This window comes from Ipomoea nil, unplaced genomic scaffold (assembly GCF_001879475.1).
Source record: "Ipomoea nil cultivar Tokyo-kokei standard unplaced genomic scaffold, Asagao_1.1 scaffold0706, whole genome shotgun sequence".
In the NCBI taxonomy this organism is placed as follows: domain Eukaryota; kingdom Viridiplantae; phylum Streptophyta; class Magnoliopsida; order Solanales; family Convolvulaceae; genus Ipomoea; species Ipomoea nil.
The window spans coordinates 2743912-2816000 of NW_017617134.1; the positions used below are offsets into that span (position 1 = coordinate 2743912).

The 72089-nt window shown below is 31.4% G+C and overlaps 2 protein-coding genes across 3 annotated transcripts; both read left to right on the forward strand.

Annotated features, from left to right (window-relative positions):
• Positions 1–19449: 19449 nt before the first annotated feature.
• Positions 19450–20772, forward strand: LOC109176326 (transcription factor bHLH36-like). Of its 2 annotated transcripts, none has more exons than XM_019325764.1 (3): positions 19450–19626; positions 19830–20126; positions 20659–20772. In XM_019325764.1, exons 1-3 carry the CDS (start codon positions 19495–19497, stop codon positions 20731–20733), a joined length of 504 nt encoding a protein of 167 aa, XP_019181309.1. In that variant the 5' UTR covers positions 19450–19494; the 3' UTR covers positions 20734–20772. The 2 variants fall into 2 exon arrangements, with proteins under 2 accessions (XP_019181309.1, XP_019181310.1); XM_019325765.1 differs by having other exon boundaries at positions 19450–19616; positions 19829–20126.
• A 34961-nt stretch (positions 20773–55733) lies between these two features.
• LOC109176426 (protein FAR1-RELATED SEQUENCE 7-like) lies at positions 55734–58870 on the forward strand. Its single transcript, XM_019325856.1, has 5 exons — positions 55734–55827; positions 56166–56222; positions 56314–57261; positions 57345–57378; positions 57763–58870. The coding sequence occupies exons 1-5, from the start codon at positions 55734–55736 to the stop codon at positions 58868–58870; spliced, it is 2241 nt and encodes a 746-aa protein (XP_019181401.1).
• Positions 58871–72089: the final 13219 nt, after the last annotated feature.

The window sequence follows — 72089 nt, forward strand, 5'->3', positions numbered from 1 at the left end:
TTTCTCCAAAAATTTAAAATAATATTATTTTTACTCCATTGTTGCTTGTTTATTTTTTATTTTTATTCCTTTTTATGTTTATATTCGTAAATATATATATTTTTAACAACAGGTTACTGTGAATAGCGAACTACTGTTCACAACAACAATTTGGAACTACAAACAATAACACCTTATTGTTCGCAGCTTCAAATTACTATTATTTCAAATAATAGTTCTTTGCCTGATGCCTAGCAATATATATATATATATATATATATATATATATATATATATATATATATATATATATATATATATATATATATATATATATATATATATATATTAATTTTTTTATGCAACTTTTAATTATATTTTTAAATATTTTATTTGATCAATTCTTTTACTATAAATTTTAGTGTTCAATATTATTATGAGTTTCTAATAAGATAATTTTTTTATTGATTTTTATTAATAATATATAAGTAATTAGCATATAAGTCTCAGAATACTATGGATAAAAATAATAATGTTGAGAATGTTGATGTGGGTGAAGAACTATATATTAAAAAGAATTTTATTATATATTATAACACGTTTTGTAAAAAAAATATAAATTATAATAATCAAAATCATTTAAAGTTTGTAAGGATGTATTCAATTTAAAGTTTCAATGACTTTTGTAGATTTTTTAAAATAAAAAAGTTGATAAAAGTTTTTTATATAGACTTTTATAGTCTTATAAAGTTTTAAAAAGTTTTAAACTCTATGAAAGTGAATCAAAGTTTATTGAAATAAATCATTTTTAAAGTGTTTAAAACTCTATGAAAGTCATGATTGAATACACGCCCTTAGTATGGTTTAGAATAGAATTATAAAGAATTGATGAAAAGAAAGAAATGCATAAAGACTAAAATGTCATTGTATAACAACAACAACAACAACAACAACAACAACAACAACAACAACAACAACAACAACAACAACAACAACAATAATAATAATAATAATAATAATAATAATAATAATAATAATAATAAGAGGGTAAATAGTAATTGACTATAGAATTACAATTCCACAAAGTATGGAATTCCAATTCCTACAGGGGGACTAGGAATTCCAATATCACTCTAACGAAACCATGAAATTCTAATTTCATGAAATTTGGTAGGAATGAAATTACAAGTTCATCATACCAAACACCCCATTAGGGTTTAAACCTAAGAAAATATTACATTTACTCACAACTTTACTCTAAACTTTTACTTTCTACTCTAAAAATTTTTATATAGACATTTGGAGCCCAACTGCGCTAGAGGCCTGTGATAATCTCAGGGGGTAAATTATCAGTCCACACAGCTGTGTGGACCAAGTCCAAAATAACGTCGTTGAATTTTATGAGTTAGAATAATGTATTTTTGTGTTAGAATAATGTACATTATGTGAGAATAATGAAACTTCTGTAATAAGATAATGTACTTTATGAGTTAGAATAATGTACATTATACTTTAGAATAAGGTACATTATAGATTATGAAAATTGTATGTTGTAGTGGATCACGTGAATTATTTTACATGAAATGATGTCATTTTTATATCGTGAACCACATAATTGTGTAGACCACAATCAACACAATAATTATTGAATTTCGTGCTCTGATGTCAGCTCCTCTCTCCACTCAAAAAACGCGAGAGAGAGAGAGAGAGAGACATGAAACTTCCTTTCTAGTACGTTACACCAGTATAAAGGGAAACATTTTCTTGACACAAAAGTTCTTTTATAGCACACCACTATAAATCAGAACATTTTCATTCATATTGGAGTACCATTATTGATTATTGTGTAACCCAACAGGTTAGCTCAAGTGGCAAATGAGCTCTCTTTGTGGGGGAGAATTCCGAGATAACCCGGGTTTGATTCTCACAAGTGACGATTCCCTTTGGGCCAGCTTCTGTGCCTCTCGGAGCGAACCGGGTGGACCTGGACCATTAAACGGATAGAGAAAGACCCGGACCACAATGTGTGGTTGACACCAAAAAAAAAATTATTGATTATTGTGTGAACTGTTCCAACCATTCTTAGAAAATTGAAGCACATTGTTTACGAGTTGTTATACCATGGACTAGTGTCCTCCTTGCAATGTGAACTCTGGTCCCAAACAATATATAAATTGTGTATTTTTAGTATTGAAATTATTAGCTTTTATAATATAAATTGTGTTTTTATGTTAAAACACATAATAGCGTGAATACAATACAGGGTCATCAAATCCTAATATGTTAATATTGTGTGACTGCAGTACTTGAAAGGAGTTTGTAAATACAAAACAAGGTAATTAATTACATATATGTTAACATTGTGTTAGTACTATACAAATTGTAAATTTTTAAAAGGTAAATTCCGAACATTTAGTTCCAAGTCCACAGAGTAATTTGCGATTGTTAAGATGGTCAACCAGAATTTGTTTTCGGCCGAACATTATTTACATGGAGCTATTATTACACCACTTACCACTACTATAGGCAAATTATTGTGTGGACCATAACAAAAAAGTATATTTTTAATATACTAAATCTACATTATTTTTATACTGTATGTACATTATACAATATAATGTACACTCAGTATAAAAATAATGTACATCCCCTGAATACAATGTACATTATTTTTGTACTAAATGTACATTATTTTACACTATACAAAATATGATCCATACAACTTGTGTGGATCATGGTCCACACAATAATGATTAACTACTATAGAACACAACTACTACTACGACAGTTTTTTGCACATACACAATAATTTTTGAAGTGTCATGTAAGTGACCAACGGAGTAAATAAATACTTTTTAAGATGATTTTGGGAACAAGCGTCTATGTTCTTACATTGTTTCCTTTCTGCTAGTAAGTTCTACTGCTATCTTTGCTTACTGCTGTCTCTTTAATTTATTCCTTCTCTACCTTAGTTGTCTTTGCTATTATCATGATTACATCATCAAAAGTCTCATTGATTGATGTTAGCTCTTGCAAATTTTCCTGCTTCCTTTTGGGAGGAAACACTTCTAGTTGCTCTTCACATTCTGAATAGGGTACCTTCAAAAGTCATTGAAAAGACTCCATATGAACTTTGATTTGGGAAGTCGCTAAAGTTGAATTATATGAGAGTTAAGGGTTGTGTAGCACATGTTCTTATCCCCGGATCCTAGCAAAGACAAGTTAAAAGCTAGAGCAAAAAGATGTTTGTTTATTGAGTATCCTGAACATTCTAACAACACTTTTGATTCACGGAATATATTTTGAGGTAATAGTAAATGCTATTCCATAAGGAATGGAATAGAATATGAATTGTATTCTATTGTTTGGTTCGCGGAAGGGATAGACTTTAGAAATTATATTACAGTGTTTGGTTGGGTTAAGAAATAGAAATGAAATATGTTTTAAAAGACATAAATATTCTTATAAAAATATGTGGTGGCGGTGGTGACGGCGGCGGTGGTGGTGGTGGTGGCGGTGGCAGTGGCGGCGACGGCGGTTGTGGTGATGGTAGCCTAATACCAGGCCCCCCAGGAATCTCTATTCCCCTTGCAAGGGGAATAGGTCATTCCTAGGAACATAATGTTCCTAGGAATAGATGTTTTCATGTTTTTACCCAACAAAGGAATATGCCTATTACTGGAAAAGCTATTTCATTTTAGGCCTATTCTGCGAACTAAACGTGCCATAAAGGTTATAGGTTATTTGAACCAATTGAGAAGATTATTATTAAAATTAGAGAGAGGAAACCTAACGCAATACTCACTTCTTCAGATATTTACACTTATGCTGGTGAAGCCTATCCTATGTCTTATGAAAAAGTTATAAGTGATGATGATGCTAATAGTGTTTTATTATTGAATTGCGTTTTATTAGGAGATTATGACTCTTGATACCATGTGAAAGAATGAATTATGTTATATTAATGAATAACATCCGAGTATAAATAGTGTTTACAAGAGAAAAATTAACAGGAAATTACAATTAAATACTAACATACAGGAACATATTTAGAACAGATTAATAAACAAAAGAGAATGTCATCCACACATATTATTAACATACTGTGGGGAATGAAGACGGCGAGAAAATTTTGGGAGTGTTTCGTTCACTCCTTTAAGTGTGTTAGTTGAACTTGTTGCGCCCAACAAGAGCATGTACTATACGTTACTGCACGCATTAACTGAACGCGTAACAAGAATTTATTTGTTTTTATTAACTTTTCATTTTCTTCATTTTTTTTTATCCCTCCCTTATCTTACATAGCTTCTAAAAACTTGTGAAAAACAAATCAAGTTTGCTCTAAATAAACATAAAGGATTGGGGCGGTGTGAATCCCAAAAAAAAAAAAAAAAAAAAAAACACGTGCATACAAGACAGCAGTCATTTCCCTGGCCGACATTTGACAAAGGAACATATATCGGCGGCGGCAAATTAAATGAAACGCCTTTATCGTCGGCTCGCCTTTCTCGTCTCTAATGAAAACTTTAATTTCTGCTATTATTACGTACTCTCATCCTTTCATTCATTATTGTTGGGTGAAGCCACTAACTACATCAAACAACGTAATTAGGGAGAAATTAAACTAACGTTAATATGAAAGCAAGACCGGATAGTCTACAACAACCAATTGTTTTCCGTGAATGAAGGTCTTTAGGATTCCTGTAAAAGATGGGGCAGAATTTGTGGGTGCAAGCAACTCCTATTCAAACATGAGGCCACACACCTTCCAGGATATATTATAAATAGTCTCACCATTATTCTTCTTAGAAGCTAATGGTTGAACCAAAAGTGTCTGGAGTAAAAAATCTAATAAAGGACTGATATGCTTTTATGCATAAAATAATATGTAAATAATAATTAGATTATTGACTTAGGTTATTTAAAACTCATTATTAAAAATGTTAATATAGGGCACTAAAACATCGTGACATATTTGACGCATTGAAAAGATGTTGAGACTGCAACAATATAATGCTGCAATAAATATTGCAAATTCAGAAAATGAATAAATTTAAAAAATAGCCACCGTTGTAACATTCATTGATCTTGTATGCAAGGACGGAGCCAAAGGGGGCAGGGGCAGCTGCCCCCCTCACCTCACCCCCACCCGATATATAACCTTTGTATGTATACTAGTTTTTCACGCGCATTGCGCGATTGGGATAATGCCCAATGTTTATATATATATATATATATATATATATATATATATATATATATATATATATATATATATATATATATATATATATATATATATATATATATATATATATATATAGGGAAAATTGTAAAAAATGCCCCTCTATAATATGTCAATTATCAATGTCACCCCTGAATTATGAGTGGTGTAAATGTTGCCCTTCAATTATCAAAGCGGTGCACATATAGCCCCTCCCGTAATGGATATGTGGTTCCCCGTTAGAGTACGACACTGTTAAGTCAGAGTAAATATGTAATTTAATTGTTTTTTCCTTCCCTCGATTCAAAGTACCAGTGATGGATAGCGGTGGGGAACCACAGGTCCGTTACGGGAGGGGCTATATGTGCACCATTTTGATAATTGAGGGGCAACATTTACACCACTCATAATTCAGGGGTGACATTGATAATTGACATATTATAGAGGGGCATTTTTTACAATTTTCCCATATATATATATATATATATATATATATATATATATATATATATATATATATAAGTACTTTAAAGTATATCGATGCAAGATTATATTGGAGTTGTTCATGCATAGATAATCGAATGTTGAATTTGCTTATTTAAATACATAATTTTAAGTGTACGAATGCAAGATAATGCAATCATGATTGATTATAATTGTCACTAAAATAATTGATGGTAATTTTCTAAATACTTAGTCTAAAAATAATAGTCTAAATAATGCTAGTCTAAAAATAATAGTGCAAATAAATACTACATTTGGTTTAAATTTGTCTAAGCCTTCTTAATTTTTTTGAGGGTACCATTGTCATTCTCTTCATCTTCAATACATATCCTCTTCTTTTGTATTGGTAGTGCGCCATGTTCAATTGTGTTAGTTGTTATAGCATAAAGGGCAGCATCATGCAATGAGATTATAGTGTAGGAAGATGTTGATCTTCCTTGTTGTGTATATGCTTGGGAACTTAGTTGTACAACGAACTCTTAATCTTGTAGGCGCTTGTTGATATTTGGCAGTGGTAGTTTTTTCCCCTACATGTTTCATTTGGTGTGAGATGTGTGCCATATGTTCTCATGTGACAAAATTAAACAAAATATTAATATATTTGTAGAAGGTTCATGAATAGTACCTCTTGTTTTAGTTCCATAACTTGTTTACTTGAATGTAACAACAATGACTTTGCAGGTAGTCCGAATACTGATGCCGCAATGTGCCCAATTTCATCAACAATTCTCACATCCATTTTGCACCTGTGCATTTTGTAGTTCATATTTTTTGGAATTGGTATGAATGAGTGTAGTACTTAAACTTTTGTGTGTGTGTGTGTGTGTGTGTCTGTGTATTTTGTTAAATTGGTTTGTTGAATTGATACTAACCTTGGAGTACCCACCGCTCTCTTTTCACCACAATGCATACAGTTAGTCACTTTGTGCATAAACCTTTTTTAAACAATGGCTACATCCTATATACCAAGTGTTGTTGTTGTCAAGGTTAATTCTGATTTTGCCCTTAATCTAAGCAGGTTGACTCTATAAAATGAAAGTGATTGTTAATTTATATTAGTTTAAATATATTTAAAGAATGCTCAATAAGTATTTTACTTACAGGATTAATGAATGGTGGAACAGTCGCTATTTTTTTAATTTCTTCTTTTTAATTTCTAGATTTGCAAGTTTGATTGCAGCATTGTTGTAGTCTCGGCATCTTTTCAATGCGTCAAGTGTGTCACCATGTTCTTTCGCCCTATATTGACATTTTTAATAATGTGTTTTTCAATATAACTATGCAAGATAATGATATATTTCGCATGTACGTAAATTATTACAAGTATAGAAGTATATCATTCTTTTAGGTGTTCTGCTCCATACTGTTTAGGATCATAAAGTGTCATCTTTCTTCTTCTTTGTTTTTGTTATTTGGTGGCAGAGATGGAACATTCATAATATTTTTGCAACATTGTATCATCTTCTATTTATTTATTTATTTAGTTATTTTATATATTTGTTGGTATAGAATTGCTTTGGCTTTAAACACTTGCAATGCCACCACTGGTGATATTATTAGTACTACAGAGAGGCTGAAACAGGAACTTGAAATTACTACGATGCAAGAGACAGTGTCTTGCTTTCTACGTGATGAAAACGATGAACAAAAGGAGGACTCTGGGTAAAAAAAAAACAAGCGATATCCTTGCGATTTGGCGCGAAACTCGACGACTAAATTCGGATGATTGGCGAGGATCTCGACAGCTAAATTCCTTCTGAAGGATGACTGGCGAGGTTTGGCTTAAAGGTGTACTTAACGGTGAACTAACGGAGACTCTTAAATTATTAACGGATGAAGTAACGGTGTGTGGGTATTTAAGGAAATTCAAAGGTAAAATTAAAATCTGATCAATCTCCTGATCAATCTGAGCCATTCATTTGATTAAAATCTGTGACCGCCATTTTTTCTATCCATTATAGGCCTAACTCTCTTGGGCTCTTATATATATATATATATATATATATATATATATATATATATATATATATATATATATATATATATATATATATATATAGATATTGAATCTGGTGAGGTTACCTTTGTCAGGCAAGGTGGTGAGGCTTGATCTGGTGCGTTGTTTTGTTTTTTTGGACGGATGAGATTAATCTCATTGTGTAGCCACGTGCGTGTGTATTTAGTGCAAATGGGGGTGTTGTTGTCTTTTTTATATTGTCTTAATTAGGTTGTAATAATAGATTAGCAGATTTTATGGGCTTGTGCAACACTAATTATGGTAGTTATGTGTTTTAATTATATTATTATTGTCGATATGCGTTACTGACGTGGTGTTTGCATCCGACTCTTAGTCTACCAGTTGTAGACTGTCTTCTCCGCAAACGCTACTGCTCTCTCCCTTCTCCAACGGTCACTCCTCGATCAGATATCCAGCGCATTCTCCGACATTCTGCATGGCAGGGTCTTCTTCACGCCAATCCAAGAGACAAAGGCGGGGATCTGCTGCTCGCATTCCAGGTATCCCGTATGATTTTGATTGTGTATTCGATGTGGGGTGTGTATATAGAGTGGTTGGTGGGGGGGCATGTCGGCGGTGGGAGGATGGAGGAGCGCCGGCGACGGGGGGAGGGCTGGGGAGTGCCGGCGACGGCGGTGGGAGGGTTGGGGAACGCCGGCGACGGTGGGAGGGCTGGGGAGTCGACGGTGGTGGGAGGGGTGGAGAGTGCCGGCGATGGCGGTGGGAGAGTTGGGGAGTGCCGGCGACGGCGGTGGGAGGGTTGGGGAGGGCCGGCGACGGCGGGGGGAGGGTTGGGTAGTTGGGTAGTGCCGGCGACGGCATGGGGGGCGGTGGTTTAGTTTTGCGATGCGTATGTTCATGGGGTGTTTTTTGTTCCGTGTTTTAGGGTTTACGCTCCGTTTTTTTTTTTTTTTTTTTTTTTTTTTTTTTTGTTAACTAGCCAGTGGTTATGCAAACTTTTTTTTTTTAAGTCTTTTAAACTGTTTTTTGAATACTTCTAAAAAATAATTTGTCATATTCATGGTGGTTATCAATAATTTATCATTATTTGTTATATAATGACAGTTATAATGTTTGTGCATATCACATATGAGGTATATGCAAAAAAAAAAAAAATGAAAATGTCTGTTAAACTGTGTTTTGAATATTTTTTTTACAAAATTGTCATATTTATGGTTTTTAACATTATTTGTTATATAATGACGGTTATAATGTTTGTAGTAACACATGTTTGAGGTTTATGTGTTTAAATACTATGTGTCGTCATGTGTCTATGCAGTAGGTTTTTTATTTTAATTTTTTAATTGCATGTGCTAGTTGCTTTCATGGTCTTTGCATTTCAGTATATGTCTTATTCCAATTCGATTGCCAACTTTAAGATTGTTAACATTACTATTACATAATGGTAGTTATGATTTGTATATGAACACTGTTTTTAGTTCATGTGATTAAAATTATCTAACTGTGTTGGTTATTAAGAAAGTCTTTTAAAACGTTTTTTTTTTTTAATATTTTCAAAAAATAATTTGTCATATGCATGAGTTTTATCATTATTTGTTGTATAGTGGTGGTTATAATGTCTGTGCATATCATATATGAGATGGGTCTATGCAGTAGTTTTGGTATGTTAATTTTTTATTACGTGTGCTAATTGCTTTCATGGTCTTTGCATTTGATTATATGTGTTTTGAATGTCTTATTCCAATTTGATTGTCAACTTTTAATATTGTTAACATTACTGTTACATAATGTTAGTTATGATTTGTCTATCAACTCTGTTTTTATTTGTTGTGATTAAAATTATCTAAATGTGTTGGTTATTAAAAAAGTCTTTTAAACTGTTTTTTGTATATTTTTTTAAAAAAATTTGTCATATTCATGAGTTTTATCATTATTTGTTATATAATGGTGGTTATAATGTCTGTGCATATCATATATATATATATATATATATATATATATATATATATATATATATATATATATATATATATATATATATATGAGATAGGTCTATGCAATAGTTTTGGTATTTTAATTTTTTATTGAGTGTGCTAGTTGCTTTCACGGTCTTTGCATTTGATTATATGTTTCTTGAATGTCTTATTCCAATTCGATTGTAAATTTTTAAGATTGTTAAAACATTACTGTTACATAATGTTAATTATGATTTGTTTATCAACACTGATTTTATTTCTTGTGATGAAAATTATCTGAATTGGTTGGTTATTAAAAAAGTCATTTACACTGTTTTATTGTATATTTTTAAAAAATAATTTGTCATATGCATGACTTTTATCATTATTTGTCATATAATGGTGGTTATAAGGTCTGTGCATATCATATACATATATGAGATAGGTCTATGCAGTAGTTTTGGTGTTTTAATTTTTTATTGAGTGTGCTAGTTGTTTTCATGGTCTTTGCATTTGATTATATGTTTCTTGTATGTCTTATTCCAATTCGATTGTAAACTTTTAAGATTGTTAAAACATTACTGTTACATAATGTAAATTATGATTTGTTTATCATCACTGTTTTTATTTCTTGTGATTAAAATTATCTGAATTGGTTGGTTATTAAAAATGTCATTTAATCTGCTTTATTGTATATTTTTTTAAAAAAAATTGTCATATGCACGAGTTTTATCATTATTTGTTATATAATGGTGGTTATAATGTCTGTGCATATCATATATGAGATGGGTCTATGCAGTAGTTTTGTTATTTTAATTTTTTATTACGTGTGCTAATTGCTTTCATGGTCTTTGCATTTGACAATATGTGTTTTGAATGTATTATTCCAATTTGATTGTCAACTTTTAATATTGTTAACATCACTGTTACATAATGTTAGTTATGATTTTGTCTATCAACACTGTTTTTATTTGTTGAGATTATAATTATCTAAATGGGTTGGTTATTAAAAAAGGCATTTATACTGTTTCTTGCATCTTTTTTTAAAAAAATTGTAATATTCATGAGTTTTATCATTATTTGTTATATAATGGTGGTTATAATGGCAGTGTGCTATTTGCTTGCATGGTCTTTGCATTTCGTTAATTGTATGATTATTCCTTTTTGTGTGTTGAGTGATTGCATTGTGTATGCTTTTGACATTGCGTTTTTTGAAATACTTTTTTCCTTGTTATTATAACTCATGGGTATATGCTAGTGTTTTATTTTTATTTTTCTTTTTTAAAATTTTTATGTGGTTGTATGCGTTTATTGAGTGTATGGTCATTGCGTTTGACAATGTGTTCTGTATTTATTTTTCTTTTATTTAATTCAGTTGTCAAATTTTAAGATTTTTTCCTTTTTATTATTATTTTTATATAATGTCGGTTATAAATTATGTATCAACACATGTTTTTTGTTGTGTGTTTTTATTGTAGCAGACGATGGAGAGGCGTTTGAATCCCCGCCTGTTGCGCGTTCGTCTGTGGTGCATCATGGTCAACTAGTCCACCACGTTGGGGTGCCGACCACTGTTCAAGTCGAGGCACCGCTTTCCGGAGTGCAAAGTGGGTCCCCCCCAGTCCTTCCGGCCCCGGAAGTGGTTATTCCGTCTCTTAATACTCGCGGATCTCCTAGACATTTGGTGTCTCAATTTAAACATTTTACTGCTTGTCAACGCAAAGCGGTGAAGCAAATTGGATTGGGGGAGTTGTTGGATTTTGGGGTGGTGGATTTTCCGAAGCGGTTAAGTTGGTGGCTGCTAGATCAGTTTGATCCGGCATACATTGTATAAAATTTGATTCCATCTTCTAGTGCGTTAAACAGTTGACCTTCATATGGTTTCAGACTACGGTCGCATTCTGTATACCAATATTTCGTACCTCCCGGGCTCATATCCATTCTGCAATCGTTGTCTGATTCATTTGCACTGACATCGCCTTCACTGCCAACACCTGTAATATACATTTCGTAACAATGTTCATAATAATCGACGCGGAATGTTTGCTCATCGAACAAAAATATTACTCTAAGCGTATGTGGTTAAAAACTATTTTTCATATGCTAATTTATTAGTTTGCAATAACCCATAACCCACATTGCACCAGTCTCATCCACTTACGGCACAGACTGTTGTTAAATTATACATGTACGCATATAAAGTTCACTACCCGTAATATATTTTTATAAACCAACACAAACACAGTAATAATCAACGCTTCCGTATTAATGTTTGATATACAGGTGAATGATACAAGCATTGCATTAACAAATCAACTATCGCACGCTTAACTAATACGCATAAGAAATCAAACAATATACGTACGTAATACACACAGCCACCGCTAATAAACCAAAACACAGACGACAATCGCATCACTGTAATTAAACAATGCAGTTCGTCACTTGCACAGACCTGGAGATGAGTTCGCACACAACACATTCACCCTTTATACTACGTTTCAACACTGTAATTAAACACTGCAGTTCGTCACTTGCACAGACCTGGAGATGAGTTCGCACACAACACATTCACCCTATATACTACGTGGTTACTGAACAAAACGCCGGAACACCAGAAAAAAAAAACAAAAAACAAGCCTGAAAAACAATGGAGGTCTCGCACACATAAGCAACTTGAAACAAGTACAAACTAGAAAACAAACAGCAATTCAATACAGGATGCACAGACATGTTTTCACAAAACAAAATTTAAAAAAAAAAAAATTAGAAATTTTGCACATACCTATGGCCGGAGCCTCCATTTTTTAGTTCGATGTAGTGAAACAGGCGCTGCTCCGACAAACTGTATGGGGATCGCTTGCGTTAAGGAATCATCACAATAGCAATACTACTACATTACCGCTAACATATATTAGAATCACCAAAAATCGGATGATAATCATGGAATATATACCATATAATTTCTCACCATAAATACTTATTAGATTACAATTACTTATTCACCCTTATGACTATTCTATCTTATAGAATCAATACAAATTCTAACTCAATCTCACCATTAAATATTTATTGATCTAATGGATCTGATTAGATCTCATACACCCATCTAACTATGTGACCTCATGGGATCCGGAGCCTATATATATATATATATATATATATATATATATATATATAGTAGATATGTATATCTAGTACAAGTTTTAGTATTAGTATAAAAAACAGATGAATATTAATGAGAAGTGAGTTAAATTAGTTGGCAAAGCATGTGTTTGGTTATAATGAAGGTAATGGGTTCAAATTTTGACATCAACACAATTTCATTATTTTTAATATTTAATACACACACCCTCACACATATAACATTCTTTTATATTAATAATGAGATGTGTAATTTATAATGTGTTTTTTATTCAAATTATTTTATCAAATTAATTATGTTTCATATTTTGTTATGAATATTTTTATAAAGTTTCGATGAGCTTTATTTTTTGCTCATATCCAACAATATTTATACCTATATTTCTTAGATTTTTTTTTTCAAATTATCTCTTTTGTTTTAATGTTTTGCCTTCACTGGAAATTTTTTTTGGATCCGTCCCTACTTCTTCGCCCCCTCAACGGAATTTCTGGCTCCGTCCCTGCTTGTATGTAAAATACTTATTGTGCATCTTTTAACTATATTAGAACTAATATAAATTTACAATTCATTTCATTTTCTAGGCTCAACCTAATTGGATTAAAGGCAAATCAACATCAACCTTTACAACAAAAACACTTGATATATAGGATGTAGCCACTGTACTGTTTTAAAAAAGGTTTAAAGTGGCAAACTATTTAATTGCATGCATTATGGTGAAAAGGCATCAGTGCGTACTCCAAGGTTTTTATCAATTCACCAATTTTTTTTTTTTTTTTTTACAAAAAACACACGCAGACACACAAAATCAAGTACTAAACTCATTCATACTAATTCTAAAAATATGAACTTCAAAATGAATAGGTGCAAAATGGACGTAAAAATTGATGATGAAACTAGACACATTGCGGCATTAGTATTTGTACTACTTGCAGAGTCATTATATTGTTGTTATTACTCTTAATACAACTTATTATCATCATTATTAACTTTAGATTTTTAATTTAGGAAAACAACATATTTCGCGTGTAATTTGTCCTGTACGGCTGCAATTGTTATGCCATAGACACGGTCCTCTTTGCAAAGTAGACATAGGTTCAAAACGATGTAACTTTGCGCGTCTGGAATAATGGTGGTGTCAGTGATACCGTTGTCTCAGCCAATGATTTTTTTTTTTTTTTTTTTTTTTTTTTTTTTTTTTTTTTTGTGAATATAAAGTTCAAAAATTATGAATATAAAGTTCAAATATTGTGAATATAGATTCAAAATTTGTGTTATACTGTTGATAAAATTGTGAATATAGAATTTAAAAATTGTGAATATTGAGTTATGTAATTTTGTATATTAAGATCTAAAATTGTGAATATTCAGTTCTAAAATTGTGAATATAGAGTTCTAAGATTATGAATATAGAGTTCAAAAATTGTGAATATAGAGTTCTGCAATTGTGAATATTGAGTTCGATCTGTACGTAATTTTGAATATTAAGATCTAAAATTATGAATATTCAGTTCTAAAATTGTTAATATATAATTCTAAAATTGTGAATATAGAATTCAAAAATTGTAAATATATAGGAACCAATTCTGAAGACAAACGACAATTTAACAACTTGGAAGGAAGCAATTTATTATTTTCTAAAATTCAGACAACATAGTTTTTAAGCAAAACGATATCGTTTTGGACCCGAGTTCAGAACACATCAATACAGATTTTATACCTATATATAGGCATGCCCACAATACAGCCCATTGCCCATGCATTCAATATTATCTTAGCTTATAATTATAATAATTCCCTCATCAAAATAAGCGTTGTTAATTAGCCCAATTATATTAAAACATGAAGCCCACCAGCAGCTCACCGCCGAGACCTGGCCGGCATTTGACGGGCAAATTATATTATGCACCGCGGTGCATTTGTCTTTTTTTTTTTTTTTTTAAATGAAAATAAATAGTGTTTGTTTCCGCCGTTTTGCACCCTTTTGCAAAAAGTAACTCTGTTATTCAGTTTCATTTTGTATACACTGCAGTTTCAGTTCAACGCAACTACAGTTTCATTTCGATATAACTATAGTTTCATTCGATATTTATAGACTCAAATATGTGAAAATGTTATTTAATTTTATTTTATATACACTATAGTTTCATTAAAACACAACTACATGATCATTTTGATATAATTACAGCTTCATTGTACAATATACACTCAAATATGTGAAATGTTATTCAGTTTCATTTTATATACACTGCAGTTTCATTTCACTATAACTACAGTATCATTTTGATATAACTGCAGTGTCGGTTTAGATATACTATAGTGTCAGTTGGTGTTTAATACACCAAACAAGCAGACTCCATTAACTCTAACGGCGGATCGTTTCTTTACTTAAAGAAACGGCGCCGTTTTTGACCGCGGTGCACATGCACCGCGGTCTATAATATAACGACGGAGAAAAATCGTCGGCAGCAAATGAAAGATCTTTACCGTCGCCTCGCCTCTCTCGTCTATCGTAAAAACACTCTTCTGCTTCTGGTATACTATTTATTACGTACTCGATCAGATCCTTCCTTTATATTCATTCCTACCTGTCTCTCATATGAGCTATTTTTATATTAGGAGCACACACCTCATGTGAAGAGGGAATTGAAGATGGTTTTTCACATGAATTAGTTATTTGTGACATTTAAAGTGATCATAAATTTTCTGTTTGGGTCGAATTAAAGTAGATTCAGGTACTCCTAAGTGAAATGTTTAGTTTGATATATTATATGTGTACAAAATAAATATAGGTGAATGAGAATATACCCATTAGAGTTGAGAAAGTGGAGTTGGGGGAAGGTTTTAAATGAGTCTTAGCTTTGTCTCTCATTGAAAAAGGGATGTAGGCTTGCACTAGTATATGTACAATTCGCATATTGAAAGAGTTTGAATTGTATAACTTAGAAATATAGCACAGACTGATGCTACATGACTTAGATTTTTCTTTGTAACTCTTGGATTATGACTTTATTGGGCGGAGGCCGGTGAAAGGACAAGCCCAACATTCGATGCATAGCTAGGAGATTGTTGAGCGGTGACCGATCAAGCGCCAAGTCAACACCCTGTCTCTCGAAAATGTGATGGTATGAGACGTGGTGGCAGTTTCGTAATTATCATCAACTCCACTGTGCAAACTTTAAAACTTAAATATACAACCTTTAACCACTAAATATGCAAACCTGGTAAATTCTATAAAATCAACAAAAGGCTAAATTTTAAATCTAAAGTGTAAATGTGAGACCTTAAGCAGTAAAAAGTGAACCACTAAACCAAATAAAATTAAAAATTCAATCATAATAAACTCTAAAATCGAAACCCTAATTGCAATGTACTTTCGCATTTTTGCAAATGCAAACTTTTGATTAATACTAAATATGCAAAATGTTAACACTAAATGTGCAAAACGTTAATACTAAATGCTCAAACCTGAAAAATTGTAAAAATTGCAGATTTTAAAGTTCATATATGCATAGTAAAGTTGGTGATAATTATGAAACTGTCATCGCATTTTAAAAAAAAATCTTATTTGGTGCGTTCAATTTTTCCAGATGTAAGATTGTGATTTGCTCTTAGTTTTCTTTTACAGACTTGTTCTCATGTTGTCCAATATATATATATATATATATATATATATATATATATATATATATATATATATATATATATATATGGTACTGTTCAGGTAAGTCCACCCCTTTCCATGAGTCTATGTGGACACTGGGCTATAAAAAGCTAGAGATCACTGATTTAATTTTTTTTTTTTTTTTGGTAGACAACAATACTAATTATATATTCACACAAATAGGTAATATAACCCCTCAATCAAATCAAGTATACAACATAGCGGACAGATAAGATCTAAAGGCGTCAATGTCTCAACGTGCACCACAATGTACATGCACCCTATGAATATATAAAAGTACAACTCATAGTGATTATTTTAGTTTGTAATTTTACATGGATGGTGTACTTTTAGAATTCTAAAATTCTTTTGTTACATTTTTACATATAAATTGTATGATAAACTTTTGAGTCCACTTGTTGGTATTGGACACCAATTTGCAATTAGTGCATACGCTACAATCATATATATCATAAAACAATTAATTGTTTAAATTAATTGTGGTCATAGATAATTCAATTGATTTCTGACTAATAATTGTGAGTAAAAATACAAAATCTTGATTTGACACCAACAAAAGAACAATTAATTGCTAAGAGCAAGCCGATTAGTGATTTTTTGTTATGGCTAAGGTGGACGAGAGATGTCGGACGAAAATATGTCGCACTCGTCGCAACATGAGTTTATTCGCAACTGTATAGGAGAGAGAAGGACTCCACCAAGGCTCGAACCCATCACTACCTCCCACATAGGAGATCAACTTAGTACCATTGGATCTCCATTTCGATTTCCAGCATTCCTTTCCCATTCCTCTAATTTTCAATTTCTCCAATTTTTTAACACTACTGGAAATTCTGAAATTTCCGACCACCTGAAAATGATCTTAAATTAAGTTGATACCAAAAAGTTCAAAAAGTGGTCGGAAATAGCAACAAAGGTTTTTCCGGATACCAAAAGTGGTCGGAACAAGACTTTCAACTTGATTTAAGATCACTTTCAGGTGGTCGGAAATTTCAGAATTTCCAGTAGTGTAATTTTTATTCCTCATTCCTCCAGTTTTTCACTCCACTAATTTTCTGATTTTATTAAATATAATCATCGCATATAGCATATTTACATTTCAACAACAACAACAACTTGTGTACATAATGGGAAGAAAAAGGAAAAAAGAAAAAAAAAAGATAATAATAATAATAATAATAACAACAACAACAACAACAACAACAACAACAACAACAACAACAACAACAATAATAATAATAATAATAATAATAATAATAATAATAATAATATGATAAGGAGGAGGAGGAGGAAGAAGAATAAAGAAAGAATAGGATCGGAGGAAGAAGTCCAAATAACTATTCAAACCCCCGGACTCTGGTTATATCGTGCACTGCGGTGCATAATCGATTAGGCACCGCACGTCAGACACTACAGTGTGTCTAAATCGACACTGACTCACATATTATTTTTATGTTATCAAATGAAATTACAGTTATATCAAAATGATACTGTAGTGGTGGTGAAATGAAACTACAGTATATATAAAATGAAACTGAATAACATTTCACATATTTGAGTGTATATTGTACAATGAAGCTGTAATTATATTCAAATTATCATGTAGTTGTGTTTTAATGAAATTATAGTGTATATAAAATAAAATTAAATAACATTTTCACATATTTGAGTGTATAAATATTGAATGAAACTGTAGTTATATCGAAATGAAACTATAGTTGTGTTGAACTGAAATTGTAGTGTATACAAAATGAAACTGAAGAACAGAGTTATTTTTTTGCGAAGATTATGTTTCTTTTCATTAAATAAAACAACGTCGTTTTGACAGTGTCGGTTTAGACACACTGTATTATCTAACGCGCGGTGCATAATCGATTATGCACCGCGGTGCACGATATAAGTTGCCGCCTAGCAACTATTCACGCATGTATCTTCCATTCCTTTATTTGGAAAAGTCCAAATAAGAGTTCTCCAAAAACATACATGGGGAGAAAGGGGGAGAAGATAGGAAATTAGAGAATAGATTTTAGGAAACAAGTTTTTATTTTTCATTCTTTCATTTCTCCAATTATATTCTTTGTTGTTTTCAAAAAAATTCTCTATTTTTTCATTTTGGTAAACGACTCCTAACTTTTACAAATATAAGTTTTTAGTGGGACTTACTGCAGGTAAAAAACAAAAGGCAACTCACTCAGTAGGTGTGTAGGTCTCGCTCGCCCCGTCCAATAAGCGCAAATACTACACGCGCTAGCTGAGCGCATAACAAGAACTTATTTTTTTTTATTAACTTTTCATTTTAATTTGTTTCCCCCTCCCTCTATGTTATATGGCTTCTAAAACGTTGTGGAAAAAAAAAAAAAAAAAAAAAAACAATATTGATGAGTTTGCTCTAAAGAAAAATAAACAACTGGGGCGGTGTGTGCAAGTCAGCAGTCAGCAGACGTGATGTGCAAGTCAATAACTCTTAATACAACTTATTAATTTATGAAAACGACATATTTCGCGTGCAATGTGTCTTGTACGCAATTGTTATGTCATGGACCCTAGTCCAAAACGACGTTGGGCCTTTAAAATAACAGTGCTGTTAGTGATACCAATTTGTTAGTCAAAGATTTTTTTTTTTTTGAATATAAAATTCAAAAATTATGAATATAGAGTTCAAAAATTGAGAATATAGATCCAAAAATTGTGTTATACTATTGACATAATTGTGAATATAGAGTTTTGTAATTGTGAATATTCTGCAATTGTGAATATTGAGATAAAAAATTGTGAATATAGAGTTTTAAAATTGTGAATAGAGGAACGAATTCGGAAGACAAATGACAAGGAAGGAAGTATTTTTTTTTATGTATTTCAGACGACGTCGTTTTGAACCCTTACACGACTGACGTGGATACAGATTTTATACCTATATATATATATATATATATATATATATATATATAGGCATGCCCACAGTACAGTCCATTGCCCATGCATTCCATTACAAATAAGGGTTGTTAATTAGCCCAATTATATTAAAACATGAAGCCCACCAGCAGCTCACCGCCGAGACCTGGCCGGAATTTGACGGAGAAAAATCGCCGGCAGCAAATGAAAGATCTTTACCGTCGCCTCGCCTCTCTCGTCTCTCGTAAAAACACTCTTCCGCTTCTGGTATACTATAATTTATTACGTTCTCGATTAGATCCTTCCATTATATTCATTCCTTCCTGTCTGTCATATCAGCAATTTTTATATTAGGAGCACACAACGTCCATTGAAGATGGTTTTTCACATGAATTAGTTATTTTTGACATTTAAAGTGACCATAATTTTTTCAGTTTGGGTCGGATTAATGGTTTCTTGCCGACGTACAGGAAAAATCGCCGGCGTTCGATTTGTTGGGTGAAGCCACTGACTACATTAAACAACTAGAGGGAAACGTTAATGAGCTGAAAGCAAGAAAGGATAGTCTACAATTACCAGTGGTAATAATAAGCGTGAATGAAAGTGAGACGGGTGAAATTTTGGAGATAAATATAGTGTGTGGGTCGGAGAACAAAAACCTTAAGTTGCACAAAGTCTTTTGTATTCTCAAAGAAGAAGGCGTTGAAGTTGTGAGTGCTTACAGCTCCACTATGGGTCTCAAGATTTACCACACAATTCTTAGCAAGGTATAACAAACAAATTAAACAAACAGGAATTTTTATCTGCTTTAATTGCTCATAAGCATGCATGGTTGAAAACATCACTAGGCGCTCATCGAACGCTCAAGAGGCGCCTAGCACCTAAGGTTCCTAGGCAGCCTAGTCGGCTACCTAGACCACCGATTATAGTGATACGCTAGGCACACTACTGGAAATTATGAAATTTCCGACTATCTGAAAGTGATCTTAAATCAAGTCGAAAGCCTTGTTCCGATCACTTTTGGTATCCGGAAAAACCTTTCTTGCTATTTCCGATCACTTTTTGGTATCAACTTGATTTAAGATCACTTTCAGGTGGTCGGAAATTGCATAATTTTCACTAGTGGCAGTTCGTCAGCGCCTAGACACTGATTTGGCGCGATTTTTGCAACACTACTCATAATTCCATCATGCATATTTTGGTTGCATATATGTTCATCTGTCTTTAGTTGCTCTTGATATGTGTTTCATGATGAGTGATGACAACTTTAATTGTTTTTCTTGATTTTTTGTTGGATAGGCATTTTCACCTAGACTTGGAATGGATACCAATAGAGTTCAAGAACGCTTGAAGAACTTTATTTCTAGCATATAATGATATCAATTATAAGGTTGTCATATGCCGCATTTTGGAACAATATATTGTAGTGAATCTATTTACTTAGAACACTATATTTATGTATATGCTATATATACCTTAAACAATGAATTTATGTACCTACGATTGTAAACTTATGTACTTAACTTTTATGAACCAAATTTATTTACCGAAAGTAATGATTTTATATACAGATATGTTTATTTAATAGTGTAAAAAAATCACTATATATAAGTATCATTTAAAGAATTTCAATTAGAGTTTTTTAATGATATATGTCTTATATATTAATTTTATTTGTAAAAGAAAAATTATGTCTTATTTATTAATTTTATTTGTAAAAGAAAAATTAAGGTGAAATTTTTAAATCAAGATTCACTCTGCATATATAATTTATTAATTAGATACATATAACACGTTAACTATATGTACATAATACGTTAATTGTAATTGGTACATAATTTCATTAATTGCAAATACATAATATGTTAGTGGTAATAGGCATATAATTTATTAATTAAAATTACATAATATGTTAACCACATGTACATAATCTGAATGTGTTTTGGATCAAAGTAAATAATGGTTTTTTTTTTTTTTTTAAAAAGTCGACAATGTAAAGTAGATTTTAGTGTACGATATAAGAGTACTGAGTTCTTCACAACTAGGGCCGAAGGAGATTAAAAAGAAGGGTTGTTGAGGTGGCTAAGTTGCTAACTAATGTTTTTTTTTTTTTTTTTTTTTTTTTTTGAGTACATGCTAAATAATGTTTAATTTTCGGCTTTTTAAATTCTTGTTTTGCGGCTTGCGGCTTGCGGCGGTTGGTCGTTTTCTCATTTACAAGTGAAAGAGAAAGAATATTTAAAATTATACACTTCAGGTTTGTCACATCAAATATCTTTTTTACTTTTTTGTTTGAAGCATCAAATCAAAGAATTAAATAGTCCTACTTAAAAGTGAAAGAGAAGAAAATATAAAATTATATTATATTCTTAAATATAAATCCATCGTCAGCGGCAATTTATATCACGGAACATGATTTACATAACATTGTACACTTTAGATAAAAAAAAAAAAAAAAGACGTTATTTTGATCTTTAGATTTTAATTTTTTCAAACTTTTATGTTGTGTGTCTACTAATTTATTCCAACTACAGAATTTATACTCTTTAAAGTATAAAATTTCATAAAATAAGGCACAAAAAATCACAAAACAAGACACAAACATATGTTATATATTGACTTATTTTCAAATTTGATTAGGTACATAACTTATATATGTTCATAGGCACAAAATTTCATAACACAAGACACACAAAGTCATAATATAAGACACGCAATATGTTATGTGTTACACAACTTATTTATTTGTGGTCAGGTACATAGCTAATACTCTTAAAGTACAAAATTTTATAACGCAAGATACAAAAAGTCACAAGACAAGCACATACATATAAATTAAGATTCACAGTATAAATTAAGATTCACAGTGCAGTGTGAACTCTGGTCCACGGTATAAGGATGGATCCACTCGTACATTATTTACATTAATTAGCCACGCAAAATAACTGGGAATGATGAATCATGATCTGATCTTGCACGTGCACTTATGTGCCATTAAGCTAGATGTTGACTTCATTTGATTAATATCAAATTAATAAAGTGAATTTGAACAACTCATTAATTGAATCATGCCAAATTTCATATTATTAATATTTGACTAGGACAGTTTGTGAGTCTTATTGAACATTTTTATTTTCATAAGATTAAAATAAAAATTTTAGTAACCAGCTTGGTTGAGGTGAGTGGTTATGCTATCTGTGCACTTTCATTCCTTAAGAAAGATCGAAAGTTCAAAACTCAGTCTGATACGAATAGAGATAAGTCTGACCTTGTGATTTAATTAAAAAAAAATTAAAATATCAATTTGAACATTTGAGCTTGCCAAAATCTAACATAAAAAGAAAAATTAAGGCATATAAATTGACAAATGATATCATGGATTAATTGTTGTATGGACCTAATTAACAATTGTATCAATTGGGTAGCTAAACGTGATAAAACTAATTCTTTTATTTGATATTTTTTTTTTGATAACTTTTTTTTGATATTTTAGTACGTAAAAAGGAATTGTACTAATAAAAGGTAGTCTAAAAGCTTTTATTTGAGAGGCAAACTATGACCCGGAATTTGAGGCAAACTTGAAATGTCATTTACAATAAATATCTTACCAAAAAATTGTTGTAACCCATTAGCTCAAACGATCAAAGGAATTGTAGAAAGAAGAAGTATGAGATAAGTCAAGAGAGAAAGTAAGAGGCAAGACCATCTCATTCATCTGTATTCCATATAACCATAACACATCTATATATAATATACAAATGTAACGGAAGACATAATGAAGACATAAATACATGAACCGTTACAACTGTTATATAATCTATAATAATGTCCACATAATGATTATATTTATAACACTCCCCCTTGGACATTATTTATCCATGACCTTGCCTCGTTAAAAACTTGCTAGGAAAACCCTGTGGAAAAAACCTAGACAAGAAAAGAGTACAATAGAAAATATATTCATGCCTCATTAAAAACTTCACTAGGAAAACCACGTGGGAAAAAACCTAGTTGAAGAAAAGAGTACATGATATATGTAAAAACATATATTGTATTGGTCGCCTCATTAAAAACCTTAACTTAAGAAAACCCTGTGGGAAAAACTTAGTTAAGGGAAAAGGAGTACACCATTAGCCTTCAGGGCATAATCTGCATAATCTTCAGGATTTTGGAGTTTGTTCATTTATTAACCAATTATTTTGCAATTTTCCCCATTGTCATTACTATATCATACTCATGCCTCGTTAAAAATCACACTAGAAAACCCATTGGGAAAAACTTAGTGAGAAAAAGAGTACATGGTATGTATATGCTGCAAAAAGTATAACTATTAGTCCTTTTAAGACCCAATTTACATGATTGACCAATCTACAGGATTGATTCGAGTGAATGTACTTCATGTCTCCCCCTGAAGATAACAATCTTCAAATTCTATATTTCCTGTAAATCATTGTTTCTAAAGGGTGTAGAGAAGGGATATGGTATAATCTTTCAGGATTGTCATTAGAATTTATCATATTTTCTCATGATCATCTGGACCAATAAAATTATTTATAGTTTATATTTTGTTGCTCCCCCTAAATATAATAATTTTTCTTTATCTACCCATATCAATCTTATGGATATTTTGTAGGTATATATTTGCTAACTTGTCACTGGAGCAAACCTTCTGAACAAATATTTTATCACTCTTCTGGAGTTCATGTGGATTAAGGTATTTTATATCATGAAAAACTATATACATTTTTATCTGTAACAAGTATGATGACTTCATGCCAAAAAGCATCAATATGAGTATTTTTACCTTGATTTGCTATTCGTTATCTTATCTCATAACTTAACATTATCAAGCTCTTTATATATTTCATTGATGTTTACACCATAAATATTGACTGAGATAATAAATAAGTCCATTATCAACTCTTTATTGAGCACATAATGGTACATATTATTCCTTCTATATGAGGATAATAACCCCATTCGCAACTCTCTAAAAAGTAAATAATGGCACTTAAATAAATCCTCATTTCGAGAATTATATATCCATTAGGGATTTTCAAGATAAACTAGAGGATATATTTAGGATATTTTCAAGAGGAAACGATATTTGAGTTTTCCAATCACATATAACATTACTAGGCATGTTTATGATAATATATTTTCATACTTTGTTATGGGGGAGAAAATACCTTTAGTCAATTTATTGACTATAAGAAAGATCATAGTTAGTAACTTACTAACTTCTATACTTCTTATTTTGTGATTTTCATTCATCACATTTTGAGAAAATCCATCAAGGATTTTAAATATAAGTAACAAGTTACCCATATAAATATGTGATAACTATAACTATTAGCTACATATCTAATTTATTTACTGCTAGTTTTATTGAATAGCGGAATATAAAGCCATGACTAATATTGGGTCTCTGCGAAAACCCTCCACTCGCCTTTTATTAGCGAATTCTGATTTGTATGCCTTAATTGCTATTTTCTATGAAAACAGTTAGCACGCTACAGGCGTTATACTACTATTTTCATTTCTGGATCCAGACTTAAGTATTTATGAGCAATAGAGGCAAAATATGTTGTCGACAACTGTAACAGCTTTGTAGATATCTTTTATACACATGGCAATTTTGTATCAACCAAATATATGACATTTCCCAAAAGTATTTGGATTTGGTTGTTCCGCTTCCCCAGTATTTTAGTTATTTGGTGCACCTACAATTTTACTGGGGTGTTTTCGCCTTCTAGACGAATATCTTCAGGATAAAATTTCTATATTTCTGGAGTGACGGAATTTCTACACTAGATCTAGTTTTGTAAATTCTTAAACCAATATATGCTTCTGGCATAATGGTAGAGATGTTTAGTCCTAGTTGGGGATTTCAACTCTTAAGATATTTTCTATGGACTTAGTCACTCCTTGGGATTTCTAGCAGATAATTTGTTCAATGTCTGAACTTCTGGTTCTTTAAGGCTAGTACATAAGATTTTTATCAATTTCTCGGCATTTAATTAATTAGAAAATTTCAAATCTCCCCCTAATGCCGAGAAAAGATCTCATAATGCAACCATCACTGTTGATTTCTCATGATGGGATATAGCTAGAAAGGTTGCATACTAAAAAAAATGAACGCAGATAGGGAAATGCATCTTGTACTAGCGTATGTGATATGTAGTGGATCAACATATTGGTTTTTCAATTTTGAAGGTCCCCAAAAAAATATTTCCTCCAAAAATGCTTAATTTACTTTCCGAAAAAAAAATGTCATAAATAATATGAGCAAAAATATGACCTGCATGCATGGAGCTAACATCTCGTAGTATGTTGATGAAATTAGACACCAAACATTCAAAAAAATCTTGTCGAATTTTCACTTCTGGTGAAGCCACAACTCTCGTAATATAATCCCGCTCCATATCATTGTTAAAATGTGAGCAAAGCTAAGAGCATTGTACAATGCCCGGGCAGTAGTAAGCCTAACAAATTTTATGCAAATAAATTTAACAGGTCATAGTAGCATTTAATCACATGCAATCTAAGGTTTAGCAACGACAGGTGCACCTTAACAGAACTATCTCACTGTTTTATGATTTAAAGCTCAATAATACTATGCCTTTAAAAATATTTGTCTTAAAAGTTTGCTTCACGTTGTAGCATTCATGGCCTATAGCAAATATTTGTTATCAACAAGAGAAAACAACAAATCCTCTTTGTTTTATGGTTCACGTAGCTACAAAGCAAATTTGAACAAATAGAAGTTCTCAAATTCTGAGCACTTTATGAACAAATGAAACTGTGTTGCCAACATCATAATTTGCTATCCCAAAAACCAATTAGGCATTCAAATACCAAGTCTGATGCAATGTGAGTATTACTATCATCATGCAAATATATGTGTATATTCTCAAATAATCAACTTCTCAAGGTGCTCAAATAATTCAAGATACTGAAATTGATAGCAAATTTCAGGAACTTTGACCCAAATTGCAGAATTTTCTGGGGGGAAACGGTAACACATTTTGGCAAAAATTTTTTTGAGATACGAAGTTCAGCAAATCTAGAATGTACATAAAAATTTTCATGTCAATCCAAGGTGTGGAAGTATTTTTCCGAAAATTTTTTCAACATTGCTCCAGGCAGAAAAATAATTGGCAACACACTACCAAAACTTTACAAATTTTTCTGGAATAACCAAAGCATATTTTTGAGAAAATCTTTTTAAAGACATTAAATATCATAAGTGTAGGTTCTCCAGAAAAAAAAAATCATGCCAAAAGGAATTCAACAAGTATTTTTCACCAATTTAGTTTTCAATCTGCGTCTATCAGAATTTTCAGGCATGCCTAAAAAATTTATGCAAATAAATTTAACATTCAACAGGCATGGAAGCTATTGAAACTTGTCAACTTGAGTGAATCCACCGCCTTAATCCACTTGGCTACATCCGCCCCCAGACTATGTTCTTATTTTTTCATTTTTTTTCTAATTACAAATTATAGATATTTATCTATATTCTAGTATAATTTCTAAATTCTATTTAGAATTTTTTCTATTTTAGAAAAAAAAATAGAAATAAATTATAAAAAATATCTATAAATCATTTTTAATTAGACTATTTTTTTTTAATGAAATTTTATTCAAATTTGAAATAAAATTAGATTCAATATGGATAATTAAATTCAATATTATCTTCTTTACCTTATTTTAACTTAATTAAAATAGAAAAACCTAATTTGATTCGAAAATTGAATAAAAAAATAAATAGAAATAAAGGAGCAATACCCCATCTTGTTTAGAACAAGAAAGTGGTTATTGCTCCCTTATTTTCAAAAACTCCTATACACTACGACCGAGTCCTTATCCATTTGTAGATGGAGCTTCGATAGCAGCTAGGACCATAGCTTTTGTTGCTGAAGAAAATCGTTGCCACACATAACTAACAACATATTGGGTTTGGCATCAAGTGAAGTTCCGAAAGAATATTTAGACTCTCATTTTCGTGCATTAGCCAATGTCATTTTTGTTTATCAAATATGAATTTTTCTAAAGTCTGCATAAACATATAAAACATCACATTGTTTCCTAAAACATGTCTGCACATATCTAACTTCACCTTATTTATAGTATCTCTATGCCATTTTGTAAGAGAGAATAGCATTTTACGAAATTCAGTAAATTCAATCTGACCTTGCCTTCTTCTACCTTGAGGTCTCCAGCGGGCAGCGGCTGTGGAAATTCAGCGCTGCTGCGACGCCTCCTCTGGTGCGACCGAAAACTCGCCGGCTTCGCAACAGATTCCGGAAAAACCCGGAGAGCTCCGATCATCAATCTGACCGGCTGGGACGTTCTCGACACGCCCCCAACACCATCTAGGCCCTCCGATCGGCCATGCAATGACCGGACTGCCGGCGAGGCCTCCATCGATGCAACCTGATCTCGTTTGGGTCGCTGGCCAATTCAAGGGCGCAGAGCGGAGCGGGGAAGTCGGCCTCACGGAAAAACGATTTTCTTCAGCAACAAAAGCTAACCTGCCAAAAGTTTCATCTCGAGAACCCACACGGTAAAATTGTATTATGGCATATAACCGCAAACAATTTCATATATATTAATTATGTAAAGAAATTATAATCAAATGAAAGCACAACAGCACAGATTTCCAAAACGAAATTTATACATTCACATTGTATAGCATTTTAGGAGATCGTAATTAAATTGTAGCGTTCACCGATATTGATCGTGCTGATAACGTGTTGTAACCCATTAGCTCAAACGATCAAAGGAATTGTAGAAAGAAGAAGTATGAGATAAGTCAAGAGAGAAAGTAAGAGGCAAGACCATCTCATTCATCTGTATTCCATACAACCATAACACATCTATATATAATATACAAATGTAACGGAAGACATAATGAAGACATAAATACATGAACCGTTACAACTGTTATATAATCTATAATAATGTCCACATAATGATTATATTTATAACAAAAATGTGTTTTTCCAATCAAAGAAAGCGAAGTAAACATTGTACCTTGAATATAATCTCACCAAAAAAAAAAAAAAACATTGTTCCATTAAAATTTGGTCAGTTGTCACCTCACCAACCAAACAATTTTAGCCTTAGTTTAATTTACACGTTCAAAAAAAAAAAAAAAAAAAAACTGCAATCATAACGTACAGAGTTCATACTCTTAAGTCTTAAGGTACACAACTTCATAACACAAGACACAAAAACTCAAAATATAAGACATAGTCTCCATCCTAGATAATTACTTGTACCTTTGTAAACTTAATCGTGATTAAAAATACCTCACATTTATAAATTCTTATCCATTATCCAACTGTGGATGTGATTATTTATACATTTTATAACTCCAAATTAAATAATCACACACGTATGGAAAAGTGGCTAGGGATTACATATAGTGTGATCCATGCCTGTCCTATAAGAGAGTATCGATTATTTGTGATGTCAACATTTAGGTAGTCTTTACCCTCATCTTCAAGTCTTTACACATTTGTGTTGTGTAACATTTCAGGTAGAATATGAAATGTTAGAAAATGGAAATTAGCAGTGTTTTCATGCAACTCTTTTAAAGGGTGTAGTTAGGTTTGACACACCTTTTAAAAGGAGTAATAATACAAATAAAATGGAAAAGAATGTTTTGACCAAACTCTTTTTATTGGAAATATGGAGAATATGGAACTTTAATTTGGACGGATAGGCCAATGATGACAATTTCTAACTATTCGGTGATAAAAAATTTCTACAACCACATGCATGGTTGAAAATTTAAAATTAATAGGAAAAATAGTCTAATAAGTTATTCAATTTTATACAAAAAAAAAAATAAAAATTAGTTAGTCTCATAAACTTTAAAAAGTGTTGGTCCCGGTAGAGTTGTAGCGAGAGTCTAGAGGGGGGTGAATAGACTCTTTTCGTGTTTTGCCAAAAAATAACCTTTCGGTGGTTTGGCACGGCGAAAATGTTAAGTTCGTTTACTTGCTTTGCACGGGTTGTTCGTGTTGGTCCCGATAGAATGAGATGAGAGTCTAGAGGGGGGGGGGGGGGGGGGTGGCGCAGCGGATAAGATGAATTGATTTATATACTTTGCACGAGTTTGCGTAATTAGACGAATTTTCGGTAACGATAATAATGGAAAGATATGAGAACAAAAAGAAAAGCGTAAGTAAAGAGATAGAGAGGACACGAGATTTTATAGTGGTTCAGCCAAAGTTGCCTACTCCACTCTTCTTCCACAACTGTTGGAAGGATTGCACTATCACTCTTAGTACAAATACACAAAGACTTCCTTGATCACTAAGCCGGTCAGCCTTCGTAGGTTTTTCAACTCCTCGAGTTTACTCCACCTCTATCAACTTCTTCTCCTGAGTTGAGATTGGTAGAAAATGATTTCTTGAATTTTCCAACGATGAGGTCTTGACTCTGAGATATGATTGCTTCAAACAATTGCCAAGACTTCCTTGAGGTGTAAGATAAAAGATTCTTCAAGTAACTTAACACCTCAAAACTGGTTCACAAAAGCTTTTAGTAAATTGTAGACTTTTCAAGAGCTTTTGTAAGTGAGTAAGTTGAGTGATAATGAACCAGCACCTTCTTAGTTGATGAAGGTGAGTTTATATAGGTGATGAAAATCCATCCGTTGGAGGAAGATGAGATTTTCGAACCTTTTAACCAGTGGACAAGGACCGGGGAGCTTCATGCATTAAATGCTCCATTAATGAGGTTGTACCATGTAGCCGTTGAGGGTATGGAGAGCACTGGGGTTTTGTCCTTTAGCTTCAAGAGATGGTACGTCTTCATTTAATGCTTCTTGAAAAGCGTGTCCCATAAGATGAAGTCCTTATTGTCCTAGGATGTTGTCAAATCAGATTGGTGAAACATTCTTCTCGTTGATGAAAAGAAGTAATGCTTGATAAAGATTGTCTTTCACCAACACTGTCCTTCCGTGCTTGTTTGACAACTCCTATTTGATTCTCGTTGCTGTTCTTCATGTCTCGTGTCTTCTTTCGCCTTGGAGACCCTAACATCTAGTCATAACTCATTTTCGTGTGTTTGTCTAGCTTAACACGAATTACAGGGGAGTTATGGCAACTTTCGTCTAGGACGAAAGCAGCGATTAGAAAAAGCTAATGGTTAGGGGTTTACTTTTCTACATTACATTGGTATCATCAAAATCCTAATACAATGTTCCTAACAGTTCGTTATTAGAAAACTTTCGTGAGAGATGATATGATGCAAGAAATAAATAAAGTAAATGATCGAGAAGATAAGGAGACGAGAGTTTTTATAGTGGTTCGGCCAACTTTGCCTACTCCACTCTTCTTCCACAACTTATGGAAGGATTGCACTATCACTCGTTAGTACAATTACACAAAGACTTCCTTGATCACTAAGCCGGACAGCCTTCGTAGGTTTTTCAACTCCGCGAGTTTACTCCGCCTCTATCAACGTCTTCTTCAGAGTTGAGGTTGGTAGAAAATGATTTCTGATTTCTCCAACGTGATGAAGTCTTGACTGATGAGGAATGATTGCTTCGTACAAGTTGCAAGACTTCTTTAAGGTGTAAGATGAGTATCAATGAACTTCTTCAAGTATCTTTGCACCTTAACACTGGTTCACAAAAGCTTGAGAGAGCTGAGAGCGTTTAAGAGCTTTTGCTTATAGATAGATCGAGTGATGAGAACCAGCACCATCTTAGTTAGTGAAGGTGGGTTTATATAGGTGAGGAAAAATTCATCCGTTGGAGGGAGATGAATTTTTAAATCTATTGTCCAGTGGGTAAGGACCGGGGAGCTTCCCGAATTAAATGCTCCATTAATGAGGTTGTACCTTGTAGCCGTTGATGGTATGGAGAGCCTTAGGGTTTTGTCCTTTAGCTTCAGGAAATAGTACGTCTTCATTTAATGCTCCTTGGTATGCGTGTCCCACAAGTTGAGGTCATTTTGTTCCTAGGATGTTGTCAAGTCAGACAGTGAAGACATTCTTCTTGTTATTGAAGACGAAGAATGTCTTGAAGGATTGTCATAAATAAGACTGTCTCTTCGTGGTAGATGACAACTCCCGATTATCTTTCGTTGTAGACGCTTCATGCTTCATGTCTTGAACCTTCTTTCGTCTTGATAGCCGTAACATCTAAGCATAACTCGTTTTCGTGTGTTTGACTAGCTTAACACGAATTACAGTGTGAGTTATGGCAACTCTCGTCCAGGACGAAAGTAGCGATTTACAAATAACAAAGGTTAGGGGTCTACATTCTAGGTTACATTGGTATCATCAAAATCTTAATACAAGTGTTCCTAACAAAAAGTTATAGCTAAACGCATCAACTAGTAATTTTTGTACATTGGGCTTAATAGTCGATTAAATATCAATAATAATTAATATAATTAAGGTTTCGGCAACCGAAATCGCTATCGACGACCATCGAACGGTTACTAGTCACCTTTACCACTGAAGAACACAGTCCGCTTGTAACCTTCTTTAGTGATGAAGACGACCAATTACTGTTCATTGATTGTTGGTTGTTGGTTTTGATTTTAGGAACCTTAATTATTGGTTATTAACAATACATATCTGGCTATTGAACCCAGATACACAAAAATAACAAATTAATGTACTTAATTATAATTTTTTAAAATTTAAGAGTATAATTAATTTTCGTATAAAATTTAAAGTCTTATTTAACCCTTTTCTTAATAAAATAGAATGGTAATCATAGTTTGTTAGAGAATTTTCCAACAACCTTAGAAAGCATAAACACCTTTGTTTCTCACCACAGCTGCGAATTATTAAATTTTTTACCACTTTTCTGACAACCATAAAAAGTGGTCGGAAAAAGTGAGATTTTTTCATTTTTCCATCGAAGGATTGCGGTGTGCGAAAAAGTACGTAGTTGGAACTTTCCACCACCATATAAAAGTGATCGGAAATGTGCCGGCAGTTTGATTTTTAAATTGGTGTTTATTTTTGTCCATTACCATTGGTAGTCGGAAATACCTTATATATATATATATATAGAGAAAGAGAGAGATAGGTTCAGGTGCGGCAGGGTCCTCCCGTGCGGCGTCACCAACAATTGAGTGATTATACACCATCAACGTTATGAAATGCACCACAAAAACACACACATTAGGTACGTACTACCAAAAAACACATCATTAGGTGTGAGTAAATGCACCATACAGTGTTCGAAAATACACCATTAGAGGTGGTGATGAGTTATATGGTGTATTTTTTTTGGTGTACTATGTTTTTTTTTTTTTTTGCATTTCGTTGTAGTGTGTTTTCTTACACTGTTGGTGCATATTGTTAATACTGTTAGTGTATTTCTGGACCCCCCACCACATCGTCGTCGCACCATAAGCCCCGCCGCATATGAGCGCTAATATATATATATATATATATATATATATATATATATATATATATATATATATACTTGCGTTCAAATGAGGACAAGTATATTATAGAGGATTGTGAGGACAGATGTAGTGTGTGCCATTAGTCTGTATGTCGTATGCATGGCCGAATGTAGTCGTGTGCCACAGTTTGTATGTCGTGTGCATACATTTGTTAATTAATAGAGCATGGGTTCGAAACTTGATGTTTTCATGTATTCTTGTGTGCCATTATGTATTAAATTGTGTGCATGATAGTAATTTGTTGTGTACCCATTATTTGTCCTCACAGTCTTCTATATATTGTTGTCCTCATTTAAACTCAACCCTATATATACATATATATATATATATATATATATATATATATATATATACATATATATATATATATATATATATATATACTATTTTTCTCAGGCTTAACAAATTCAAGGTAAATTACTTTGTAAATGCTAATGGTAAATTACTTTATAAGTGTCATAGGGAACTGTTACGATATATTAATAAAATATATGCATGCATGTAATTAATATTTCTTCACTAACCATATTATATGGAATTGAACAGCTAATATATACGGAGTATTAACAGAATGTATGCATGCATGATGCATGCAATTAATATTCCTTTACTAATTACAATTTGTTTTGTTTTAATTTTATCAAAGGAATCATATAAGTGGATCGGAATTCTAAAGATGAGACTTTTTTTTTTTTTTTTTTTTGAAAACATGAGGCAATTATTCATATTATATTTGACAAAAAGAGCTGTCAAAAGACTGTTTGACACGTCGAGAGGTTCGCAACACGTTGGCAAAGGGTGCCCCACTGTGATAAGGAGGAATTTATAAAGAATGTCGAGAAGAATAAAAAATAGCTATTCAAATTGCAAGGGATTGCGACAGTCACTGCACACTGCAGGTTAAATCCCAATGTGATGTGAGCTTAATTGTACATGTTTTTTGTGTTAGTTTGAATATATTTGTTGGGATTAAGTTCATGAAATTGATACTTTAATTGCATATTCCCTTGTTTTATCATTTAGATAAGGTTTACACTTGTTTTGAATGTTTTACGGTGTTTGTTAGTGTTTTGAAACCATTGTAGGTCAATTGCAAAAGCAAGGGAAGTTCTAGGACAAGTTTGAAGCCAAAGTAGACCGAAAGGCGCGTACACAGAAGATTCGACGCGTCCAAAGTTTCCCGTAGCAATTTTGTTCAAGCGGTCGAAGACTCGACGCGTCGAGAATTTCGAGTACGTGTTCGAGGATTTCAACCGAAGGCTCGACGCGTCGAGACGAGACGTCTCGGCGAGCAGCCGAGAAAACGACGCGTCGAACGGTCGGGATAGGCCAAGTCTAGTTTCGCGCGGAAATTTCCTTTTTCGTCCTCCGCTTGGTTCCCGCTATAAAATCCCGTCTTCCTCAACCATAGCAGACCTATGCTGCGTTTTGGAGACAAGAAAGACGAGAATCAAGAGCTACAAGTTGTCTTGGGAAGAAAGAAGAGCTAGGGAGAATCACTTGGTTTATTCTTGTACTCTCTTTGATTATTTGTAAACTCTTTTTTATTGCTATGAATTCCATTCTAGCCATGTGTGGCTAAGTTTTCTTAGAGATTCTTGGGTAAAAAGTGTTTATGAACCTATGTGTCTGACTCTCAGATTCTTAATATATTTATATTTGGGTTTTATACTTGTGTTGCAATTGTGAATTATATTGTTGATGCTTGTAATTAGTGGTCATAGTTATTCGTTTCATAGCTGTCTTTGTGTCATAACCGGAGTTAGGCATACTTTAGGGCACACACAATTGCACTTAACTATTGCACCTTGGGAGAAGGCATATATATATATATATATATATATATATATATATATATATATATATATATATATATATATATATATATATATATATATATATATATATATATATATATATATATGTTGAGGAGTTTAATTAATTCTTGATTATTGCACATAGGGAGATGGTAGTAGTTAGGAATTTATATTGAATGCTTGTTCTTATATTGTTTGAGTGTTTATATCACAAGAGTGAATATTTACTTGTTTAGAGTAGAGATTACGGGACTAACTCTTTCCCCTGTTTGCATTCTCACACTTGTTTAAACCCAGATTTAATATTGTTCTAAAGATTGGCACTATGTGATTAAATACTTGAATTCCAAGAATCTCATTCTCTTTCTATTGTTTTCACAAACCTGCTACTTTGCTTTTAAAATTAGTTTTAATCAACCATTCATGTCTTTCGTTAGGATTAGCTTTACAAGAATAAATTAGTAGCTAGTGCTTGATACGCACCACTTCCTTGTGGATTGATAACTCGTTACTCCGAGTAATTATTTGTTTGAGAAATATACTGCAATCACTGAGCACATGCCTAGATTGGTAAGTCATTTAGTGATTATTATTTAAATACAGTTTAGTAATTACTTGATGTGGTGGTCAAAAATACCGAAGGGGATTTTTCTGAATCTCCAAAGTGGTCGGAAAATTGGTTGGAACAAGGATTTTCGACCGAATTTTGGCATTTTTCGCACTTTTTGGTGGTCGAAAAAATGCTGATTTCTAGTTGTGCAAAGACATTAATATTTGGTTTATTGTTCTCTGATAAAAAGAAAAGTTTGGAGATGAACCCTCGCATGTAGCGTTGTTCCAAGTCACACACAAACGCAAAAAGGCAGATAAGTTTGTGTGCAAAAAACTTAACAAGTAAAGGTAAACTACTAAAACTTTGCCTACATCATTAGAAATTGAGCTGTAGCGGTTATTCTGTAGTAGTTTAGATTTGCCATGGTAGTTCCTTTTGACTTCAATGATTGCTTTTAGTTTTAAAAATTTGTTCCCTTCATCCCTTGTTATTACTTATTAGATTAGATAGTGGAGTAGTATATTTTGAATGGTTTCTATTCTGAATAATATGGAAGAAGTTAATGCCCAATATATATAGTATTCGAATAAAGTGATTTTATTCAATTGAATTCTAAATTACTTTTTTTTGTGCTCAATTTAATCCTCGATTTTGATGGTTTTACACAATTTAGTCTTTTGTTAAAAATTATGTTAGTTGACGGTTAGAAATAGGGTTATAATGGTAATTTTTTTATCCTTATCGGGATGATTCCTTCTTCATCTCTGCAAAAATAGAGACCTTCATCCCCAAATCAACTTCAACCCTAAAGTTATTACATGCCATTTGAGCACAAGGTGCTCAACAAGCAGAATTGTATTTATTTATAAAATTTTTTAAAAACATTGAACAATGGTTTTATAGAAAAAAAAAAAAAAAAAAAAAGGAAAGAAAAGAAAAAACTGATTTCTACACTATGGCCTCCCATCATAACCTTTGCCAACTACGCTAAAATTGATGGGAGGCGATAGTGTAGAAATCAGTTTTTTTTTTTTTTTTTTTTTTTTTTTTTTTTTTTTTTTTTTTTTAATGCACATGTGTATACATACGCAAAAAGGGGCTATCGTGGGGTCAACCTCCGTGATTAAGCTAGTGCATTACTGATCACAGTTACTGTATGCATAATAAATAATAATATAATATATACGGAGTATCTGAGTATGTCGTTTTCATGAACTAATAATAATCCGAACTTAGCACATGATATAATATAACATAAAAGAAGAGTTAAAGATTCTCACGTTACTTCAGTCCCATACTCCCATTGCTGGATTCACACGGGGCCATTTTTCAAGTCTTTTAAAGCTTGTTTGATTGGAGAGAATTTAGAATATCACTCTTACATAAGTTTAACATAAACAAAACTTTTATGAAATTAGAATCTCATATCGCCTTTTATATTTTCAATTTCATTTTTTTTGGAAAGAAGAAAAAATATTATTGAGACTCTTTCTCTTTTCTAACATAAAATTGAAGTTTTATTTGTCTGTGTTGCTCACCTCGCCCTTTCATCACATATCTTATGCTTCTCGGGTGTCTCAACACATAATGTGATTTCGTGTACTCATGATATTCGTATTACTGGTTAATTTTTTGACTTAAGAAATTAACAAAACATTCTTTATCGCAAAACTTTAAGCGTGTGTTCTAACAGTTATTGCAACAGAATACAACTAAGTGCGAAAATCAAAACATGCAGAAAGTAAATGACACAAGGTATTGTTTATATTTACCCAGTTCGATACAAGTATATACATACGTCTAGGGGGCCACCATCAGTGCGTCCAATTCACTATTTCAACAGCAATTCTTGCAGAAGGTAGGAGAAAATTAATCCCACCCAATGTGTGCACACACGGTAGTAACCCAATATGTCGAAGTTATAGTAGATTACCGAGGGCGGAGATCTATGCAATTAGTACATAGTCCAAGAAGTCCCTTATTGGCCTTTCAAAAAAAAAAAAAAAAAAAAAGTCCCTATGGAGAGCCACATTGATGTTGTCTGTCTCGCTGACTGACTGTTGTTGTTTAACCGTACATATGTATGTGTTTCGGTAATATACTAATATATCAACAAATACGGCTTCTATAAGCCCTTGCAATACTTCAACTAGATGTCTATATTTTATAATGTATTGGTAGAAGAGTCAAATAGACCAATGTATTAATATTGATTGTTCATCTAGCACTATGAATTAAAATATGGTCCATCTAGCCCATTATACTCTCAATTATTTTTCTTCTAGCATTTTTAACAAGTTTTTAACAAGTAACCCATCTAATTTGCTTACATGGAAAAATAAAATAAAAACAAAATGCAGACATGTTATTTTTATCATCTAACTTACTGTTTTTGTTACTTTTTTCGACAGAAAAATTCAATTTTTTTTTTTTTTTTTTACGTATTTTCAGATTATGTTGATTTCTTCTACGATTTTTTTTTTTTTAAACAGCGAATATGTTTTTCTCGTTGGCTGTGAAATAAGTATATTACTGCTTTTGTGATTTTTGAACCCATTTATTGGCATTGACATTGGTTTTTATTTTGGTTTTGGATGATGCGTTTATGAGGCTCTTCGGTACACGCCAGAGATTGAGGAGCTTGGAAAAAAGTTGGTTAATAGACTAAGGGATAACAATGATCTGTATATTACTCTTCATTTGAGCTATAATAACTAACGCGCCTTTTGATTTAATATTTGAGGTGTAACTTAATTAACCGGCTTCCTCCTTTGAGTGTAAATACAAAAAGAACATGCTTGCATTTACTGGCTGCAGCTATAATATGACTGAAGTAACAGCTAAGGAACTTCGTGTTATGAGGTATAATGTGTAGCAGTGGAAAGAGAAAGAGATAGACAACGAAGAAAGGAGACTACCATTTGTCCCCGAGGGAAGCAGCCATGTTTTTGAAGGCGATGGGGTACCCCTCCACGACCAAAATATACATTTTGCAGGGCAAATTTATGGTAACAACAGCATGGATGCATTTCGCTTAGAATACCCCTACATATTTTCACACTCAACACTCGCAACAGAGGAGGAGTTAGAATCTTTCAAGCCGTATAAAAAATCAACATAATCCGAAAATACGTAAAAAAAAAAAAAAAATCTACATAAAAAAGTAACAAAAACAACAAGTTAGATGAAAAAAATAACATGTCAGCATTTTATTTTTATTTTATTTTTTTATGTAAGCAAATTAGATGGGTTACTTGTTAGAAACTTGCTAAAAATGCTAGATGAAAAATAATTGAAACTATAATGACGATAGACCATATTTTAATTCATGGTGCTAAATAAACAATCAATGTTAATACATGGGTCTATTTGACCCTTCTGCCTAATGTATTCCTCAATGTCAACCTTCTTGAAGATGTGTTTATGAAATAACTCCAAGGATTTATTGAAAAGTTAATAATTCTTGTTATGTCAGCAAGCTGGAGACATCGTTGTATAGGTTAAAGCAGGCACTTCGGACATGGTACAACAAATAACAACTTGATGGTTATCTTCTAGTTATTGCTTTTCTATATTCTAAACAAATACTTCTAAGAATTTGTATCCTTATTATATTGTACTCCGTAGTATACTATATATTTTAGTCTTTTATAGAATCTTATATTTGATTTATATATAGTGCACATAGTGAATTCATGGAGTACATTTATTATTCATTCTGATCTCTAGCAGACATACATTCTCATCTGGACAGTACAAGTTATGAGAGAATATTATGAAAATATAAAGTGATTTTTGACTTCTCCCAAAGAAATGGTATGAAGCATTATTTTTATATATTATATGATATGATATACTAGGAAATCCAAGGGTTGCTGTGCTCATCATTCTACGAAGGCATATGACGTCAGAGTTGATATATATTATCCTGTGCCAGAAATAAAGTTTTTCAAGCGTTGTTGCACCATAATGGTATCCATTCCAAGTCGAGGTAAAAATGCCTATCCAATAAAAACATAACATAATCAACAACAACTATTAAAGCTAAAATGAACCATGCAAGTATATATGCAAAGAAACATGCACGAGTTATGAGTAATAAGAACAACAATATGTGTTAGGAGTAAGCAAAAAACTTGGATCAGCAGACCTGCTAGCAACTAGCAAGGTCTAATAATCATTTATGTAGTGTACCAATTAATTGTTATACCATGGATCAGGATCTACCTTACATTATATATAAATCCTGATCTTAAAATTATGGTTAAGCTATATGCCTTTCTCAATGACCTTGTCGGCTATTGACATGAAGTGGTTCTCACTACTGGAAATTATGAAATTTCCGACCACCAGAAAGTGATCTTAAATCAATTCGAAAGCCTTGTTCCGACCACTTTTGGTATCCGGAAAAATCTTTGTTGCTATTTCCGACACTTTTTGCTTTCGACTTATTTAATATCACTTTCAGGTGGTCGGAAATTTCATAATTTCCAATGGTCGGAAATTCCATAATTTCCAACAGTGTCTCCCAAATGAGAGTTTATGGATTCGAGCCCTAGTGGGACCGGTATTCACTCTTTGTGTTTCAGTAGGTTGAGAAAGTAGTTATGAACAAAACAATGAATCAGGGTCTACATAGTATTGTGGACCCTAGTCCAAAAATAACCTTTAAATTCTGTACTTAATTACTTATAATTAATACATTCTATACATGCAGTCAACCGGTATACTGCAGGTATAGAATGTGCAGAATGTGTTAATAACAAACAAGTAATTTTTGGATCAGGGTTTACAATACCATATGATATGAACCCTAGTCCATGATATAAGGTAACAATTGTTGTCCATCTGCACATAATATGTTAACTACAAACACATAAATGATACATATAACTTCAATCCATGGTATAATTTGGCTCTTTGTACTGTACCTTGCAAAGAATTGTATGGTAGATCTTGAGATCCACAGTGGAGATGCTTGCACTCACAACTTCAGCACCTTCTTCTTCAAGAATCCGAATGAATTTATGCATCTTCAGCTTCTTGTTCTCCGATCCCCACACTATATTTATCTCCAATAATGTTTCATCACCTGTGTCACTTTCTTTCACGGCTATTTCAACTGGTACTTGTAGACTTTCCATTCTTGCTTTCAGCTCATTAATGTTTTTCTCTAGTTTTTTTATGTAGTCAGTGGCTTGATCCAACAAGTCCAACGAGGGCGATTTTTCCTGTAGTACCTCAACAACAAATCATTCATAAATAATCTGAAACCCTAATAAAAGGTCATCAATTATTTCAACAAAAATCATAATAAGAAATGCTTTTAGATACTCTTAAACTATACCAGACAGTTTTCAGCAGAGACGACGAGAGAGGCGAGCTGACCATAAAGACCTTTCAGTTTCTGCCGCCGTTGTTTCTCAGCCAAATGCCGGCCAGCTTTTGGTCTCCGGAAGCTATGGTTGGTCTCCATGTTTTGGGCTAACAACCTAATTAAGCGTGTTTTTTAATAATAATAATAATAATAATAGCTCTAATACCTCCCCATATGTATATATATAGGCTTAAAATGGCTATCGTAACTGTACAAAACCAAGAAAACAGCACAATTATGCGTCCAAAATGGTTTTTTCAACGACACTTCAATTCTGGTCCGTGATTCCCTCGCGGTAGCTTGATTCACACCTGGCCCGTCTCTCCCTTTTAAAATTAGAGCAACCACATCATGGTTTTTGCTCAAATTTTGAGAAGAAAAACCAAAATATGTTTTTCCCACTAGTGTGAGAAGTGTTTATTTTGGAATTTTTTTCTCCTGCAATTTAAGTATTTTTGTGGGCCCCTACGGATAGCTTTGATATGAAAATAACGCCTGTAATGCATGGATTTTTGTGAGAAGCGTTTTTTGGAATTATTTTCTCCTGCAATGCATGGACTAGCTGTCGCATGTAAACACCTGTATTAGCATTCTCCAATTCGATCGCATCGATTAAGTTTTTTCTTCTAGTTGTTTTCTTTCTTAAGGTGCTTTGTTAAAAAATTTAAGTGCGTACTTTTTCTTCTTAAAGTGCGTTGTTTTATTGCTTATGAGTGGCCAGCTCTGACGGCGTTGTCTTCTTAAAATCAATTTTGTCAACCTTTACCTCAACATCAATCAGTTCGGAAACATACACCACAACTCATAGGCTATCGATATCCATGAGAACAAAATTGGGGTTAACATCATAGGTAGCACTACTATGAGCGCTAGTAGTAGATCCTGTGTTTATAACAACGCCTTTTTTTTTTTTTTTTCATTGATTTGAGCTGTTGATCTAGATTTGATCAACGACTCAAATCTAACTCATCTTTCACTTGAGAGATCCTTTACACCAAAACCAGCATATATATATATATATATATATATATATATATATATATATATATATATATATATATATATATATATATATATATATATATATATATATATATACCCATAATAGTACAATATTTGTAAAGTAATGTACAATTGTATCACTATAGAAATACATACAAAAAATAGTAATATCATATGACCTAAATCATTCCAATAATGCAAAAGCATAATTGAAATATTGAGTATTGTTCTAAATAATCAAAAGAAGATTAATTAAACAAAAAAAATGAAAAAAAAAATTAACCTAAATTTGTTTTTTAAAAAAATGCAAGAAAATGCTTTTCAAGGTTCCGAATTTATAATGTTTGATGCTCAACTTTGAATAATATGTATTTAGTCGAGCTAATTGTTTGATCAAAGTTTATGTCAAATTTTATATTGTATTTTACTATATTTTTAATAAGTTTTAACATATTCGTAATATATGTTTAACAATTATGCCAACTCTGGTTGACATGTGGTTCGAACCTAAGACCTTTCTTATAAAAATTAATGAGCAAGTTGAGAATAATAAATAGTTAACGGAATATTTCGTTAATAAAGTTTATACTAACGGAATGCAAGGTTATTTAAGAAAAAAATAATATAATAAAGGGTAAATAAGAAAAATCATTTTAAAAAAATACTAAAATCAAAATAATACGTAGTATTAAATAATATGAATCATTCATTTAAATAAGCAACTACACCAACATATTTCTGTTCTTGTATGTTAAGGGCCTAACTTTATTGATTCTTATTAAATTTGTAGATATCTGTTCCTTAACATATTTTGTATCTCCAGTTAACAGATTATGTACCTATAAATAAATTAAAGGAGTTGTTTGGTTAGGAACTTTTGCACTCTACTTTGAATTTTGATATCCAATTATCCATAGTCCACACAATAATTTGCCGTTTATTAGGCAACTTTGTTTATCCTACTATAGGATTCAAATCCTTTAATAATTGCAAAATCCATTACCATTTTACTCCGATCCTCTACTTTTGAACAATAGAATAAAAAATAAGGGTGAATATAAAGATAGGAAAATAAAGAATTCAAAAAATATCTTCCAATTAAAAATCTATGAAAATATTTTTTTTTTATCAAATTAGGTCTTTTTCTTTGATTAGAACGAATATTCTCTCTTGATTTTATTTTCGTTGAATACTCAAATTAAACATGAAAAAATCTAAAAAAAAAAAAAACTTACAAAAGTCATTTTTCGAATTTTAAAACAAACCCTAAATTTACCTAATATGTAAATTGTAATCGATATATAATTTATTAACTAAATATGTACTCCTATAATATATTAATTACGGAGTATAATATAACATAATTTATTAACTGAAAATACACAATAAATTAACTTAAAGTACACGTTTCTTTACTAGAGTCATCAGTGACGACAGTGATCAGATTAATTATGACGACAACAAGAAGAAGAATAATAAAGAGTTAATCATTTCAACGTCACTTCAATGCTGTCCCGTGATTCCCTTTCTATATATATATATATATATATATATATATATATATATATATATAATTTAACATAAACTTTGGTAAAATAATTAGTCCGACTAAATACATAGCATTCAAAGTTAAGCATCAAAGATTATATATCAAGAACTTTAGGTTAATTCTTTTATTTAATAAGGAGGATGATACCCAATTACATTGAATGCCTCCACTAGGGCTCGAACATATCACCTTCCACACAAGAGAGCAACATGGTACCATTGAACTACAAGATCCTTAGTTAATTAATCTTCTTTTGATTGAACAAAACTTAATATTTCAATTATGACTTTGCATTATTGGAATGATTTAGGTCATTATGGTATTAATATTTTTTGTATGTATTTTTATAATGGTACAAATGTACATTACTTTACGAATATTATATTATTTTTTTTATCGAACAAAATTGTTCTTACATCATTGTCAGACCTGCGCGATTTAACAACAAAGTTCTTGATCATAAATACGATTATTCATGGACTCTAAAACGGTACGACCATTTTTCAAAGAATTGACAATATTGACATCCCACTCGCTCCAATTGAATAAGTTTATACATCAGAATATTATCAATGCATGAAAACTTCTAAAGAAATTTGTAAGTTAATTTAATTTTTACTATATCATTATAACAATATCTATTGTGACCATATATATTGAATTATTTATTATCAATTGACAGAAATTGTAGCAATTGTCATTGACAAACTCTCGAACAATTTGTTTCAACAACGAATGGAAATTTAAAAAAAAATCAATAATTTCATTATTGTTGATGAAAAGTATATACGCCATCTTATTATTTTTATTAAATTAAATAAATTAGTAGCTACAACAAAAAATAATACATATGCATTTAATTAATTTAGAATTAGATGTCTATAATGCCTTTATTTTAAAAAAATTATTCATTATAAAAAAATTTAAAACAGATATAATTTCATTAGTTATATTATCTTTATAATTTTCTACAATTCAAAGATTCCTTACCTTCAAATTTATTAATTTATTATATTAACTACATTGTCCATTGTCTTCTTTTTACATCAACTTGTAATTAAATATCAAAGTTATAATATAAAATATGTTCTATATATTTATTTAGCAAGGAGTTTATACAAATATAATAAATATTAATATTTTGTTCAATACTTTCACATGATAACCTACGATACACATCTCACAACACATGAAACATGTAGGGAAAAAACTACCACTACCAAATATCAATAAATTTTTGTAAGATAAAGAGTTCATAGTACAACTAAGATCACAGGCATATACACAGCAAGACAAATCTAAAGATTCATATACTATAATCTCATTGCACGATGTATCCCTCTATGCTACCACCAGTAACCCAATTGCACATGACACACTACCAATTTAAAAAAAAAAAAAACAAAAACAAAAAAGAGGACATGTACTGAAGATGAAAATAATGATAATGCCACTCAAAAGAGAATTAGAGAAATTTAAATAAAAAATAGTATTTATTTAGACGAAATGTTTTTAGACTAAGTATTTAGACTAGCGTCATTACAAAGTTGCAAACATTTATTTTAGTGACAATTATAATCAATCTCTCATATATTATCTTGCATTTATATACTTGAAATTACCTATTTAAATAAACAAATTCAACATTTATTTACCTATGTTTGAACATCTTTTATATAATATTGCATTGATATACTTTGAAATAATTATTTAAAAATAATTATTGGGCATTATCCCATTCGCAAAGCGTGTAACAAAACTAGTATTGTAAATATATGGTAATACAATTCATTTTCGTACTACAATTGTACATTAAACTATGGTAATACAATTCCTAATACAATATATTCTTTCCTACTTTCCTATTCCTAATACAATTCTAGATTAAAATTACTACTACTACTACTACTACTACTACTACTAATAATAATAATAATAATAATAATAATAATAATAATAATAATAATAATAATAATAATAACTATTAATAAAAGTAAAATACTCATCTTGAACTTTCCGGCTCAAATTATGTGAATATTAATTAATTGATAAAAAAATGAATAAAACTTAATTGATAACAAAATTTTATATGAAAATTAATTAATATCTAATGAATTGTTACCACATATTAAAGTCAACTAGTTTTTTACGCGCATTGCGCGATTGGGATAATGCCCAATGCTTTTTTTTTAAATAAGTACTTTAAAGTATATTAAGGCAGGATTATATTGAAATTGTTCATGCATAGATAATTGAAGGTTGAATTTGCGTATTTAAATAGGTAATTCTTCTCCCAAAGCCCAAAGGTTGAGTCCCCAACCCCAAGGGCCTCTCACACTCCGACCCACAGAGCATTGTGGGAAGTTGTAAATCACGGTGACTCAATGGTTCACCAGACAGGGCCAAATGCTGATACGCACAAGGAATCTGCCCACTTTGGACATAATTCCCGCACTGCCGCCGCCGAGGTTCAAACCTTGGTCCCTTCTCCCAAATACTACCCACTAAACCATTGAGCTAAGCCCGTGCGGGTTAAATAGGTAATTCTAAGTTTACAAATGCAAGATAATATAGTCAAGATTGATTATAATTGTCAATAAAATAATTGTATAGGTATGATTGAAACCAAATACGGGACATAAGGGAGAACAAATAAAAATTAGGGCATAAAATATTAAATATATACTAATATTGTTTGAGGAGATTCCGACATTAGGATTTGTGGTTAAGTTCTATTAAGACTTTAATATTAGAATTAGATTAATGGTGTAGTTATAATTCTATATTAGACTTTAATATTATAATTAGACTAACGGTGAATTAATGGAAAAGTTAAATGAATAATCATATAATTAAGGATAATAATAATAATAATAATAATAATAATAATAATAATAATAATAATAATAATAATAATAATAATAATAATAATAATAATAATAATAATAATAATAACAATCTATACTATTAATAAAAGTAAAATACTCATCTTGAACTTTCCGGCTCAAACTAATGTGAATATTAATTAATTGAATAAAAAATTAATAAAAATTAATTGATAATAAAATTTTATATGAAAATTAATTAATATCTAATGAATTGTTACCACATATTAAAGTCAATATATACTTAAAAATGGAAAATGGTTACCAAATTCTTAACGAATAGCGGATTGTGTTAGCGGGTTTGACCAGCGGATTGCATTAGCGGTTTGTAAAAAGATGTTTTGTAAAATTAACATTTTACTATTAGCGGTTAAATGTAAAAAGACATATAAGGACATTCATAATAATAATAATATTATTATTACTATTATTATCATTATTATTATTATGCAATAATAAAATAAAATTTATGATAATACTAATAACAATAACAATAACAATGACAATAATAAAAAATGAATAAGAATAATAATAATAATAATAATAATAATAATAATAATAATAATAATAATAATAATAATAATAATAATAATAATAATAATAATAATAATAATAATAACAATACAAAGCAAAATAATATATATAAACAAAAAACAAAAAACAAAACGTAACTAATGTGGAATCAACATTGATCTCACATCGTTACTGAATGAAGAGGAGCTCAAAAAGATCTCCTCTATATAAGAGGAGCATTGCTCCCTTAATGATTTACGAAACGATTTGCTTACACATCAGTAATCGGCAAGCATTGATAGGCAAAAAGGCCCTTTCATTTAAGGATCCTTTAATGGCTTCAGTAATAAGTTTATTTTTTTTTTATTTTTTTTTATTTTTTTTAAATATAATTCAATGGCATTTTGGGAAAAGGCTATTCTTTTTCAAAAATGCCAAATTGAAATGCTGCATAATGTAGCATTTCAGTTTTCAGCAGTTTGGAACAAATCGTTGCTCCAAAATGCTGAAGAACCAAATGACTTTTTTGACATTTTGTCTCCGGTCAAAATGTTTGATAAAATTACCTTTTTACTATTAGCGGTTAAATGTAAAAAGACATATAAGGACATTTATAATAATAATAATAATAATAATAATAATAATAATAATAATAATAATAATAATAATAATAATAATAATAATAATAATAATAATAATAATAATAATAATAATAATAATAATAATAATATAAAATCTAAACTATATATAAAAACAAAATCTTCCATTAACTTCCCGCCCAAAAGATTCCTATACTATTAAGGTTTGCGTAATCTATATCTATACTATATATAAAAACAAAAGCATCCATTTTAATTTTCCGGCCAAAATACTATATATAAAAAATAAGTCTATTTTTTGGAAGCTTCTAGCTCTATTACAATATAGTATCTGTAAGATACAATAACACCTCCACTGAGGCTTGAACTCACAACCTTTCAAATGGAAGTCCAATTCAGGTACCATTAGACCACATAATCTTGGTGGCCAAAAAATTCTATACTATTAAGATTTGCGTAATATTTAAAATAGTGTAATACTTTCTTTTTTTTTGAAAGCTACTGGTTCTATTACATTGTAGTATCTGTCCATATACTTTCTCAACCTACTGAAACATAAAGAACCAATAACACCTCCCCATAGAAGTCCAACCCAAATACCATTAGACCACATAGTCCTTGTAATACAATTTCTAATAGAATATATTGTTTTCACACTTTCCTATTCGTATATTAAAATTCCAATTCTAATAGTATAAAATAGTGTAATACAATTCCTAATAGAATATATTGTTTCCTACTTTTCTATTCGTACTATAATTCTACATTAAAATTCTTATTCGTAATACAATACAATAATATTAAAATTCATATTTCTATTCAACAATATTATATTATTCTTTTTTTTTCCATTTAAAAAATCATGTTAATTCTCTGTTATAATAAAAAATCCTTAAAAACATGCATGCTTAATTCCCCCGGCCTGTATCTTCCGATAATCACATAGAAGAAACCTAATTACATACAACACTGATAAACCCAGTTAAAATCAAACTCAATCTCTCAACTCCGTGTTGTACTCAAACACTCATAAATCATCTATAAATATAGCCCAAAACTCAACACCCAATCACCAAGACTGAAACAGAAAATTGAGGAACAACAATTTAGAGCTTGACTTTTCTTTCAGCATCGAATGCGTATATCTACATGTTAGCTATTAACTGAGAAATTATTTGTTCGAATTTGAGCAATGATAACATCATAAAACATAATCGACCCAACTCAATTCTTCAATTACAATATAATATTCGATGTTATAATTTATACAAATTTATATCGATCCAAATATTCTTAAAATATTATAACAAACCCATTCCGTGTAACGCATGGGTGAAAATACTAGTTAAACATTTTTTTTTGACAAACTTTTTCCCATCCAACTAAACATTAAAAATTAAATTTAAAAAGTATAACAAAATTGTCAAAATATTATATATAGGAAATAACCTAAGTACGAAGAGCTAAATTAACCAATTATTAGTAACAATGACATGTAAAATGCACCCTAATGAGTACTATTTTATTTAATTAATAATTAAATTGATGTTTTAACTCAATGTGAAGTCTATTAATTTACAAGTATCCAATAAATATTAATATTAATAATATTATTATGGAAACTGATATATGTACTCCCATGGATTATAACTTTCGTCATGTGTACACATTTTATTAGGTAAATAAAAGTGAATGTTGTATTACTATTTTTTTTTTAATTTTTTTTTTGGGGGTAAAAATACGAGATGGTCCAGGTCTTTCTCTGTCTGTTTAACGGTTTAAGTTCACCCGACTAATCCCCATTCCCTTTGGTAGGCACGCATAAATTATGTTGTGGAAACGTGTTCACCATGCGCATGGTGAACACAGAGGTATGTCCATAATTTCTATACTATAGATTCATAATTTTTTTTTTTGAAAACGTAGATTCATAATTTTTTATTTCATTTGTTGTTACAGATATTATGAATCTATAGTACAAAAATTATGAATCTACAGTATAGAAATTATGAATCTACAGTATAGAAATTATGAATCTACAGTACAGAAATTATGAATCTACAGTACAAAAATTATGAATCTACAGTATAGAAATTATGAATCTACTGTATAGATGTTATGAATCTACAGTATAGAAATTATGAATCTACAACTTAGAAATTATGGATCTATCCCGTTAACAACAAATGAAAAAACAAAATTATGAATCTACGTTTTCAAAAATAAAAAATAAAAATTATGAATCTACAGTATAGAAATTATGGATCTACCTATGTGTTCATCATGCTCATGGTGAACACATTTCCACTGCATAACTATTGGTGGGCACGGAGGCTGGCTCTAAGGGAATCGTCACTTGTGGAATCGAACCTGAGTTATCCCAAAAATTCTCCCAAAAAAAAAAACGTTTATTTACCACATGAGTTACCCTATTAGGTTAATACTACTTTATTATTATTATTATTATTATTATTAGGGATAAAGTATAAATAATTCACTGAACTATTTGGGAAACAACAATTAAGCCATCGAACTCAAATAACCTCACAAATAAGCCATTGAACCCGGAAAAAAGAACAAATAAGCCATTGAACTCAGAAAAAGAGCAAAACATTTTTAACATGTTAATTAACTCTAGGTTTTTGTTGGCTGGATTGCCAAATGTTTATTTTACTTATGTTTCTTTTATTATAATCCACATACATAGTAATATATTTTAAAGTAATTATAATCAAAATAGTGTTGTCTTGTCGATATTTGATTGAATTGATTTATTTATTTATTATTATTTTTCATTGGATCTTCTGTTTAAAAAAATAATAATAACTAAATAAATCTAGACAAGACAAAACTATTTTGATTATAATTACTTTATAATATATTACTATGTAGTATGTAGGTGGATTATAATAATAAAAAAAATGCGTAAATAAAATAAACATTTGGCAATCTAGTCAGTAAAAACCTAGAGTTAACCTGTTAAAAATATTAATTGCTCTTTTTTTTTTCCTGATTCAATGTATTATTTGGAGGTTATTTGAGTTCTGTGACTTAATTGTTATTTCCCAAATAGTTCAGTAGCTTATTTGTACTTTATCTCTTATTACTAGTTTTTTTACGCGCATTGCGCGATTGGGATAATGCCCAATGTTTTTTTTAATAAGTACTTTAAAGTATATCAATGCAGGATTATATTAGAATTGTTCATGCATAAATAATTGAATGTTGAATTTGCGTATTTAAATAGGTAATTCTAAGTTTACAAATGCAAGATAATATAGTCAATATTGATTATAATTGTCAATAAAATAATTGTATAGGTATGGTTGAAACCAAATACGGGACATAAGGGAGAGCAAATAAAAATTAGGGCATAAAATTTTAAATATATACTAATATTGAAGAGCTAATTGTTGATTGTCAAACAAGGACATTGCGAGATAGTTTTCCACTTCAATTTGTTGTGTAATTTGAATACTCTTTTTGTAAATAAATCCCCCAAGTAGTTAATATGATTGGCTTAATTATATTTTTTTTATTTTTTATTATTTTTAAAACAATTATTATTATTATTATTATTATTATTATTATTATTATTATTATTATTATTATTATTATTATTATTATTATTATTATTATTATTATTATTATTATTATTATTATTATATGTATACCTTAGGTCATTTTACATGTTAATCTAAAAAACTATTTTTTTTCATATATCTTTTTACCAACCGTTGATATAATTCACTGGTCAAATCAACTAATATAATCCGCTAACGCTAACCGCTAACTACTGATTGTCAAACAAGGACATTATGAGATAGTTCTCACTTCAATTTGTTGTGTGATTTGAATACTCTCTTTGTCAACAAATTCCTCAAGTAGTTAATATGATTGGCTTTATTAATTATATTTTTCTTATTTTTTTCATGGTATTAATAAAATACTTGGTAAATAAATATATAACATTATTTTGTATTATAACTTTGATATTTAATTAAAAAAATAGTGCACAAAAAAGATAATAGGCAATGTAGTGAATATAATCAATTGATGAATTTGAATGTAAAGAATTTTTACATTGGAGAAAAATAAAGATAATATAATATAATAAAATTATTTCTCTTAATTAATTTTTGATAATGAATAATTTTTTTTTATAAAGACATTGTAGGGATAATGTAGCGAATATAATCAATTGATGAATTTGAATGTAAAGAATTTTTATATTGAAGAAATATAAAGACAATATAACTAATGAAATTATTTCTCTTATTTAATTTATTGATAATGAATAATTTTTTTGAATAAAAACATTGTAGATACATAATTCTAAATTAAAGATCGAAATGCATATGTATTATTTTTTTGTTGTAACTACTAAATTATTATTTAATTTAATAAAAGTAAAATAGAGTACTAAATATGCCAACTTTGATTGGGATGGGGTTCGAACTTCGAACTTAAGACCTTTCTTATTGAAATCAATGAATATAAGTTAACGGTGAACTAATAGAAATTATCGGAAAAGATATTATTTAACGGGAAACTTAACGGATAATCATATTCATTAAGGATAAATTAGTAAATCTTAAGAAAAAATTAAAATCTGATCAATCTGAGCCATTCATTTGATTAAAAAACTTGACCGCCATTTTTTCTACCCATTATAGGCCTAACTCTCTTGGGCTCTTATTAGTATTACTAGTTTTTTACGCGCATTGCGCGATTGGGATAATGCCCAATGTTTTTTTTTTTTTTAAATAAGTACTTTAAAGTATATTAAGGCAAGATTATATTGAAATTGTTCATGCATAGATAATTGAAGGTTGAATTTGCGTATTTAAATATGTAATTCTTCTCCCGAAGGTTGAGTCCCCAACCCCAAGGGCCCCCCACACTCCGATCCGACAGAGCATTGTGGGAAGTTGTAAATCACGGTGACTCAATCGTTCAGCAGATAGGACCAAATGCCGGTGCGAACAAGGAATCTGCCCAATTTGGACATAATTCCCGCACTGCCGCCGCCGAGGTTCAAACCTTGGTCTCTTCTCCCAAATACTGCCCACTAGACCATTGAGCTAAGCCCGTGCGGGTTAAATAGGTAATTCTAAGTTTACAAATGCAAGATAATATAGTCAAGATTGATTATAATTGTCAATAAAATAATTGTATAGGTATGGTTGAAACCAAATACGGGACATAAGGGAGAACAAATAACAATTAGGGTATAAAATATTAAATATATACTAATATTGTTTGAGGAGATTTCGACATTAGGATTTGTGGTTAAGTTCTATTAAGATTTTAATATTAAAATTAGATTAATGGTGTAGTTATAATTCTATATTAGACTTTAATATTAGAATTAGACTAACGGTGAATTAACGGTATTTAACGAAAAAGTTAAATTGATAATCATATAATTAAGGATAAATTAGAAAAACTTAAAAAAAAAAAAATTAAAACCTGAACAATCTGTATTCATTTGATTTAATAATTTGGCGGCCATTTTTTCTAACCAATGTTAATAATTAAATAAATTCGTTGGTCAAATCCGCTAATATAATCCGCTAACTGCTGATTGTCAAACAAAGACATTGCAAGGTAGTTCTCACTTCAATTTGTTGTGTGATTCGAATACTCTCTTTGTCACAAAATCTTTCAAGTAATTAATATGGTTGGCTTTATTAATTATATTTTTTTTAATTTTTTCATGGTATTAATAAAATACTTGGTAAATAAATATATAGCATTATTTTGTATTATAACTTTGATATTTAATTAGAAAAATAGTGCACAAAAAAGATAATAGACAATGCAGTGAATATAATCAATTGATGAATTTGAATGTAAAAATTTTCACATTTGAAAAAAATAAAGACAATATAACTAATGAAAATATTTCTCTTAATTAATTTATTGATAATGAATAATTTTTTTTCACTGAATTAAGACATTGTAAGGACAATGTAGCGAATATAATCAATTAATAAATTTGAATATAAAGAATTTTTATATTGTAGAAAGATAAAGACAATATAACTAATACAATTATTTCTCTTATTTAATTTATTGATAATGAATAATTTTTTTTTGAATAAAGACATTGTGGACACATAATTCTAAATTAAAGAAATGCATATCTATAATTTTTTGTTGTAGCTACTAAATTATTATTTATATAATTTAATAAGAGTAAAATAGAGTACTAATTATGCCAACTTTGATTGGGATGAGATTCGAACCTAAGACCTTTTTTTTTTATTGAAATCAATGAGTAAGTTAACGGTGAACTAACGGCAATTCTTAAAATTTTAACGGAATTAGTAACGTTGTGTGGGTATTTTAGGAAATTTTAGTGTAAAATTTAAATCTTATCAATCTTTTAATCAATCTAAGCCATTCATTTGATTAAAATCTATGACCGCCATTTTTTCTACCCATTATAGGTCTAACTCTCTTGGGCTCTTATTAGTATAGTAGATTATTAGTTTTTTACGCGCATTGCGCGATTGGGATAATGCCCAATATATTTTTTTTAAAATAAGTACTTTAAAGTATATAAATGTAAGACTATATTGGAATTGTTCATGCATAGATAATTGAATGTTGAATTTGCGTATTTAAATAGGTAATTCTAAGTTTACAAATGCAAGATAATATAGTCAATATTGATTATAATTGTCAATAAAATAATTTTATAGGTATGGTTGAAACCAAATACGGGACATAAGGGAGAGCAAATAAAAATTGGGGCATAAAATTTTAAATATATACTAATATTGAAGAGCTAATTGTTGATTGTCAAACAAGGACATTGCGAGATAGTTTTCCACTTCAATTTGTTGTGTAATTTGAATACTCTTTTTGTAAATAAATCCCCCAAGCAGTTAATATGATTGGCTTAATTATATTTTTTTATTTTTTTAAAACAATTATTATTATTATTATTATTATTATTATTATTATTATTATTATTATTATTATTATTATTATTATTATTATTAAATATATGTATACCTTTAGGTCATTTTACATGTTAATCTAAACAGCTAATTTTTTCAAATATATTTTTACCAACCGTTGATATAATTCGCTGGTCAAATTCGATAATATAATCTGCTAACTGCTGATTGTCAAACAAAGACATTGCGAGGTAGTTCTCACTTTTTGTTTTGTGATTTGAATACTCTCTTTGTCAATAAATCCCTCAAGTAGTTAATATGATTGGCTTTATTAATTATATTTTTTTTTAATTTTTTCATGGTATTAATAAAATACTTGGTAAATAAATATATTGCATTATTTTGTATTATAACTTTGATATATAATTAAAAAATAGTGCACAAAAAAGATAATAGACAATGTAGTGAATATAATCAATTGATGAATTTGAATGCAAAGAATTTTTACATTGGAGAAATATAAAGACAATATAACTAATAAAATTATTTCTCTTAATTAATTTATTGATAATGAATAATTTTTTTTAATAAAGACATTGTAGGGATAATGTAGTGAATATAATCAATTGATGAAATTGAATGTACAGAATTTTTATATTGGAGAAAAATAAAGACAATATAACTAATGAAATTATTTCTCTTATTTAATTTATTGATAATGAATAATTTTTTTTTGAATAAAGACTTTGTAGACACATAAATCTAAATTAAAGAAATGCATATGTATTATTTTTTGTTGTAGCTATTAAATTATTATTTAATTTAATAAGAGTAAAATAGAGTACTAATTATGTCAACTTTGATTGGGATGAGGTTCGAACCTAAGACCTTTCTTATTGAAATCAATGAGTAAGTTAACGGTGAACTAACAGAAATTAACGGAAAAGATAATATTTAACGGAAAAGTTAACGGAAAATCATATTCATTAAGGATAAATTAGGAAATCTTAAGGAAAAATTAAAATCTGATCAATCTGAGCCATTCATTTGATTAAAAAATTTGACCGCCATTTTTTCTACCCATTATAGGCCTAACTCTCTTAGGCTCTCATTAGTATAGTAGATAGATAGATAGTAGATTAGTATAGTAGATAACTCTCTTGGGCTCTTATTAGTATAGTAGATTATGTTTGGGGATGAGCATTCAACGACAAATTAATAAGGAAAACAAAACATTTTTAATGTGAAATTGAAATATTAAAATTTTGAAATTGATGGGCTTTTATTTATTTATTTATTTTTTGAAAACAATTGACGGGCCATATATATAAAACCAATAGTACTGGTATGTGCTTGAAAATATTACGACATGAATAGGAAATATCTCTTCTGTCCCTGTCTCTATCGTTTTACGAGTGGAGATAGGGGCAAATTATGCTGTGGATCTGTATGCACCATGCATGGTGCATACAGATCCACACGACGTCGTTTTAGCCTAATGACGCGGGGTTTTATAAAAAAAAAAAAAAAATTCCGTTAACGGCGTTTACTTCCAAATTCCTTTTGAGTTTGTTTCCAAGTTTCAAACTCGATCGTTGGCAGTTGTTCGCTGTGGTATTGGCATTCGATATCACCGGAATCGCGATCGCAATCTCAATCGCATTCGCAAATCGCAATCGCAAATCGAAATTGGGAATTACAAAGTGATTGATAGATGGAGGATGGAACAGAGCAGACGAATTCCGCAGTTGATGATTGGCATTCGATTCAAGGTGATCTTGTTATTGTTCTTGCAATCGTTCCTTTTGGTTTTTTGTATGATTATGTGATTAGCAGTGATGTTTGTGTCTAGAATCTGCAAATAGTTGTGCAAAATCACGTAAGTAATTTCCATAATTGTGTAACAACAATTTCAGAATTTGAAAACAATAATTCCATAATTTCATAACTATATTTCCAGAATTGCATGTCTATATATTCAGAATTAGGGGTACTCTGTTTTGGCAGTTTGTTGCGACTGTGTATCCAGAATTGTATAACTATATTTCCATAATCATATAACTATATATACAGAATCTGTAGACACTCTGTTTTTTCTGTTTGATGAACTGTTTGAATTAATGTTCACCATGTCTATATAATGTAGTTAGTGAAGGCATTGTGGATGGTTCAGTAGATGTTGATGGATCTTCATCAATTACAGGTTTATTCATAGTGGTTTACCTTTTAATTAGCAAATTATGGTTAGGAATTATGTGTTAATGGAAATGGTTATTATTGTGTTATATTTGCAGTTGATCAAGATTTGGTTGGTTTGGTAGTAAGTAATGCTGATGAGGCTTTTGAGGTGTATAACAGTTATGCATATACACTTGGTTTTAGTGTGAGGAAGGGTCATCAACGATACAAGGGATCTTCGAACACAATTCAAATGAAGAAATTTTGTTGTTCTAAGGCTGGTTACAAGGCTAACAGTGGGGTTAAGGCTTATTCCAAAATTGACACAAGGACAGGGTGTGGAGCGTTTGTTCAATTTGACGTGGGTGATGATGGGTTGTGGACAGTTACGAAACACGAGAAAGTGCACAATCACGAGTTATGTGTGTTCAACAAGAGTCATCTACTTCGTTCACATAGGAGTGTCGGAGATAATCAGCTCTTATATTTACAAGGTTTGAAGGACAGTGGTGTTGCATTGGCAGATGGTATTAGGTTCCTAAAACACCAATCGGGGGGGTCCCCTTTAGTTGGTTTCACCAGTAGAGATGCTTATAATTCAATGGCTGCAGATACTGTCAAGCGATTGGATGGAACGGATTCTAACTCTTTAATTGAAATTTTTAGGAGGAGGCAGTCTACCGAGACTGATTTTTTCTTTGATTTTGAACTTGACTTGGATGCAAGGTTGTGCAGTTTTTTTTGGAGGGATGGTCAAATGAGACGAGATTACGAGGTGTTTGGGGACTTGTTAGTGCATGATACGACATATCGCACAAACAAATACGATATGATTTGTGCCCCTTTCGTAGGGATGAATCACCATTGCATGAATGTAATGTTTGGATGCGGGTTTTTGATGAACGAGAGGATAGAATCGTTTGTGTGGTTGTTTAAAGTGTTTTCAAGATCAATGGGTGGCAAGTCTCCACAGACTATTATGACAGATCAATGTGCAGCTATGGCTGCTGCTATATCTAAAGTGTTTCCAACATCACGTCATCGTCTTTGCATATGGCATATCGGTGAGAATTCAAAGAAGCATATCAAGACGTTAAGGAGCAATAAGGATTTCTTGGATATGTTTAATACGTGTTGAAATACACAGAGACCGAAGCTGAATTTCAATTCTATTGGACAAGGTATGTTAGTAATTAATCGTTTTTATTGCATTACATTTGTAATCATGGATGTATAGTGCATCAATTATGGATATATAGTATTTCGATTATGGATATATAGCAGTGGTGGTGTCTGGAAATGTAGTATATGGATTATGGATATATAGTATTCCGATTATGGATATATAGTATACCGATTATGGATATATAGCAGTTGAACTTACTGGTGGTGTCTGGAAATGTAGTAGTATGGATTATGGATATATAGTCTATCAATTATGGACATATAGTATTCCAATTATGTATATAGAGCAATAGAAATTCTGAGTATGTGTTAGATGTGGTGATGCTGCTTGTTAATATTCTGCTTCATAATCATTTGGGATTTTGTCTTACCATTTTCAGGTTGGTGACTGACTATAAATGTCACAAGAATACTTGGTTAGAAAAGCTATATGACTGTAGGGAGAAGTGGTGTCCAGCATTTAACAAGGACTATTTTTCTGGGGGCATTCTATCATCACAAAGGAGTGAAACTACAAATCATTCGATTTCTAGAAGGTTGTCCAAGACAGCAGGTCTTTGTGATTTCTATTCATCGTTTGTAAGCGTAATTTCTGAATGGAGAAGTAAAGAGAACGGTGAAGACTTTCGGTGTGCTCAAGGGGTACCCGCTATGATGATGGAGCATGTGAAACTTCTTTCACATGCTAGAGAGGTATACACGATTGAGATATATTTTCTGTTTGAGGAACAATTCATGAAAGGCAGTGCGTGTCATCAAGAGATGGTGTTGAATGATGGCCGTCAACAGAAGTATCACGTGTGGCGGCCAGATATAGATATTATAAGGCATGAGGTTAGTTTTAACGCAGCCAACTTGGACATTTCTTGTAGTTGCAAGTTGATGTCTGAGTTGGGAATTCTATGTTGTCATTGTATACGCATTCTTCACGTACATTGTGTTTCTAGTATTCCCGACAAATATATACTTAAAAGATGGACTAAAAAGGTTATTGATGGTAGGAATGTCAACATTGATTCTATGGTTTATAATGTTGGTGTTCCTCCATCAATTTGGGTGTTCGATATTAGTAGAAAATTTCAAAGATTAGTTGTGTCTAGTCAAGATAGCAGCGTAGCGAGGAAACTGTGTGACGAGGCTGTTGATGATGTAAAGAAAAAGGTTGAAGCCGAGGTTGGGCATGTGCATATTGAAGAGTGTGGTGTTTCATCTTCAAGTGGTGGTGTTCAAAATCCTTCAAGTCGGAGATTGAAAGGTGAGCGTAACAAAAGGAGGAGTGGTGTTATTGAAAAGAAGTACAGTCTTGCAAGGGGGAGAAGGAGTGCTGCAAATAAAGCTGCATTGAGTACAAAGGGTGCTGTTCAGTCTTTGGTGTTGGAAAACATATCCAAGCTTGCTGGGGATGGATACCTTGTACATCCAAGTTCTTCAAGTTCAGATTTTGTTCAGTTTAGTAAGGGTTTAGATGACAATGTAGGTGTAGATTGAGAAATACAAGTTGTTATCATTGATTTTATGCAATTATACAGTTTTAGTTTTGTAATTCTGGATATGTAGTTTTGCAATTTTGGAACTGTAGTTATGAAATTATGGAATTATAGTTATACAATTATGGAATTGTAGTCATGCAATTATGAAAGGTATGCAATTATGAAATTATAGTCATTCAATTATGAAAATATAGTTATGCATTTATGCATGTGTAGTCCCCATTGTGATGGAATTTGTAGTTATGAAATTGTGGTGTTTAGTTATGCAAGTATGGATGTATAGTTTTGCAATTATGGTATTATTGTTACGCAATTATGGAACTATAGTTATGCAATTGTGGAATTGTTTATATACAATTATGGAATTATAATTATGAAATTATGGAATTATAGTTATGCAATTATGGAACTATAGTTTTGCAATTCTGGATTTATAGTAGTCATGCAATTATAGATTTGATACATGAAAACAAAAACAAAACAAAAAAAAAAAAAAGTAAAGAAAAGAAAAGAAGAGAAAAGAGAAAGAGGTGCATAGATCAGATGTAAATTGTTATTTAGCTATTAACATCATGCATCTACATTCACAAAATACAAGTCACATTCACAAAAACTTTCTAATTGTTTAGAATTCAGTCAACATGTTGAAGAATATTCATTCAATTCTTCTTCGAAACTCTTTTGGCCGCTTGCAGAACCTCCCCCCTGACTTCATTCATTCTCCACTTTATGAGGTTCGCAGCATATTTCGCTCGCAATTCACACATGAAGCTTGCCTATAAACAAATAACATTAAGTAATTAGTCATTCGCAGTTTTATTTATTTTTTAATGTATTTTGAAACTATAATATGTATGGTAGTCTTACATTCAAGCGCATATTTTTCTTGAATCCTGGCTGCCAGTCTTGTAGAGTCCCTCGGAATGTCTCCATATGACGGAGTACATAGATCCCGCAATCAGTGACGTTTTCAGTGTTTGCCCAGTCCAACTTAAGGTACTTTATATCAACTTTTTGCAATTTCACATACAAGGAGTGGCACTCGGCCTTAAGGTAACCACTGAATGCTTCAATCTGGTCAGAAAAGTTAGTTTAGTGTTGATAATGCTTTTATGTCAATAGATAGGTAATGGTAAGAATGTCAAGTTTTTTTTTATCAAAATTACCAATAAGTGTGGGCAGTTGCCATATTTGTCCTTCTCCGAAACACCAACTGGTAACTCCTTGTTGTCAATGACCTGTACTTTATGTTCTTTCACATTGAAGCAGACCAAGAAGTAGTGACCATGGCGATGAACTGCGAAGAATATCTAATTCCAATTCAAAGTTAAAGCAATGTTAGTATTTTTTTGGACATGATAAAGTCAAATTGGACATGGGTAATAGAACTTACCAGATCTGCATCACTGATGTCTAGGTTCCCGAAGCTGGTTATTTCATAGCTCAATCTCTCATTGAAATTCTTCATTTTTATGTGAGTTGGGAGATCCTTCATCCACTGATCATTGGGATCAATTTGAAGCTGCACATACAAATGCAGGAATGGGTAGTCATAATCCAAATAATATTTGTTGAAAATGTTAAAGTTATACATACAGAGTTATATATATATACATTTCCAGAATTGTACAACTATAGTTCCATAATTGGATAACTATAATTCCATAATTTCATATCAATAATTCCATAATTGCATATAACCAATTCCATAATTGCATAAGTATAGTTCTATAATTGCATAACTATAATTCCAGAATTACAAAATTATAAAACCAGGGGTTCACAGGTACACATCCAGAACTGAATAACTACATATCCATAATCTAAAAACTATATATTCATAATTTGTGAACACTTACATGTACTAGGGTGGAGAAGTAGACCCGCTTTGTCTCCCCAACCGCACGGGGCATGTTCAGCAATGTAAAACGTAGGGACCAGACATCTAGGAAGCTGCTCAGTAGCTCACCGTTGCACATAGTTGCAAAATCATCCCTTGTGAAGTAGTAATCACCATATTTGAACAATGTCTCTCTACAATACAGTAAATAAATAAATATAAGAACATAAATTAATGAATAAAATTTAAGTAAAATTGGTGGATGGAAACATACCCTCCCGGGTGCTCACTTGAGGCTTCCAAAAATGCGTAGTTTGAAAAAAACCTTTTCTTTGGGAGTTGCATTATTGATGGAGCCTTTGTTCTTATTCCAATATGGTGACCTCAAATGAAGCGGGATGTTCCTGAATTTGCGCACAGGTCTCTTTCTCACAGTAACATCCTCAACATCAGATTCACTTTCATCCATAGCCCTGTTGTCCAGAAAAAAACAGAGGCAGTTCATAACCCCACAAGTATAATTCCAGAATTGTATAACTACATTTCTATAATCTATAAACTATATGTCCATAATTTGAGAAATACATATCCATAATTGTAAAGAAATCAACGTCACTAGTTGAATAAGAATATATTCATATTAATCAAACTTAATATTCATAATTATTGATGAATTGAAAACCATATTTATAGTCTAAATCTGCATAAGAAAGCAGTAACCTACTTATCAAATTCATCAATCTCAGCAGCAGTTTGGGCAGCAGGGGTAGTAGGAGTGGTGGACTTTTCGAATGGCACTCTGATTAGCAATGGAGTTGCTTCCTTCTCTGTTGATACTCCTGCACTCCTCACAATGTTATCCACCAAGGTGTCCAAAGGCTGCTGTTGAGATGGTGGTGGGGTTGGTGTAGAGCGTCCAAGTAGCTCAAATGATGGGACTTCTATTTCCATTTCCTTTCTTGTTTTTTCAAAAGCTGCTACCAGAGAATCAACTGCTGATGTGAAGCTCTCACTTCCGAAGAAGATGTCATCCAATTGCGAGGCAGTTGGGCTAGGAGTCGGTTGAATTGTGCTTGCAGCACTCAGCATTGTTGATATTCTGAAAAAGCCCTCTTCATGATTTCAACGGGGCCCCTTGCTTGCCAATGTCAGACATGACCTGACCGAACTCAAGGACATCTGCTGTAAGCCGTTGAAGCACATTTGTTACTCGGTCAACATTTGTCAGAGGCACAGATGGAGCTGGAATAGTTGGTGTAGCAGCAGGGGCTGGACACTGGCCTTGTATTGCAGCAGGAGGAGGTGCAGGTCGGGGTGATGATGTAGATGCAATGGCAGTAGGTCTCTGAAATCGAGGGATAACTTTGCCCTTACCAAAACCCCCTGATTTTATCTCAGCCGATACTCGCTTGCGTACAAGGCTTTTTGTCCAAGCTTTTATTGCTGGGAATGTGCGGTTGACGGTCATGCCTCTGAACTGTACTCGGTCAAAGTAGAAGAGCTTCAAGAAGTACAGAAGAGTATGTTAAGGAATTGAATAACTACATATTCAGAATTGCATATCTATAATTCCATAATTGCATAACTATAATTCCCATAATTATAAAACTAGATATCCAGAATTGCATATCTATAATTCCATAATTGCATAACTATAATTCCATAATTGGATGACTATAATTCCATAATCCATAAAGTACACATCTATAATTGATTAACTATAATTCCATAATTGTAAAACTATTATTCCATAATTGGAAAACCACAATTCCACAATTACAAAACTCACATCCATAAGGGCATAACCACACATACAGAATTGCATATCTATGATTCCATAATTGCATGAATTTAATTACATAATTAGAACATTTTATGTATAATGGGATATTACCAGGATGAATACCATTGGACCTCCAAAGGATCTGGTAGGAGAGTCTTTGTAAATGTCATACGAATCAATTAAAGAATTGTACGTGTACTTGCACCAATTAAGTCTTGAGATTGACCGGATGTTGAGCAATGACTTGATAACTCGATAGTTGGCATATCTTCCTGTATTTCCCCGGAGCCAGAGATGAGACAGCAAACACCACAAAGTCTTCTTGAAGGCATCTCCATGGTCACCTCTCCTGATTATTTCATCAGGCATCTTTGTTGTTATGGGTGACCCTGACCTGACATTCCATCTTTTCCTCCACTCAGTCAGGACCTTATTATATGCAGCTGTAGAATTTTCCTCACTCTTTGTACCTTCCTCAACATCTCTCTTCCCCCGGGGGAGTCCCAAGATGTATTCAACATCCTCTTCACCAACATGTAGATGGTCACCATCCAATATGAAGTCTGATTTGAAAACATCAAACCTTTGCAGGAGATACTCAACAAGTTGTGAGTAATTGCTTGAAAATTGTAGGTGCAGCAGCCCTCCAAAACCCATATCAATCACAGCATCCTTTTGGTCATGTGTTAGACGCTGGACAAGGTCATACATTTGCTTGGGACCCATTCGTGTACTGAAGTAGTTCACATCAGGGTCCCGTACTCTCTCTTGCTTTTGTGGTGGTGCCCTCTTTCTTTTTACAGCTGCTGGTTGTTGCTTGTCGAAGGCTCTGCTTGATCTTCCTGGCAGGGGTGGTTCAGCAGCTTGTGAGCTCAATACTGCTCTGGTTGTTTCTTTTTTACAGACTTCACAAATTGACGCAAGTGTAGAATCATCTGCCACACCTTGACTGATCCATTTCTGCAAATAAAAAACATCAAGTGAGGTTAACAGAGTACTATATCCAAAACTTCATAACTACAATTCCATAAACACAAAACTATACTTCCAGAATTGTAAAACTACAATTCCATAATCTCATAAGTATACCACAAGGCAAGTTATGCTAAAAAGGATTTGAATGGCAATTTGGTGCACAGAGTAAGGTTCACAGAGTACTACATCCAAAACTCTATAACTACAATTCCATAAACGCACAACTATATTTCAAAATTGTAAAACTACAATTCCATAAGTATACGCACAAAGCAAATTATGTTAAGAAGGCATGAATGCAGTTTGGTGCACAGAAGTAAGGTTAACAGAGTACTACACCCAAAACTGTATGTCTACAATTCCATAAATGTACAACTATACTTCCAAAATTGTAAACTACAGTTCCATAAACTTATAAATATACTCATAAACCCATAATCATAACCATGCACGTTGATAATCAAATAACTATACATTCATACAAGATTAAACAGTATAAAACCCTAGTTTAAAATTTCATAAATATATACTCAAAATGAATGCTTGTTTTGTGTAAATGCATTATGTATCAATGTAAAATGCATTTATACCTGTTATAGGATGATGATGAGCTCTGGTTTACAGAGAAAACGCTGTTGAATTCGCAATGATCGGACGCCGGCGACAATAGCGACGACGAGTGTGTTTGAAAGCTAGAAAATTCTAAAGAAATGGTAAGGAAATGGAGATGATTGAAGCGTTTACGGAGGGTATCGTGTTGGAGAAGGAATGAAGTGCGGGAAGTGAAATGCAGTGGAGAAGAGACGAAGGAGCATTGTTTTATTTAAAAAAAAAAAAAATATATCTGATTGGTGGAGTGAAACGGTGCCACTAACGGCACCGTTACTCCCTAAACGACGTCGTGTGGATCCGGATGCACCAAGTACGGTGCAACCGGATGCACAGCATAACGATTGGGAGATAGGAGAGGAACAAAGATCACCGACAATTTATATTATTGTAGACCGGGGTTCACATAACATTGTAGATTTTGGATCAAAACGACATCGTTTTGATATTTAAACTTTAACAAATTTTGTAATTTCTCATTTCTCATGTTTCAATATAAATGTTAATTTATTCTAGGTACACAATCAATACTTTTAATATACATAATTTCATAACATGAGACACAAAAACTCACAACACAAGACACATACACATATTATTATATATATGTAGAAAACAATCATTTTTATGGTGCGTATGGAAACCCAAAAATGATTTCCGAAAATTATTTTTATGAGTTTTCAGTGTTTGGCTAGAATAGGAAAATGAAAGTCAATGGAAAATAGAGGTGTGATCAATGAAAAATAGAGTGAAGTTTTCAAAAAATCACCTCTTGTTTTTTTTTTTTTTTTTTTTTTTTTTTTTTTTTTGTTGTTGGGAAAGTCATTTTCCATTTGCAATAGTGGAGCAACCAATCACCCGCCGCCGCCGCCACCATTACCCTCACCACCACCCACCACCCACCACCATCATTGTATATTTTAAATATTTAAAATTAAAAATAATTATGTTCATTTTCCAGAAAATGAACCAAACACACCAAAACAGTTTTCTAAAATGCAACCAAATACGGGAAAAAAAATATTTTCTGAAAAATAACTCATTTTCAAAAAAAAAAAAATTTCCCCGAAATCATTTTTTTACTTTTCAGACACACATTTTAATGTGAAATTGAATTCTTAAAATTTTTTAATTGAGGGGCCATAAAACCAATAGTACAGGTATGTGTATGAAAATGTTACAACATGAATAGAAAATATTAATATATTTTGTGTCCCTTTCTCTATCGTTTTCCTAGTGGAGAGAGGAGAGCTAGGAGCGGAGTTGATCACCTCCAGCCACCAGGCTCCATATCTACAGCAGTCAAGATAGGTTGCTTCATAAAAGTTCCACATGCATGCATGTACTGCAACTTGTAGTCACAAAAGGAATAGATATACATATATAGAATTATTAGATGTTGTGGGTCGCATGCATTTGGTTAATTAAAGTAACGTTCTGTATATTAAATGGCACGCCTGTCACATTTTGACAAATTTATTTGGTTAATTAAAGTAATTTTCTGTATATTAAATGGCACACCTGTCAGAATTTGACAAATTTATTTGATTTAGCAGTGAAGTCAAATCATAAGTGGAGAGAGAATATGATGATATTATCAACTAAATTAAAATATGTGCTCCATCTCAACTAAAATGTTAAAGCTAAGGTGAAATTTCCTCATCTTTACATGAGCTGAGAAAATAAATCATAGTGACTTAGTAAACTATTAGGCGGGAGGACCAGTATCTGGTGTTCGATCACAAGGAACCACTACATTAGTTGAAACTTCCACATTGTAGTTGTCAAGCAAGCTAAGGGTTTGATCTTGTAACATTGTTCATAATTTATTAAACAAGAATCAACTAAGATGCCTATGTGAGGTTCAGAATTTTAGTCTTTCATTACAATTGGTGTGATCAAACAATTTACGGCTATCCAGTGATTATGAGTTAGCCAAGCTGGACAAGCAATTCAACATAGCATGAGAAACTAGCTTTGTATTAATATTAATTAAGAAGTGTTGATAATTGTAGTCTTTTGCGCATGATGGACCAGACCAATACAAATCTGTTATTGCATTAATTTTTTTGTGGCCTATATTTTCTTTGATAAATTCTCCTGGCCAAGATCCTTTTATAACATTTGTGTACATGAGTGGTTTAACTACTTGTGGTTTCTATTCACCCAGTGTAAACTATAAAAGGGATCTGATCCCTCCTGTCACTTCTAACATATCAAAAATTTAAACTAACCTTTACTTCTTTTCCGTCTTTTCTCCTTAATATTTGAAGAGTGTTTAGCGCATTCCATTTGTAGTTAACAAGTACACTTTACTATAGACTAGTTGTGTAATCTTGGAGAACAACGTCGATTTTTATGCCGTGCACCTAAGTAATAGTGAAATTTTTCTAAAAGACAGTGAGCCTTATTCACGCTACAACTTTAATCCTTGCTGCAGTATCCCTTTCCACAACAAGTTTTTAGAACAATTTTCAGCTCTATGCCTCTATGACCCCATTGTCATACCCGATCTCTAAAAAACATTGTTGCAAAAATCAAAATAAGCGATATGCCCCCTAGGCCGTGGTGATTTCCCTCCTAGGCGCCTAACTTAGCCGACTTGACTAGTTGGCGGCGAACTCGGTCGTGTTATCTCATTAAATTTGATCGAGTTAACTCGATTGACTCGACCTTGGTAATTTATATATATATTAGTTGTACTAGTATGATCCTTCATCACCACGATCGTGGTCGGTGCACTTACTCCCCAGGGCGCTCGAGCTCGCCACGAACGTGGCGATCCGCATGGCAGTGTCTGATGTTTGGCCATGCCCTCCACCATGATCGTGGTGTAGGATCTACTGTGCCCTCCTTCCACAGTCTCCCAAAGTTGCTCTGTCTCAAGCCCCTGTGCCACTTCTTTCGCCCAAGGGTCATTCAAAGCACTATGTTGGTCTTGGTAGGGTCGAAAGGAGAGTCTAGAGGGGGGGGGGGGGGGGGTAAATAGACTCAATTCGATTTTTACAGAAATAACACCTTTCGGGTTATTACGCAGCGAATTTGTTGGATGAATTTTAATATTGCTTTGCACTGTTTTATATTTATGAAACTTTCGGTTTAAGGGCCAATGACATGTAATGCACGAAAGTAAAGCAATATGTAAGTAAAGAGAGAGAGAGACGAGAGATTTTTATAGTTGTTCGGCCAACTGTGCCTACTCCACTCTTCTTTCACAATTCGTGAAAGGTTTACACTATCACTCATAGTACAAACTATGTCAAGCTAGCTTCCTTGATCACTAAGCCGGACAGCTACTTGAAGGTTTTTCAACTCTTAGAGTTTACTCCGCCTCTATCAACGTCTTCTTCTAGCTCTGAAAAGAGGTACAATGGCATTTAATGCATCTTGGTTAATGTGCTCTTTGTCCATAGAACAACTTGTTCCTAGGATGATTTATCGACTCAGACAACATTCTTCTTGATTAATGAGAAGATGAATTGCCTTGGCAGTCTGATTGTAGACTTAACGTCTCTTCACGAAAGATTGCTTTCGTCCGAGTTGGTGGCTGTAAAGGAGCATGTTTTCATTTGTTGCATACCCGAGAGGTAGATTCTCTTGCTGATGTAGCTTCTGCTTCAGTCATTCGATCTTCTTTCGTTCAAGAAGTCCTAACTAAAAGATCATAACTCGATTTCGTGCGTTTGACTATCTTAACATGAATTACATGGTGAGTTATGGCACATTTCGTCTAAAACGAAGGTAGCAAAAGAAAAGATAAAAAAGTTAGGGGTGTACAGTCTAAGTTACATTGGTATCATCAAAATCTTAAAACATATGTTCTTAACACATTATAATGCACATGTTATAGGACTTTGCAATGCATAAACAACATTTCATAGCTTATTCTTCATAAATCAAGCACAAGTGATCCGAAATAGGCATAGAATGTCCCTAAATTGACCCTTAGCATCTTTTGACAGTTATCACACCGTGAATCTTTTTGTCAACATCTTACCCTTCTTTTAAAAAGAGTAGCGAAAGTCATTCTCCTATGCTCTTTTTTTGTAGTAGTGCAGGTTCTTGTTCTCCAATCTACACACTACATTTATCTCCAATAATGTTTAACCGCCTGTCTCGCTTTCATTCACGGAAATTACAATTGGTTGTTGTAGACTATCTATTCTTGCTTTCACATTAACGTTAGTTTCTCCGATCCCTAGTTACGTTTTAGTTTCTCCCTAGTTACGATGTTTGATGTAGTTAGTGGCTTGACCCAACAATAATGAATGAAAGGATGGGAGTACGTAATAATACCATTCTTCTCCCAACGTAATAATACCATAAAGTTTGGGTGTTGTTATTTGCACCACCCTTTGACCAAAAGTGTGTATAAAGTATCTTGAAATTGTAAAAAGGTGAAAACTTTTAATAATTACATAAGTGGTGCAAATAGCAAAATGAGGGTTCATTTTGCTATTTGCACCACCTTGGTCAAACCTCATTTATGAAGTGTAATTAATAATATTTTAATTCAAAACCTAATTAATTAAAATATTAAATTTAAAAAAAAAAAAAAAAAGATAAACCCTGTCACTGTTTTGCTTTTGTTTTGTTTGTTTTTTTTTTTGTTTTTGTTTTTTTTTTAATGCCTAATTATTTATGTAATATTTTTTTAAAATTTTTATTTTCAATACATATTTTTTTAAAGTTTTTATTTCAATATATATATTTTTTGTTCAATACATTTTTTTAATTACTAATTTCAATACAATTTTTTAGTTTATAATTTCAATACATATTTTTAAGTTTATAATTTCAATACATATTTTTTTAAACAATTAGTCAATATTGATGTTTGTGAGATGAAATTAATGATAATTTGGGCGGCAGAGAATACAAATTGGACTCATATGTCTATATATATATATATATATATATATATATATATATATATATATATATATATATATATATATATATATATATATATATATATATATATATATATATATATGTGGGTGTGTGTGTTATGTATATGTATCACACAATCTATAAGCCATGGATGATTGGATAGAAGATTTTTTTAGTTACAATAATCAGAATCAAAGCCATTTATTTAGTTACAATGATCAAAATCAAAGTCGGACATTATGATGTATTTTAAGTTGTTATTTGAATTGTTATTTATTTCTATGGGTGTTGCTATTTGTATTTTAAGCCAGTTTGTTCTTGCTTGCTAGGTAATTAGGACTCATTTAAATTAGATATAATTTCTCAATTAACTAAATAACAATCTCTTTGTTCCATGTCAGAGAAAATTATAGTAGTAATCAATTTAGTGAATATTAATTTTCAATTGACTAAATAACAATCTCTTTGTTCCATTTCAAGAGAGAAAATTATAGTATAAAATTTTTCATAACCCACATATCTTTATAAAATTGTTACAGTATTTACCGTATAAAAAGATAAGTAGAAAATCAATTTATATTTCAAAGTCTCAATAGAACTCCAACCCACATATCTTTATAGAATTTTAACTACATCAAAATTGTTAGAACTCTAACCCACATATATCTTTATAAAATTGTTACAGTATTTACAGTATAAAAAGATAGTTAGAAAATCACTTTATATTTATTCATTTCAAATATCAATAGTAATCATTTTATATTTCAATTTATAGTTAAATCAATTTAAAATAATGTATACAACAAATTTGAGTTATAAAAAATATTAGAATAACAAAATTAATAATTATTTCTCTTTATTTAAAATTAAAACATAAACAAAAATAAGTATTGAAAATATAAACTTAAAAAAACATGTATTGAACAAAAAAAGATGTACTGAAAATAGAAACTTAAAAAAAATATATATGTATTGAAAATAAAAACTTAAAAAAATATTGCACAAAATAATTAGGCATTAATAATAATAATAATAATAATAAAATAAAAGAGATTAATTATTAAATAAAAATTAAAAAATAGAGATTAATGTTTGACTTCATTTAATGAGGTGGTGCAAATAGTACCTTTTTATTTGCACCACCTATAAAGCTATTACACCTATTAAATAGGGGGTGTAAATAGCAAAATGGGTGGTGCAAATAGAATTTCCCTAAAGTTTTCATTAGAGACAAGAAAGGCGAGCTGACGATAAAGACGTTTCATTTGCCGCCACCGCCGATAGGTAATCCACACGTTTTATTTTTTTTTATTTTTTATTTTTTTTTAAACCTTAATCCCAACTTTGCGGGATTATTCCTAAGTCCAACGGACCTCGGTCCTAGAGTTTTTGTGCTCAATGGATCCAATTCAGACGGTCCAACATTTTTTGGGTTTTTTTCACACACATGCTTGGATGTTTAACTACAATATCGCTTCCGGTCATGACCTTTAAGTCGACGAACTAACTACGTTAAGATTGATGTGTCGTAGCACTTTTTGAATAATGCACCATGTGTATACTGCCGTGATTAAGCTAGTGCATTATTCATCACAGTTACTGTATGCATAATAATATATACGGAGTATGCATGTGAATATGTCATTTTCATAAACTAATTAATAATAATCCAACCTTAGCACATGATATAATAACATAAAAGAGGAGTTAAAGATTCAATTCCCACGTTGGTTCAGTCCCATGATTATATTCCCACTAAGTCACTGGATTCACACCGACCCTTTTCCAAGTCTTTAACATGATTAGAATTATTTCACTCTTACAAGTTTAACTTAAATATGATTTTTACGAAATTAGAATTTCATGTCTCATCTTATATTTAATTTCATCTTTTTGAAAGAAAAAAAAAATCTTTAAGATAAAATTACCCTTTTTCTTTTCTAACATAACATTACATTTGTATGCGCTGCTCACCTCGCCCTTTCATCTCGTATCTTATGCTTCTCGGGTCTCTCAATATATAACGGCGGTTTTGGGACTTAAAATCTGGGAAAAGTATTTCCACATTTGGTGCAATCTTTGACTTTGGAAAGTTAGGGTTAATGGGAATCTAACTCCATGAAAGTAAACGTAGGAGAGGTATGATTCTTTTTTTTTTTTTTTTTTTTTTTTTTTTTTTTTTTTCAAATTGCTAGAAAATCTACAAAATTTATTCATTTACGTATTTATCCTTATTTTCTCCTAGTTAAAAGTCTCTTATAAATATAAGAAATTTATCTCTTCCACCAATATGATTGTATGATAAAAAACATTATTTATCAAAGAAATGTGCAAAATGTTAGTACTGAATGTGCAAACTTGAAAAATTATGAAAATTACAGATTTTAGTGTTCAAGTTTGCATAGTAAAGTTGGTGATAATTACAAAAATACTACTGCATTTTTTTTTTTTAAATCAAATCTGGTCCATCCAATTTTTTTGAGATGTAAAGTTAAGATTGATTCTTTGTTTTATCCTAAGGACTTGTTGTCATATGATCCAATGGAGAGTTTGGTCCCTGAGTTATAATGGTAGTGACGACTCAGTCCATGAGTTATGATCGTATCAATTTTTAGTCCCTCAGTTATGAGCGAAGTAGCGCATTTGGTCCCTGACCGTTAAAACTGACGGTAAATTAAAAATTATTTAAAATTTTAGGGGTAAAGTAGGAAATTCACATTTTATTCACTTTTTTTTTTTATTGAAACCACTTTTGCAACTTTATTTTCAACTTCCTAGCATTCTATTTCAAGGTTCTTCAATTCGAAAAGCAATTCAATAATCTCCGTATGACTTGATAGTATCCCGAGTCTCGTATAAGGAACTTGTGACTCAGTACAAATAAGAGAACACTTGATCATTGTTTTCACTTTTCAACCATGTAAAACACACAATCCTAAAAGTTTCTGATTTCCCTTACTAAACATAATGGTAATCAAACCATAACTTTCAAAATACAAGAAGATATAAAATTTCTTAAGTTATTTTTATGACAAATTCACCAAGGGAGTAACTTGAGATTTTTAGTACGTAAAATTCTTTCGTAAGCTCTGCAATAACTTAATCAAGAATTGTATA

What these genes read in the sequence shown, in the direction of transcription:
- LOC109176326 (XM_019325764.1), top strand. Translation starts at nt 19,495, where the DNA reads ATGAAGCCCACCAGCAGCTCACCGCCGAGACCTGGCCGGAATTTGACG. An exon ending in AAAACACTCTTCCGCTTCTG is followed by an intron (nt 19,627 to 19,829) that starts GTATACTATAAT and finishes GCCGACGTACAG; the next exon opens with GAAAAATCGCCGGCGTTCGA. An exon ending in ACCACACAATTCTTAGCAAG is followed by an intron (nt 20,127 to 20,658) that starts GTATAACAAACA and finishes TTTGTTGGATAG; the next exon opens with GCATTTTCACCTAGACTTGG.
- LOC109176426 (XM_019325856.1), top strand. Translation starts at nt 55,734, where the DNA reads ATGGAGGATGGAACAGAGCAGACGAATTCCGCAGTTGATGATTGGCAT. An exon ending in TCTTGCAATCGTTCCTTTTG is followed by an intron (nt 55,828 to 56,165) that starts GTTTTTTGTATG and finishes TATATAATGTAG; the next exon opens with TTAGTGAAGGCATTGTGGAT. An exon ending in TTTCAATTCTATTGGACAAG is followed by an intron (nt 57,379 to 57,762) that starts GTATGTTAGTAA and finishes TACCATTTTCAG; the next exon opens with GTTGGTGACTGACTATAAAT.